Source organism: Nothobranchius furzeri, chromosome 2 (assembly GCF_043380555.1).
Source record: "Nothobranchius furzeri strain GRZ-AD chromosome 2, NfurGRZ-RIMD1, whole genome shotgun sequence".
Taxonomy (NCBI): Eukaryota; Metazoa; Chordata; class Actinopteri; order Cyprinodontiformes; family Nothobranchiidae; genus Nothobranchius; species Nothobranchius furzeri.
This window is the reverse complement of record NC_091742.1, coordinates 74,486,830-74,558,696: the sequence shown is the minus strand read 5'-3', so window position 1 is coordinate 74,558,696 and position 71,867 is coordinate 74,486,830. Positions and strand designations below refer to the sequence as shown.

General features: G+C 41.9%; 2 protein-coding genes and 1 long non-coding RNA gene across 4 annotated transcripts; 2 read left to right on the top strand and 1 right to left on the bottom strand.

Annotated features, from left to right (window-relative positions):
• Nucleotides 1-11,617: 11,617 nt before the first annotated feature.
• On the bottom strand, nt 11,618-21,580 carry f13a1b (coagulation factor XIII, A1 polypeptide b). The gene is made up of 15 exons (XM_054747503.2): nt 21,445-21,580; nt 18,422-18,636; nt 16,917-17,105; nt 16,510-16,758; nt 16,316-16,434; nt 16,134-16,241; nt 15,864-16,038; nt 15,184-15,322; nt 14,886-14,989; nt 13,816-13,904; nt 13,563-13,716; nt 13,020-13,295; nt 12,745-12,905; nt 12,091-12,227; nt 11,618-11,987 (listed from the first exon to the last, which is right to left on the bottom strand). Exons 2-15 carry the CDS (start codon nt 18,618-18,620, stop codon nt 11,846-11,848), a joined length of 2,241 nt encoding a protein of 746 aa, XP_054603478.2. The 5' UTR covers nt 18,621-18,636; nt 21,445-21,580; the 3' UTR covers nt 11,618-11,845.
• A 6,039-nt stretch (nt 21,581-27,619) lies between these two features.
• Nucleotides 27,620-43,437, top strand: si:dkey-185m8.2 (trichohyalin). Of its 2 annotated transcripts, none has more exons than XM_015946451.3 (3): nt 27,620-28,678; nt 28,905-29,681; nt 33,124-43,437. In XM_015946451.3, the coding sequence occupies exons 1-3, from the start codon at nt 28,630-28,632 to the stop codon at nt 38,598-38,600; spliced, it is 6,303 nt and encodes a 2,100-aa protein (XP_015801937.3). In that variant the 5' UTR covers nt 27,620-28,629; the 3' UTR covers nt 38,601-43,437. The 2 variants fall into 2 exon arrangements, with proteins under 2 accessions (XP_015801937.3, XP_015801936.3); XM_015946450.3 differs by having other exon boundaries at nt 28,857-29,681.
• A 10,507-nt stretch (nt 43,438-53,944) lies between these two features.
• Nucleotides 53,945-55,527, top strand: LOC139066092 (uncharacterized). Its single transcript, XR_011519050.1, has 2 exons — nt 53,945-54,727; nt 55,298-55,527. It is a non-coding gene; the product is annotated as an uncharacterized lncRNA (long non-coding RNA).
• Nucleotides 55,528-71,867: the final 16,340 nt, after the last annotated feature.

Sequence of the window (71,867 nt, the reverse complement as noted above, 5' to 3'; positions counted from 1 at the left end):
AAACCAGACATGGAGAAGAGCAGAGGAAAAATTGGCTTTAAGTTCAGCTAACTTCAAATCCTCCCTTCAGGTGGAAAGAACCACCACCATGCCATGTTGTAGCAGATACACTTAAATGTGCTTTAGAAATAAAAATGGTTTGGTACACTAAGGCAGAAGAGATTCGGTGGTGACGGGGAATGTGCAACAGGCTGACGTCTGATTTGTAGTCATAGTAATTATAATTATTTACAAGCTGATAAATCTCTAAGTATGTGACAGGCATGGTCGAAACCCACATCATTACTTTTCATTTAAATGAAGCTGGCAGTTCGATATGGAAGAGAAACTAGCCTCTGGTACATCATTCCAACTATGATCCTGTTTTTCTACTTCTGCTACTTCTTTTTCTTCATCTGCTTTTTTACATTTTTTAACCCATTTCAATTCAGTCAAATTTTCAGCTATTTCAGCAAATTTTATATTAAAATCTTCAGCTTGTTCAGCTCATTCTGGGCATTAATTTTGGTGAAATTATCTTTAATATTTATTAAGATATTCACATTTTTGTGCAATTTTTAGCCCATTGAAATTAATGCAAAATCCTTCAAAGCCTTCAATTTGTCAATGAAATTGTTTCGCTGATAGAATTTATACATCTTCAGGGGTTGAGCCTGATGATCGTTTCGGCTGACTTAGCGGCAGTGGTTATTGGGTGGGAGGTGTCAGGTCGCCTCGCTATGCGGGTGGTTTGGTAGGGGTTTGGTGGTGGAGCCATTTTCTTTTACAGTTACAGTTTTTACAGTTTTTCTAAAATCACAGTTGAAGTTTTAGGTATGATTTGGGATTATTGGGAAAAATTTGTATCACTTATTATGGAACAGTATAGGAGGGGTTAGTGGATGGGGGATTTGGCTATCTGCTGGAAGTAGGATCCTCCCATCTTGACGGCTTTCCCGAGTTTTAAAGTGCAAGTCACACCAAAATTAACTTCAATCAAATCATTCATTGCATTCATCGCTTCATGTCAGCTCAGGCAAGAGAAGAGAAAAAAGACGCAAGTTTTCTGACACTACATTCCTGCAATTATTGAGGGCACGCAGCACCTGACCAACCAGTGTTCAGATGTGCCCAGGTGGATCCATGGAAGTGGAAAAATTGTGTCTGGATTTGGAGATGAAATTTTACAGCAGTCCTTATTAGCATTTATTAAATGTCTTGTTAAATGCATAAACCTTCACATAAATCCATGTTATCAATATTAATAATATTATTGGTGTATATATAAATCATATGTTGAAAAACATCCATATATATTGACCCAATTTTAGAGAGAGAGAGAGAGAGAGGGAGGGAGAGAGAGAGAAAGAGAGAGAGAGAGAGAGGCACACTCTGACCCTTTTTCATCAGATCTTTTCAAATTTGGGATTTCTACATGTCATCGCATTTGGGGGGGTGCAGTCACTATTTTTAGGGGGGCGTTGCCCCTCCTTGCCCATGCCTACATCCGGGCCCTGGAGAGAGAAGTCTGGGTTTCTCAGATTAGGCTGATGCCCCCGCGACCCGACTGGATAAGCGTCTGACAATAGATGGATGGATGGACAGACAAGAAATGTTTGCTAATTGATTTTACAACATGTGCATTCTGCAGGTAAAATGTTCAGAACTTACATTTATTGAAATATGTACTGTTGTGAGCCACATCTTCAGTTTATTAGTAACCACTGAAAATGATCTGGTTACTACGTTTTTTTTTCCCGGTCACTCCAATGCCACTCGCATGGTGGAGGTAAAAGGGAAATAAAATAAAATGACAAAAACATCCCCAAACTCATTTTGTTATTATTTTTAGTGAAAATTAAACAAGACATTTGCATAATTACTGAGATGCAGATGGCCACATTCTGTGATAGCCACCATCATATTGTGTGACCTTTTGACTTTTACATCAAACAGACTGTTCCTGGTAATTTCTCTGATGATCTAGTTTGTGAAAAAGCACATTTGACCTCTGAAATCTGCATCAGACATCATCATTCATCCAAGGTGGTAAAGAAACACTAAAATGTAGGCTCTGTAATGATGTCATGCAGGTTTTGTGTTTAAACTCTGTTGGGTCTTTTTGGTTTCAGTCTTTGGGTCGTGTTGGAGCTCTGCTGCGCTGCTGCTGGTGGTGTGGGCGGTTAGGTTTTTTTCCTGGTTTCTTTGTTAATATTCTCCTCAGAGACACAATGGACATAAGGAGATAATAAAAGTCAAAATGTCCCCAAAGGAAGGGTTAGTTAGCTGGTTAGTGAAGGGGAGGTAGCTATCATTAAATCCTAATCCAGCCCACTCCCTCCTGGTGTTATCATTATTATTGTAAATGTGAGCATTTAGATACTTTATTAAACATTCTAATTTATTAAATTAATCAGCTTCATTATTTTCTTTGACAAAGTGCACCAGGATGATACTTTTAAATATAAAATGTCCAAATTAATGGCACTTTCATTTGCAGCAGGTTTATTTGCTGGGGAGGCTGTGTGTGCGTGTGTGTTAGCAGCCACTTTCCCCTACGAGGAGTCGCCAAGCATGTGCATGCATGTTGAAAATGTTTCAAAAGGAACCAATGGTCCTCGGGCATCTTCATTTTTTTAAAAATTGGCCCTCTTTTCAAAAAGTTTGTACACCCCTGGATTTGATGAGTGTGTTGGTGTTGTTAGTTTCATTTTTAACTGCCCACATGTTATTTCCCTACAAGCTAATGCTGTAATGCAACAATTGTGCCCACAAGCAAATCCCTACATTTGAAAAAAAATATTTTAATGATAATGTTTTATAGGGCTGCCATGTTTTACAAATGTGATCTAATTTTCAACAACAAGATAGTTGTCTGTACAGAAAAGCATCCAATAATCCCTTTATGATGCTTCGTTTTTTTTAGATGTGGCTGTCAGTTGTGGAAAAGAAGTTCAGCCTGGTTGAAGATGAGTTCAAACGAGAGATGAGTACTCGTTATCCAGACGTTAAAGTCAGTAGAGGTACTTCTGACAGCATCATCTTAGAGGGGCCTGATGGTACAGTCAGGAGCTGTTAAACTTGATGAACTGATGAAAAAGATAAAAGAAAAGAAAGTTCAGTTCTGATTTAGTAACTTTTATGGCAAACAGTGACTTTGTGTCAAAGTATGAGACTCGCTTTCAACAGAATCTCAGAAGTCCCGTTTCTGTGGAGGTGGGATCAGACCTGCTACTGTCCAGTTTGTCTCCTGATTCTCTGAATGAAGCAGAGACAGCAGTCCTGGGAGATCTGAGTGAGGCCAGCATACAGCTTCATGGTGCTGCAGCTGTGCCTCCAGACCTGACCAGAGTGAAAGAAATGCTCCAGAAAGCCAAGCATGAAGCAAACCGTGAAGAGTAGAGAGTGGATGTTCGCTTCATCTCTTATCCTCCATAAGTAATAAGGTTTTAGATAAATCTGAATGTGTGTCTATACCAGAGGAAACACTGGACAGTTTTGTCCTGGTAAGACTCTTAATAAAGTTTTCTCCTCAGTGAGACCCACCACATGTGTTCTGGACCCAATTCCAACTTCGTTTTTAAACAATCCTATTGATCTTTTAGTGATGAGATTTTAACCCTGATGAATTGCTCCCTTCTGACGGGGGGTCTTCCCTGCTGCCTTTAAAAGGGCGGTGGTGAGGCCCCTGTTGAAGAAGAGCAATTTAGATTTTAATGAATTAAAGAATTATCGATCGATATCTAACTTACCATTTTTAAGCAAAATTTTAGAAAAGTTGGTTTTAAATCAACTAAATGATTTTATGAACACTAATAATGTCCTAGAGAAACTTCAGTCTGGTTTTAGGGTGAACCACAGCACCGAGACAGCCCTTCTGAAGATTTTAAATTATTTTAGAGGAAATTATGACAAACGGAAGTTGACAGTGTTGGTTCTACTGGATCTAAGTGCTGCCTTCGATACAGTGAACCACACTATTCTTTTAACTCGTTTAAAACAGATCGGCCTCTCTGGTGCTGTACATAGATGGTTCACATCCTACCTCACTGACAGGACTTTCATGGTGAGTTTGGATACCTGTTCCTCTAGGGTCCATGGGATTACATGCGGTGTGCCCCAGGGTTCAATTTTAGGCCCAGTGCTTTTTAATCTTTATATGCTCCCTCTTGGCGGAGTCATCAGGAGACACGGGGTTAACCTTCACAGTTATGCTGATGATACACAGTTGTACATCTCCGTGTCTCCTGATGACTCTCGGTCAATGGATGCACTTTTAAACTGTATTTTAGACATTAAATCCTGGATGGCAGAGAACTTTCTCCAGCTCAACCAGGACAAAACTGAAGTTTTAGTAATTGGTCCTGAGGCCCAGAGAGAGAAGCTTTTACCGAAATTACACTCTCTGTCTTTTAATCCATCTGAACAAGTGAAGAACCTGGGTGTGATTTTTGACTCTGAGCTGACATTTATCCCACACATTAAAAACATCACAAAAACAGGTTTTTATCACCTAAAGAACATCGCCAGAGTCCGCCCCATTCTCTCTCAGGCCAATACGGAGATGCTGATGCATGCTTTTATCACCAGTAGGATAGACTACTGCAATGCCCTGCTTTCTGGTCTTCCCAAAAAGAGCATCTCAGGCTTACAACTCCTACAAAATTCGGCAGCACGTGTCCTGATGAAGACCAGGAGGCGGGAGCACATTACACCAGTTTTAGAATCATTGCATTGGCTCCCCGTATGTTTCAGGATCAATTTTAAGGTTCTTCTAATGGTTTTTAAGTGTCTTAATGGTCTTGGGCCTTCTTATCTCTCAGAACTTTTTTTACCATATGAACCCTTGCGGCCTCTGTGCTCCTCTGGCAGGTGTCTCCTGGTCATCCCTAAAGTCAGGACACACACTCACGGCGAGGCGTCCTTCCAGTGTTATAGCCCTCGCCTCTGGAACGAGCTGCCAGAGGACCTCAGGGCCACAGAGAACGTTCATGTTTTTAAGTCCAGGCTCAAGACCCATCTTTTTAGGTTAGCTTTTATCTAAATATGTACTACAGTTTTATTTCTCGTTTTACATGATATTTTATTGCTTGCTTTGCATGTTTTATATGATTATATTTTAGCATTGTTTTCATTATTTAATATTATTATTTTACTGTCTATATGATTTTATTTATTACTCATTTTCTAACATTTGTCCCTTATATTAGCTCTTTTATTATATTTTTATTCATTTTAATCTAGTGTTTCCTCTGTAGGGGCCCTCTGCCCCGGGAGCGGTGGTCGACTGTAGCTTCCTGGGCGCTCTATAGGTGGGGGTCTATGTTTTCCCTCCACTGAGTGCCCTGACTTAGTGTGGAAGACCTGATGCTGCCGGGGCAGACGGCTCCTCTGATGGTGTTTCCTTGCCTTACCTTACTTGGCTCATCTGGACTCAGCCTAATATAATTTTTACGTGTGTGTGTGTGTGTGTGTGTGTGTGTGTGTGTGTGTGTGTGTGTGTGTGTGTGTGCGTGCGTGCATGCGTGTGTGTGTGTGTGTGCTTGCATATGTCTGTTAATGTTTTGAACCTGTTATGGGAATCTGGGGTCATTTTGTAAAGCACTTTGAATAGCACTTTGTTTGAAAAGCGCTTTATAAATAAATCTGATTGATTGATTGGTAGACAAATGAACAGTTTTTTTAATGAAGGTGCTTGAAGATTCAGTATGTTTATTTGTTGCCTCTTGAATGAGCACTCAGTAAAATTGTAAACTTGATTAATAGTAAATTACCTTTACTTGTATAGTGCCTTTTTGAGTCAGAAGACTTCAAAGCGCTTTACACTATAGTGCATTATTTATCCATTCACACACACATTCATGGGTAATGAGCTACAACAAAGCCATAGCTGCCTTGGGGTCCACTGACAGAGGCAAAACACAAAAAGTGTCAAATAAGGCAGATGGTGGTAAGAAGTTGTATACATGTACACAAAACTAGATATTACAACACAATGTTATATAGCCATCTGAACACAGCTAGCATGTTCATAGTAGTTTTAACAAGTGTTAGCACCAAAGCCCAGCCACCAGGCCTTTGCCAGCATATCCCACCTCCAGGCACCAGTGACCCATATATGGGCATTTGAACACGTTTCCATTTTCACGATTATCATAAGAGGTCTTTTGGTTTGCACTTTGTCTGAACCCTCTACCCTGGGTGACTAGAGCTGAATGATCTATTGTTCTCCAACCTAAATTGCATTTCGAAAATTGCAAAAAAATATTGCAGTTGAATCTTTTCCTAAAACAATTGAGTCCTATGGGTGAAACCAGAGACAACTGAGCTCCAAGGATCATTGGGACACTCAAACCTCTCCACCAAGAAAAGGTGGCAGCCCAGCAAGGGGGGAAATTTTAAACAAAAATAGAGGTAAAAACCTGTCGGACACACAAACACCAACAAACCTAACAGGACAAAGACACAACCTATTAAAAGATAAATATATTATTTGGTATAGCGCCTTTCAAGATCTAAATCACAAGGTAATTTACAGGCAAATCAAAAAAAGAAACAAGGGAGACCAAAAATATATACAAAAAATACCATACCATACCATACCAAGTTTATTTGTATAGCATATTTAAACACGGCATGAGAGCCGACCAAAGTGCTGAACAAAAACACACAATAAAAACAATCAAAAATAAAAACTAAAACCATTCAAATCGAGTTATCCAACTCGAAAAGAAAAGGAGAAAGAGAATAAGTTAAACTGAATTAAAAGCCAACGAATAAAAGTGAGTTTTTAAACAAGACTTAAAAAGGGAAAGAGAGGAAGAGAGTCTGATCAGGAGGGGCAAGTGGTTCCAGAGCTTCGGTGCACAAACCGAAAAGGTGCGCTCCCCGCAGATATTTCCACCCATTTCATTTCCATTCTCATTATTTTCCCTCCGGCTCCGGTGGAAAGCAGGGGTGACTGAGGGCAACTCTAATTAATTTTCCCTATAAGATGTACCAGTGGAGACAGTATTCAAAACATGTGTGATGTTGACCAGTAGAAGGGACTTTCAGCAACATATGAATGAATAATATGGCAGGTTTGTGAATCCAAACACTGTAAAATAATCGTCAGGGAAAACATTTGGACAGTTTGGTTTTGGAAATTTCTTCCAAAAACAGTTTTTCTCCCATTGAGTTGTACTGCCTGGATCCTGGCCTCTAACTGCAATCTGTGATCGACAGACTAGCAGAGAAGAGTGAGCTGCTTAAAAAGCTGCTCCACTGATAAGGTGGGAAATATTTAATAAAGTTATCATCACACATTATAGATGTTGTAATTCCTTATTAGTTGTTTTAATGATCCTTTATCTGCCTCTACTGTACCAACGTTTGGCTGTTGAGTATCTTTTCAAATGGTAAGTTTAAAATGTTTTATGAAATCATACTTAATTGTGGATTATTAGAGACTAATGTTTCCCAACGCCCTCACAGTTTGGTCTCTTGACATGTGTTCCCCCCCATCCATGTTTGAGGACCTGCTTTCTCTCTGCTTCCACTGTACCAGAGGTTGGCTGTTGAACAGTACATTTATAATGTTCTATAAAATCCTACTTAATTTGGGAAGATTAGAGACTTAATGATGCATCTCATGTTCCTTTCAATTCTCTATTGATGGTTTCTTTATGACTGAGTCATCGCTAAATAAAGAAGTGTCAGGTCTAATGCTGCTATTTATTGAGATAATTTATCAGGATATTTAGTTTTTATTGGCCGGGTCTGTTTTAACTAACACTGGGTGTACACTACAAGATTTTTACAGTCACAGACTAAAAACTTGAAAGGTAGCACCAGGGCTCTTCCCATTAGTCTTCCTGCCCCACCCTTAGGCCCTGTCCACACGTAGCCTGGGATCTGCCAAAACGTAGATATTTTTCTACGTTTTGGCCTGTCATCCACACGAAAACGGAGTTTTTTCACACGAAAACGGATCTTTTTAAAAACTCCGGCCAAAGTGAAGATTTGCGTTTTCTCCGTTTTGGGTGTCTGCATGTGGACAGACAAAACCGGAGTTTTAAGGTCCGCAACGTCACTTTCCGCGACAAAAAAATGCTGACATCACGTGTGCGACCTGTGTTTACACTAGCCGACAGCATTTTTTTTTTAAATTATCATTAAATGCTTATTACAATTTCTCGTGAGACAACAACACATAATGAAAACATACAAGGCATCTTTAGTAACAATAAAAGAAAAACATATAAGAAACTTAAAAAGAGGCACTTATATCACAAAGTAAAAACACTGTTACAAGATTAGACATTTTTCTGCAGCACCACTAGCCGACATCATGGAAGCCTTCAGAGCTGCGCTCTGTCACTACCCGATCCATCAATTGTCCAAGCGCTTTCTGCTTGTTTGTTTTTGCAAGCGGAATACTGCTCCTTGCGGAAGACCACAGACGAAGGACGAGGTTAAGAACGGGGGAAGTACTGCCACCTACAGGTCTGGCATGTCCTTAACAACGTATTTATCCGGGTACGTGTGGACAGAGTTTTTTTTTAAACGAGGTGGTGTGGATGCAAGTTTTTGGAGGGGCGGATATTCGTTTTTAAAAAAACCCGGCTACGTGTGGACTAGGCCTCAGTCATGATACAACCTCTGTTGTTATTTGACACTAATGAAAACAAAGTGATTGCTTGATTGATTGATATAGCTGTCAATTGTAATCCTTGAGTTAATTTACATTCTTTATTTGTTAACTATCACAGAATATGACTATCCTTTGTAGTATACAGAGTGGAGATGCTGGAAAATTTGCCGACTTCTATGTAGTGTCCGTGGCTAATGTAGTGGGCCGGTCTGAAGAGAAAATTCCAGGGCCGAATATTGATCCCAGTCCACCCCTGCCTGCTAAGGAGGGCACGGCTGCAGACCCGCAGATTCGCTGCTGCAGATCTACACCTGCAGCCGTGGACTATTCATCACGTCTTCCTCGTTCTTCATGGGTCGTGATGCTCTTGGATGAAAACATCTACCTCTTTAGCTCCTGATCAGTTGATGACAGCTTCAACACAACGCGCAACTTAACACACACATTTCCTTATCAGTAACAGAAACAACGTTTTGATAAAAGAAGACAGAAATTAATTAGCTTGCTCGTTGCTGAAAAAACTTTTTTTAGTAACACGGTTATTTTAAACGGCGTTATTCCCATCACTGCTCTGTTGTGTCTACAGCATGTAGTGACTGAGACAGTGAGAACACTGAGGGTCTCCACCCACCCGGCCAATCATCATCGTGTTGGTAAGCGCGTTACCGACACCTCTCTCTCTCTCTGGCTGCAGAAGTGTGGCGGTCAGAAAGTCTCACACTGTTACTCAACGTTCGACAAGCACATAGTAATGCACAACCTTCCATTCCCAGCAACGGTAACGGCGTTGCAACAGTGGGAAAAGTAATTAATTAGATTATTCCGTTACCCAAAAAAAGAACGCCATTAGTAATGCCATTATTTTAAACAGCGTTATTCCCATCACTGGCAACAGCATATGGTAATGGAACATACTTTGCTGTGAATGCCAGCGACTCTGCCAACCCAATTTACTCTAAACCAGCTCCTGATGGTTCTCAGCTGATGTTCATGGCTAAAGTCCTGACTGGCATGTTCACTCAGGGTCAAAGTGGCATGAAGGTTCCTCCACCACTGGATGACCAGCACCCCCATGACCATTACGACAGTGTAGTGGAATAAATGGACAATCCCAGCATTTATGTGGTCTTCCATGATGGCCGAGCTTACCCAGACTACCTTATTACATTCAAGTGAACTTTTGGGGAAGATTGATCCTGGGTCCACATTGGAGGCATCAGCGGAGTGAAATGGCAGCAGGATGGTTTACTAGCGTGCTTTGCAGTGCACCAATCTGAGTGTCTCAGCTACGGGGCAGCTTCTCGTCAGTCCTCTTGACGAACTCGCGAGATCACAAAATCCCTCGAGACTTCAAATGTCACGGATTGTTTTTGTTGTTTGACATTGCTGTTTGATGTCATATATGATGTTGTGACTCTCCACTTCCAGTATGGAATCCATAAAAAGCACACTGTTGCTCTTCTTGCAAGATGCTGGGAGTAAATAAGTTGTTAGCTCACATGTATTGATGCAATCTACATAGATAAGAAGTTGCATCTCTGCAACAGTCTTTCATTTTGGAAATTACTGGATGTTTTACACTGAAACCATGTGTGATTTCCTGTCTAGCTCTGTGGAAATTGTCATGTCACAGAAGCAGCATGCAGCAAAAATAGAACCCGACCCTGTCTTTAGCTGCACGGCGAGCCGTTTCTGTGACATGCTTGAAATGCCAGTTTGTCTGCCGGTCCGTGCCACTGATGCCTCCAGTGTGGAGCAGGCTTGAGTACTACAGTTTACATGTGCAAGCACACAGTAGTCCAAAACGCTGAAAGCAAAACAATAATTTAAATTATTATAGAAATGAACAGATGATTAAAATATAAAGTTAAAATAATGAATTTTTCATTTTTGCATTGTTCAATAGTTATTTGGAGGTCTTCCAGGGTTTATCTTTACACTTTAATACTTTGCATTATTTTTCAGGATATTGGATGTTTTAAAATACACAAACTTTGATCTACTCAGTGATCCTGACAAGATTAGCAGTCAAGGGTAATGATTCTCTCGCCATTTGTTCATATTAGCCAGCAGAATTAGCATTTTCACAGAGAATACAAACACTTTGACAAAAAATAATTTTTTACCTTACCTCTGCATGTGTGTTTAATTTTTAAGTACACTACACACAAATGAGTATATATTTAAAAAACTGCTTCACGAAACTGCAAGTGCTCTTTACTGCTACAAAATGTCATTTGTTAAATTTCCACCTCTGATAAAGAGTGAAAAGTAACAGCTTGTTCTTTATTGTGTCTGAGGGGTTTTGCACAAATTTGACTTAACTGCATTACAAACAGAATAAAACAGGTTTTCTGATGATGTTATAATGTTTGTACAATTAAATTAGTTTCTTTGCAGTTATGAGTTTAATCTAAGAAAGTTCCTAGATTTACATCTCGAAAAAATATCATTAAAACATTATCACTTGTCCCACATTCATAAATAAAAGCACTTTGTCACAAGATACTGCAGTTGTTGAACTTTTATTTGTTTGATGTTTCATATAAAAAAGAAAAAACTAAAAGAAAAAAATTAATGATTCTGAAGCATCTATTTGGAACTTTTCTTGAACATTTCAATTAATTTTAAAAAGTGACCAATTTTGCATTTCAGTCATTTACTTCTTCGGGTTCAAACTGTTACTCAAAACTACAGAGAAGACTCACAAAATTGTCTTCATTAAGCTTTTGGGGCCTTTTGTGGTTCATTAATTATCGGGTTCTGTAAGCTATAATAACTAAACTGATGATATTCCTATAGGAATATCATCAGTTTAGTTATTATAGCTTACAGTATAGTATTATAATACTGATCTACAGAAATGTCAAACTGGCTGTGTTTGCCAACTTCTTGGAGTGATGACCTTTATAATGTGTTTCAAATTTAAAAATACTTTATTTAACGAAGTTTCACAGCCAAAATACAATTCCAGTTTGAGGCTGAAATTAAGCAAAAAATCTGGAAATTTTAATTATTTATTTGATTTTGTGACTGTTTGTCGTCTAAGTAAAACGAATGAATACATTATTAATTCATATAATCATCATGCAGCATAATACATTCACCTCCTATTGTTTTCATAGATGCTATTTACTCGTACAGTTATATTTTTATGTTATAGGCCCATTTTTGGACAGAAGCACAAGTAAGCTTAAAGATTCGGGGAGTGAGTTGACCACTTGGTGATCCTCAGGGCTTGACGTTGATGGATGCTTGGCCAGACACCTGCCTGAGACCAGGACAGTCCAGGGTAGCAAACACTCTGGTTTTTCCAGCCCTCTGAGGTGTGAACATCTCGGTCCAGGTCAGAGAGGTACCTCCAGGGATGAGACTGGAGCCAACAGAGCTTTAGTTAGATACCAGCAGAACTGGACAACATTTTAAAAAAAGGTATGTATGTTGAACAATTTGAGTCAATACACATGGAAACTCACCTATACAGTCTTTTCTTGTGTTCCATGACCCCGGGTCCGTCCATACGAACTTCGACATCCTTCAGAGTGTGAGTGAAGGGGTTTGTGAACTCCACCCGGGCTATCATCTCCTCATTTACTATGGCGTTGCCAGTTACCTGGATTACACAAAAAACACGCAGTCAACATAAAGAAAGCTTTTAAATATAGATAGTTTACTGTGGGGTGGGGGCATAAATGGCACAAATGAGACTCCCCTTCTGCTTCGAGAGAAAGGGGAGGGCCCCGTTAGGGTCAATAGTGCTGTCAAATGACATCATTTTCACTTTTTCACTACTTTGTGGTTGTGACTAGGTTCAAAGTTTGTCGGCCTTCGGGGGGCCCCTTGTGTCCTGGGGGGCAATTGCCTACCCTGCCTGTCAGCACGCGGCACCTCTGGATGTGTGTGTGTGTGTGTGTGTGTGTGTGTGTGTGTGTGTGTGTGTGTGTGTGTGTGTGTGTGTGTGTGTGTGTGTGTGTGTGTGTGTGTGTGTGTGTGTGTGTGATGAATTGACAACCTGCTCAGGGTGAAAACCACTTTCTTTGCCCAGTGGCACCTCGTAATGCTGAGCAGGATTAAAGGAGTATAGAAAAGAGATGGACAGTTTCTAGATGCGCAGAAACAATAATTCAAACCTCAACGAGGAGTTTGGGATTGTGCAGGGTGATGACTTTCATTGAGGTGACAATCTTTCCCGTCTCTTTGATTTTTCCGGTGACAATGAAGTTGAGGTTGGCCTGTTCAACCAGATGGTGCATGTAGTTCTTTGACTCAATCATCACTGACTCCGTCACACCTGGAAACATAAACATAACTTATTTCATATAACATCACATATTTCATGTCCTCACATTCTTACTATTTTTGAACCTTTGAGTCCCCCCTCTTTCTTGAACCTCCACATACGTACTTCCTTGGGGCTGAATGGTTACGGTGGGGGTCCTGAACAGGAACTCATGGCTGGAGACTCCAGTATAATACACCACACTCCCACTGATGTACGTCCCCACTGTACGGCGCTGGTCACTTCGGTTTACGAACTCCAGGTTCAGCTCAAAGTCATCACCGACCCCGATCTCCAGGGTTGGCAGGATCACGTCCACATCAGCCAAAGGAGGGTTGGAGTTCTCTCGTTTACAGCCGTACTCCTCTGCTTTCTCCAGGACAGTCCGCTCCTCTGAGGTCCCTGGGTTGGATCGGAAAATAAAGAATCCACTTTAAATCAGTTTTAAAGTTGGACTAAATATTTGTTGCTGATAAGAGTCAGCCCAGATGTCTTAGATCAAAACGACCACTTTAGGTGAAGTGAAGTAAGAAAGATACCGAAGTGGGACTGATGTTATGACCAAAGTGCCACTGACCCTCACCTTAAAAACATTACTTAGCTTCTCTATCAAGCACAATAGTTTACATACTACAATAAATTTAGAGTTGAAACTGTTTAAATACTGACCTTCAGAAAACTTGTAATTATCAGTGATGTCACGACGAGTGACTTCTCCAGCAGCTTTGGTCAAAACCATTCGACCCACATGAGTCCGGTTCACCTTTATCAGCTGCATTGTGCCATCTTTCTTTCGAGAATAATACACAACGTCGCTGTTTACCTGCAGATACAAAGACGGCCGCTTTGTCTTTGACAACTAATAACACTCAATGCATGTTGCTCAGGTTTTTAATCAAGGCATTTCAGTGAGAAGACGAACCTCAGCAAAGACGAAGGCAGCGTCAAACGGATAGCAGATGTCTCCATGTTTGATGGCCTGGACTGACGCAGGTCCACACCTGTACATCCCTTATAAGACATGCAACAATTAGTGTAGTCCATTTACTAATGGGAAATACAATTGTTAGTATGCTGCCCAAGGGCTTGATTTTTCTTCATTGGCCAAGCATCAGAAGGTGGTGGTCACTAACCTAGGGGTAAAGTTGAAAGCAGAGCTTAGATTTGATTCTCAGCTAAATGGAATCATGAGGTCTTGATATTTCCATCTCAGGCGGATAGTGAAGACTAAGCCATTTCTGTCATGTAGCCATTTGGAGACTGTGACCCATGTCTTTGTTTCCTGCAGGATTATTGTAACTCGCTATATGCAGGGTTTAGACAAGCTTCCATAGAATGCCTCCAGAAAGTTCAGAACTCTGCAGCTCTGTTATTGACAAGCACCAGGAGGCCTGAGCACATCAGTGATAGGTCCTTTGCATTGGCTTCCTGTCTCTCATTGCATCAGGTTTAAGGTAATCTTGTTTCTGGTAAAGGCATTAAACAGGGAGGGGGAACCTCAAATACCTCTCAGAAGTCATCCACAGGCATGACCCGGTGCGTTCCCTTAGGTCAGCTGACTAGGGGCTATTAACAGTGCCCAGGTACATGTTGAAATCTCATGGGAGCCGTGCTTTCTCAGTGCTGGGACCAAGACTCTGGAATAAGCTGCCACTGGACGTGAAGCAGGCCCAATCACTTGACAGCTTTAAGTGCCGACAGAAAACCCATCTGTTCTCTCTGGTGTTTGGACATTAAGGTTGGGATTAGGTGGGTGGTTTTGCTCTGATTATTTATCTAATCAGATTGCTGTAACAAGACTGGTCGGGGTTGCTAAAACTGTACTTGGGAAGTTTTTATGTTGTTTTAGTGTTTTTATGTAGGACTGTTTTAATTGCTGTGTTTTTATTGGTGTAAAGCGCTTTGTTTGTCCTTTTGGACTTGTGAAAGTGCTTTATAAATAAAGCTGATTTGACTTGATTTAATATAGTGCATCTGTTCATGAGAACTTACCATCACTGGTCTCCTGCGGTGTTGCGTCCACAACCTGCCAGCCTCCAAAACCTTGAGGGAGGTCCGGTCTGGACATGTAGCACTCATTCCAGCAATGATAGTTCCTGAGAGAGAGAGAGAGAGAGAGAGAGAGAGAGAGAGAGTTGCTCTATTACCTCCTCCCAATCACTCAGTGAAACACTCGTTGATCACCTTTTGCTAACACGATAATATGCTGTCACAGGATACTGTTCTTCTATTAATAGATATGTTGACAATATCTGAGCTTAATGATGCAGTTTGATGAGAAGTTTGGTACCAGATAGAATCCCTGGTGCGGTTTCGATCAACTCTGCCATTTTCATCCAATATTATGTCAGTCCTCAGGTTTCCGTCATTGTCGTGAGCAGAGAAGTAGTTGGTGACAACTCGAGATGGGATTCCCAGACAGCGTAGGACTGAAACACAGACATTTGAAATGTTTTTTTAGGTGTGTAAGAAAATATTGATACATAGAATTTTGCATATTTTTGTGTTATGACACCAATTCAAAATCTAAAAGCAGTGTAATCATTTTTTTAATTGAGAAATTACATGCAAACATTTACTGTATTTCTTTTATGTGGCACAATTCAAGCTCCGACTACTGGGTGGCAGCAGTTTTTACCACCTAATTCTGATGGAACAATGAGACCTGGATATGACTTGGAAGAGTTTTTCAATCAAATTCTGTGTTGAAAATTGCGAATATCATCTGGCTGTTAATATCGTGATATGTATCGTATCGTTTCCCCCGCATTGTGATATAGCATATTGCCAGATACTTGCCAATTAGCGTCCCTATTCTTAATGTTTGATACATATTTCATTTCTTCTTGAAACGTTTCCCGAAGGGCTAGTCAAAGCTTTACTCCCCTCCAAATATCAGAATGTATTTATTTATTTATTTAGAGTCTAGATTGTAAAACTGAGTGGTTCCTGAATATTCCAAGATCTCACAGGTGTTGAAGACGGCGGCGTAGACCCAGCACTGAGCATAGCAGACGGGCATCTTGGTGCTGGCATAAGTCAGCAGGATGTCAGTACTACCAGTCCAGGAAGTAGGCGCCACTCCGTAGGTGTAGTCGCCACTCCAGTTCCCCACCAACACCCCGTCATCATCACGGGAGTTAATCTAGAGTGAAAACGAGACCGAATTAGTTTGTAGTTAGTCGGAATTCATTTGACACATTTAATTAAAATCATAGAAAGGTCATTTAGTTTCCTCACCATGGCTGAGGCCTTTCTGGTCACCTTGATGGGGTCTCCTCTGTTGGTGATGGGCATCTCAGACCTGTCCATGACCAACAGACAGGCATCCAGAACTCCAAAGTTGAACTATTGGAAAATAGAGAAGAACTTTTAAAGTCCATGTAGATATTCTTGAGAGATCTCTAAATGTTTTCTCCTACCTGTCCATAGTTCCAGTCTCTCTCAGAAATGTCATCGTAGGCGCCATGATAAATGATTCCCACCTCATTCATCACACACTCCTGCCTCTCTTTCTCATCATCCAGAAACACAGCATCATCTGACATAAAGGAAAAGGCAAACAGTATTGAGATCAAGAGTGAAACAACCTTTACACATGTGAGTTTTAACACACCTGCCGCCCAGGGATTGAAAAGGATGTAAACAGCTCGACTGTCATCCTTTCTAGTCCTGCGGGTGCCAAAAGGCGTCTGTACGGCAACATACATATTATATTTTCCCACAATGCAGTCTGCTATAGGGGTGAGTCCCATGGTGACGATGTTGTCGCTGGTCTCTTTGATGCGACCTCTCCATGAGCTTTGCTTTTCCTTTTTGGGAAAGACTGGAACATAAGTGCCCTTACTGATTGCAGGGCTGGAACCTGGAGGAACAGAAGGAATCAGCAAGATTACATTAATCAAGACTTGTAACTGTGTGCTGCAGGATGTATGGAATCACAAAGATGTCACAAAGTTGAAATCCTCAATATTACTCCCAGGAAACACATCTAGAGTAAATAATATAGTGAATAAATCTCACCGATGACAAACTCTACAGCGAATTTGTCCTCGTTAGGTTTGTAGGGACGATTGAATGTGATCTTGATTTCAAACTCTTGCCCTCGACGAACAATAAGATAGTCAGAGTGGTACAGCGTGGTGTGGTGTTCAATCTTATTGCTCTCATCGGGCCTCTTCATCATGTCCACATCCCAGATGTCCAAGAAGTCTGATGAAGAGACAGAAATATCAAAATGTGACATTTATGTGTCCTAAAACATATATTCTTCTGAGACAAAGGGTGAGACAAAGAACAAGAGACAACATTAATCCCTGTAACCAAAAAAATGTTGCATATTTGATGTCTACCTCTTTAAAAGGATTAGTGGCTTACTCACAAACTTCAATGCCTGTTATCTGCCCTCTGGTGACAACTCAAAGTACTGCAGGTGGTAAGAGCCAAATCTAGTTGTTTTTATTCTCATTGATGTAGTTTTATATGAAAAAAATTACATTTAAATGCAATAGAAAACTTCACACATATTGCACCCACAGCCAATAAATCAATATTTTATATTATTTTCTGAATATTGCTTTATGTATGAGGCCTTAAAATGGGCAAATTCTAGATCACTCACATGCATACGTTTGATAAATAAGAGCCCAGGACTACAGCGGTCGTAGGATTCATTACAGTATAAGACATTCAGACTTCATTTTGAACAAATGAAAACAAAAATACATGCCCTGTTGCTTTTTTTACTTGAAAATCAGTGGACTGAGAATTGCTCCCTGTGGAACTCCGCAGGAAAAAAGACCAGAGAGGACCAATCATCTAAGTGGACTTTAAATATTTCTGATTCAAACTAAGTCAGAGATTTACCCGTAGTAACCCATCCAAGTCATTTTTAAGTATTTTAAAATGCGCAAGTTTTTTTTTTCTTATTACAATTTTTAAGTCCCAAAACCACATCAGTAGACTTCTGTAAAAGCACATTTTCATGTAAACGAACCTCTGTCCCAGTCTAATTTTTGGCCCTACAACAAAATAAAGTGCAGTAGTCATTAGGAATAAATAAGTTAAAGATCCTTAAGTCATCAAAGTGTATCTTCTTGAAGCACAGTTTTGTGGTTGCTGTGCTGTCATCAGAAACATTGCCGGTGTGAAGGCCGACCAAAGCATTTATTTGTGGTTGTTGGGTTGTTTTCTGACTGTTAGACAATATTACAGTCAGATCATTCACAAATTCCTGTCACATCTGGCCATTTTCCACTGCAATGACACACTGCAGGAAGTCCACAGACTTTATCCAGTTTGTCTGTCATTCATCTGTCACTCATCTACTAAAACTACCAGAAACACTGTTACAATAAAGAGCTTTATCTTTGCAAAGCACCACACAGTCATATCGGTTCTCTGCAGCAAACAAGCCCTCATTCATACAAGGCACAAAGATAAGTTCTGATTGACACATTTGAATTCAAGTGTGTTTTCATATTTTATTGACACACATTCACACAAATGTTAGAGTTTTGTGGTTTAACCTGTAAGAGGAGGGTATCCTCTGGGGCCAGGAGCACCAAAGTACTCCAACTCTGGGATATCTGTCGTTTCAGAATTGGAGGTGCCGATGGGGGCTGAGAATCGACCACGGCTGCTTAACTTGGGTGGACGTCCAAGGGGAGCTGGGGGAGCAGGTGAAGGAGCCGAGGTGGCCCCTGACTGATCAGAAACGGTGCTCATTTTTAGTTCTGTAAGCCTATAAGAAAGAAAATCAATAGGGTCAGTATTAGCCTAATAATGTGTCCAATAGTAAAAACAGCTGTTTTGATTTATAAATAGATTGTTTTCCTTCTACAGATGAGGCCTCCAACATTCCCCAATATGATGGTAGATCAGACTGTTTTATAGCACAAGTGGTTACCATATGTGTTTGTGGGTTTTGATTAAGGGAAGCTTACCCTTACTCTCCTTCCTGGAAGCTGCTGGCAAATATTCAGTTGTGTGTTTACAGAGAGAAGAATGCACTCTAAACAATAGAAATGCTGAATTTACTTAATCAAGTTATGCCAGCTGGTTCCACTAAACCTAGCTTAAATATAAAGAGTATTGTATGTTTGCTTTGACATAGAAACAGAACAATATGTAGTACTCGTTAGATCTAAGAAACCAGCTACAGTGGAACCGGTAGACCTAACTTGATTGAGTACATTCAACACTTCTTTTTTTAGAGTGTACATTTCCATCACTCAGTAATAATCACGACTAACCATTCATGTCAAGTTTTAAATATAAACTGATATTTTTCAAAGCCATAATAAAACATTGTTATTTTTTACTGGGTTTAAAATGTACTTTTATTTCATGTAGCTTATTTCGATATGTTTTTGCATGATTTCGTTGAACATCCCATCTGTGGTACTGGTAGTTTTAACGAACAGAGCACTCTCTGTTGTGCTGAAAGATGACTAATGCACCCCTAACCTCTCTTCTGGTCACACCCACATTACGCAATAGTGAGGACAACTCTCAGCCAGGTGTCTGCACCATCAGCTTCGAAAGCTGTGAGCCTCATTAGCCTGTAACAAACATATTTTATTCATTAAATGATGTCATCATCTTATGCACATGCTGATATGAACTTGGTGTTCTAACCCCGTTGGAAACGTGGACCCCTCGTGAGCTGCAGACCTGATGTCACTTAAGTGCAGCGTGGACTTCTTTGGATTTAATGAGTCATGCTGAGCACACTGTAGCTCTTTGTTTACATCGCTGTGGTACGTTAACATTCTGGATTAGGTTTGAACCAACCAGTTTTTCAGTGACCACATTGGCCATTTGGGTTCTTTGGCTTATTGATTCAACATTTAAAGACTCATGAAGAAAATCCATCATAGTACTCAGAGTAAAGTAATGGAAATATCACTGGAAGCATTTTCCTTTTTATTATGCTAAGTAAGTCTGGAAGCACAGGAGCACCAGCTTTTTTCTGTATTTATGCCATCATCAAATTTACGATGCATTGAGTTTAACACAAACCTGCCACTATTTTGGATACATGCCAAAACATTAGAAAAATAATGTAATTTTCTGACATGTCCTCTTGAAAAAAATGCCTCAAAGAAGTTTTATACTCGTACTTTTAAAAGCTGTTGAGTTACTGCTCAGAACTTTCAGTCAACGCGAGAAATCATTAACGTTAATCAATGCTTTTTTGCTAAAGATGCAGCTTCTAAATTATAATGCACAACAGTGCTTTTGTAAGATGATACAAATGCATTAGACTACTGCATGTATACATAAAGCAATGTGTGCATAAATAAACAATATATATCAAATGTACACAACTTGCAGAAAGGTATTAAAGGAGTAAAGGTGTGAAAATATATTAAATTTGTTGTAAGGGGTTTGAGGAAAGATTTCCATGAACGTTTCAACAGAAGTAATGCAAAATCCAGAGCTGTGTTGATTTTCATGCATTAGCTTAACAGAATTATTTTCACCATGGAAGTGTAAAAACAAAGGCAAATAATCTCATTTTAAACCCAAACGTACAGATTTCACTTCTAAAAAATATTCATATAAATTATGAAAAAATGAAGCCATTTTTATCCTTTGACAATCTGTGAATACGTGTTGTCTAAACTGTAATGATTATGATACCTTCCAGTGTTAGAATTAGTAGTATTAGAAGAACTGCTACAAGACAGGTGAAACAAAAAATCTAGGATATGTTGAAAATGTCCATTATGTCAGTAAACCAACTTAGACTGAGAAACCATCTAAAGGCTCAAGAACCCTTTACAGCTGTAAGAAATGGTAATCACAATTATAACAAATAAAGGCTGAAATTTCTGGCTTTGCATGTAACGAGTCTCAAATAGCTTCACCTTTTAAGCTGAATTACTGACATAAATGAACTTTTGCACCATTGTCTATTTTTTGGGTGTTTCACCTGTAGATCAATGCTTATTTGAGCTAAGATTTTAAAAACACGTAAAATGTTTAAGATTATCTTTTAGCCATCAGTCACAAGCTTTTTCCGACGACTTTAATGTTAATCTAAGTTGAAGCACAAACTAAGTTTGTTGGATCCTGTTTATTTCAGAAAAACTAGGCCGGTGACATTCACGGCATAACTTAGCAGAGCGCTGAAGTCCCCCTCACAAAGTTGATAACATAGCTGAGCTTGGCTTTGTGCTCACGATGAAAGCCGTAAACAGCCCTCTCCTCTCTCAGCGAAGAAAAATGTGATCGCTTCATCTGCTGTAAATTAGGGATGAAACACATTTTTATCCCAAGATGAAGAATTTTTGTGTTTGCTGCCATGACAACAAGAACTTTACTGGATGTGACTGCTGAAGAATGAAGTTTGTTTCAAAAGGTTAATGCGTAACTAACGTTTTGGTGAGAAAACATTGAAAAAGTCATAATTTGTTATTTCTGTGGCGCAACAATGAACTGCAAGAGATGTTGGCAGCCTGTTTCAGAGGTTGCACAATAGCCACGTGTTTTCAATGACTTTCAAAGTTATAAACTTTTGCACCAAAGCTGAGTATTTACTCACCAGTCGACCTTTGTGACAAGATGCTGTATGTTGAGTCGATCTGCTGCTGCTCCATTCAAGCGGACTGGCGTCCCTGCTTATATATCCCACAGGGGCGAGGGGTCTGTGTGTTCTGAGTTGCTGTGGTTGTGCGTCCAGCTTGGAACAGGATGTGGAATGTACCATCTCTGTGAAAGCCACAGCTGGGTGACGCTCAAGCAGATTAGTTCACCCACAAAGTTTCAGTTTAAACTTTATTTTGGTGCACTGAGCCCCGACACCACTCTGAGGTTTGTTTGTGCCAGAACACATCTGTGCCCACCCGTCAAAAGATATGGATTTACTACAGGAAGCACAAAATAATAACATGAAATATCAACATGATTTGGTAACTTTGTTCGGAAATAAATGCTTGTAAATAAAATACATTATGAGCAGAATCATCATCTTCATCCTTTATTCATTGAGCCCCTTACAGGCATGAAGCATGCCACCAACGTGCTGCACAGCAGAGAAAAACAGCAAAAACAATTAAAAAGCAACAAGTAAAAGAATAAAGTCATGTAAAGATCAACAACATCTAACCCATCCATCTTCTGAACCCTCTTTGTCCACGCAGGGTGCCTATCTCCAGCGGTCAAGTAGGCGGGGAACACCCTGGACAGAGAGCCAGTCCATCGCAGGGCAACACAGAGACACACAGGACAAACAACCATGCACACACACACTCACACCTAAGGACAATTTAGACAGACCAATTAACCTAACACTCATGTTTTTGGACTGTAGGAGGAAGCCGGAGTACCTGGAGAGAACCCACGCATGCACAGAGAGAATATGCAAACTCCATGCAGAAAGATCCCAGGCCGGGAATCAAACCCAGGACCTTCTCACTGCAAGGCAACAGCTCTAACCACTGCGCCACTGCACAGCCACATCTAACCCACAGAGTTAAAAGCCAAACCATAAAAATGGGTCTTCAGCCTTGTTCTAAAACCACGACTGAAGGAGAGAGCCTAACAGATAGGGGAAGTGTGCTCCACAGTTTCGGTCCTGCTGCAGAGAACGCCCTATCCTCTTGACTTTAGCTGAGCTCTAGGAGCTGCAGCACAAGGCATTGTCCTTCACACCAAGATTAACCACTGAGGCACTTAAGCAGGAATTCAGGTCACCACAGTCCACCTTGGAAGAATCCAGATGACCATTTGGTCCAAACAACACTGATTACAGGAGTAATGATTTAAATGAATTAGCATTGTAACTAAAACCGTGGGGGGTGGGGGGCACAGTTGTATTTAGATAACTTGTTTTGCAAATTTGCTTCAACATCTTTAAGCTGCTTTATAAATAAAGCTGGTATCCGATCTCACATCCAACGATCACCAGTTCTAAGTCCCACCCCTTTAGGGGTCCTGAACATGACTACTCAGGTACAGAAAATAGATAGATGGTGTTCAGACTGAAAACTCTGCACTCAATGGTAAATGGCCTGTATTTGTATAGCACCTTCTTAGGGTTCTACAACCCCCCAAGGCACTTCACAACATAATCAGCCATTCACCCATTCACACGTTGGTTGGTGATGAGCTACGGTGTAGCTACAGCTGCCCTGGGGCGCACTGACAGAGGCGAGGCTGACGAGCGCTGGCGCCGCCAGTTCCTCCAACTGAAAAAAAATTGGTTGTTTTTATGCATTAATATGGGGATAAGAATAGAGTTAATCTAATGCATCTAGGTGTTTACTAGGCCTCCATCAAATCGATGTAAGTCATTGTCACTTCACATGGTGGTGTTCTCATAATGATCCAAGGTGACGTTTTAGATATGTGTTGTGTAAATGATGTTACAGCCCTTAAGGCGTTCTGAGACTCCTGCAGGTTAAACAGTCTAAAACAGGAACTTTCATCATGGTAAACATGGGGTTTGCGTAATTTTAGAGTTTAGGTTTTAAACATTTTATTGGCGAACCTCAGAGCCTGTTAAACTGCAGGTTCAGACCACATGCAACAGTAGCTCCTGAAGTTTAGCGGTTATTTTTGGCTGATGCAGAAACAAAAATCTGGTAGAAGTGTTTCATGTATTTTATTAGAAATACCTTTGCTGACTTCAGTATTTAGTGTTTCAGCTGAATTTGAAGTTGAGTTTGGCTTTGAGGTTTGATCTTGACTCACAGGTGTTGTTTACTTGTGATGGAGGAGGGGTTTGTTTTGTCATAACTTGTTTGGACATAACTTGCTTCTTATTGCGAGCAAAGCCGCAATTATTATGTTTTTTAACAAGCGGCCCCTAAAGCAATCCCTGTGCAGCCTCTAGTGATCTCAGCTCCAGTTCTAATGGAGAGAAGCTCCAAGAGCGCACCAAAGGGAGTGAGCGAGGGAAACAAGTCGAAGACACACAGGAACAAACAAGAAGCAGAAATTAAAGAAATCAGCTGTAACTGCACTACATGAGGGAAAATTATGCAATGCACTGGGAGAGCACAAGGATCATGAACACAGAACAACTAAATATGAAAGATGGACCAAGGAAGCTATAGAAATAAGGAGATGTGGACACAAAACCATAAACAGAGATGATGGAGTATTCACATTGGATCACGCATGGGACAGAGTCAACAACAAGGAGGATGCAGGCAGCAAAGGGCAACGCTGTCCTCTGCTGTCCACAGATAAAAGGAAGTGACGCCACCAACACTGGCAATCTATGATGATGGCTAGAGATACTAGCTAAAACATGTCAGGTAAAAAAAAGCTATTTGTTACTAAAACTATGTAAGAAAAGAACAAGAAAACAGATAACGAAGATAAACACAGAGTGGGCGTACAAAAGAACTTTAAAAAGTTCTTAAAACAAAATTAAACTGTTACTGCTGCCCTTGTATCGTGTAACTGTGCTACGATGCTAACGCTAACTAGTAAAAAAGTGTGAAGATCTGGTTTCTGATTAGTGGATTGTAAATCCTCTTCTATAACAGCTTTATTCATCAGCTCTAATTATGAAAAAATATATTAAAACATTCTCTGTGTGTGCAATGTCACTGTTGAGTTAAGTTGCAATGAATATCCCCAACCACAAGGGGGGGGGGGGCCTGCAGCCCTGGCAGACCTCCAATTCTGGTACTAATTTATACATTGTCATGGTTCTGCTGCCTTCTAATCTTGTTTTGCTTCTCTAAGTTTTCTGCAGATGGGCGTGTCAGAGAGTCACAGCTGCAGCTGATTTCCCATCAGAATGGCCGTGGTCCTAGTCGGATTTGTTTCACATCTTGTGTGATTTTTGACTTGTGCTTAAATTCAACTCTCCCTGTTTACCGCAGTATCTGCCCTGGATCCTCGTCTCAGTTCCCGCCTGCCTGAAGTGTGTTTTGCCTCAACGTCGCTCACCTCCCCTGGCCGCTCGCTCTCCACCATCCACCTGCCCTACCATCAACCACTCGTCTCCGCCTGACCCCTCTCAGCACAGACCTGACTTGCCTCCCCCTTCAGCCCATTATCAGCCCAAGACTGCAAGATCATTCCATTTTCTATTTACTTTTCCTCTGGTTCTTAACCCAATTTGTTCTTTTGTTTTAGATTCGGATTGTCTTTACATTTTGTACATTCTTAGCTGTACTCCCGTGTGTGATTCTTTCATGTGGGTCCGGAAACTTCCACCCATCATGACATACATTTGCATAACTTGAAAACAAATTCCATAAAAACTGGAGATTTCCATTTCTGTGTATTCCAAAAAAAATTTAAATAAAAAACACGTACAGTTTAAAAAGCCTTAGAAATAAAGTAAAAATGACTTCCTGTGGTAAAATTTGGTTACTGAAATCACTTTGAGGGCTGCGCAGTGGCGCAGTCGTTAGAGCTGTTGCTTTGCAGCGAGAAGGTCCTGGGTTCGCTTCCCGGCCTGGGGTCTTTCTGCATGGAGTTAGCATGTTCTCCCTGTGCATGCGTGGGTTCTCTCCGGGTGCTCCGGCTTCCTCCCGCAGTCCAAAAACATGACTGTTAGGTTGATTAGTCTGCCCAAATTGTCCTTAGGTGTGTGTGTGTGTGTGTGTGTGTGTGTGTGTGTGTGTGTGTGTGTGTGTGTGTGTGTGTGTGTGTGCATGCACATGATTGTTTGTCCTGTGTGTCTCTGTGTTGCCCTGCGATGGACTGGCTCTCTGTCCAGGATGTACCCCGCCTGATTGCCCGTTGACCGCTGGAGATGGGCACCAGCCCCCCTGCGACCCTGCGTGGACAAAGCGGGTTAAAAAAATGGATGGATGGATGGAAATCACTTTGAACCACTCTGAAGCTTTTTATCGGCCGTCAGATTACAACTTACAATTGTAGTGCAGTATTAGCTCGCAGGAGACACGACAACCCCACACTCACTGACGTAAACAGTAGTCATATCCCGCAGCCCTGCTGGATATGAAATGTGTTTCAGTACAACCTTCCTTCCAAAATGACTGAAACATCATACACTGTAAAAATCTCACTATGTTCTCACATACTGCACCTTTAATAGGAAAGTCAGAACAGTTTGTGTAAATAGTCAAAAGGCTGCCAAATGACACTGTAGCAAAACATAAATCTTTAAAAAATATAAAACCTGTTGAGGTATAAAACCCTGAAAGCCAGGGATTTTTTTTTCAGCTGATGTTTTTGAAAGATGTATTTATCCACAGTAACCTTGTTTTTGTCATCACTATAATTATATAATACCACAGCAATTAATTCTCTAATAATTCTTCCTGATTGGCTGCTGATTCAGCTTGCTTTGCTGCATTCACTCTTTATATTTGGTTTTCCACTTTGGCATTGAAACTGTGTTCAAGGCTCATTAAGAGCGAGAAATGAATCCAAACACTAGACCGCATTACTTATGAACAAAATGTCTCTTTTATTTGCTTCAACCATGAAAACTAATTTCCATCAGTTAGACACAAAACATCAATTTATATTCCCTCTCAGTCCAAAAGATGTCTTTTCTTCACACAGAAATATAACATAAATGCTGAACATCATCTGGTTTTAAAGGTCAAAATTAACTAAAGAAAGTACTTAAACCACAAGATTACCACCACTGTCATGTATCCTCTTCACTGACCCTTTCATTTACATTGCAAACTGATGTGTGAATACTGAGTCAAGTATAAATGAGGTGTTTATGCATAATGCAATATAAAGTTAGCCATCCATCCTTGTATTTGTGTTTGTGGTGCAGCTTTACATCATGGTAACAGCTCCGTTCAGGCTAATGTTTCTATATTAAGTTGTTCCTAGAGTGTTTTTCTCCTCTCTGACTGCTGCAGGGGGAAAGGCTGAATCATGAAGAGAATGATTTAATGATAGTGTGTGTGTTTTCATGGCTCAGGCTGGATGGGACTTTAGGAACCTGGTGTTCCATGTTGGTACCCAAGGATGTACCACGGCCAAGGTGCTGTGACATGATGAGGTCTTGCTGGCTTTTGACACAATGCAACCTCTGTTGGAACATCAATGTTTCTTTCTTATATTTAGGGCAGAAAAGTTAAATGTTATTTGCTTGCTTTTGCATGTTCCTATTTGGTTCTGCTGTGGTATCTTGTGGTAGCGATGCACTGATACAGTATTTTTCAAATCACATACAAGTACTTACAATTAAGTACTTGCAGAAACTGATTATACAGTATAACTACTAATAAATGTATATATTTTTTTTACTCTAAAATGCCTCCAATGCTGGTTGGCCCCTCCCCCCTCTCCAGGGGTGACCCTCTGGGGGTTGGGGTTGTTCTGGCGGTGGTCTCCCTTGGGTCTCCATGCTCTGGGGGAGACCTTGGGATCTCTGGAGCTTGCATCTCCTCCATCTTTAGTGGGTCTGAGGGCACACAGGTGCTCACATGGTGATCTCACAAGTATGAATTTTGTGTTTTTGACTCATAACCTAGGGCTGTGGTTGGCACTAAATGCACTATAAATTGTTACTGTTAAATATCCTCATGTGGTTGGTGCAGTGATATTTTGACTTTGTTGTATTTTTGTGTGTCCCTTTTCTCTCTCTCTCTCTCTCTCTCTCTCTCTCTCCCTCTCTCCCTCTCTCTCTCTCTCTCTCTCTCTCTCTCTCTGCTGATCTAGGAGTGGATTATTGTACATCTTTTATTGTTTATTTCTGTAAACTTTCCCCCCACCACCTCTTCCTTTCCTCTCCCCCTTTCTCTTTCATAACCGTCTCCATTTTTGCTGGGATTTAAAACAACCGAAAGTAATTCTAATCAAGTTTCGATAACAGGCGGGGCATTACAGCTGAAGCTATGAAGCTCCACCAGAGAGTAAAAATGTGAGGCTTGTCTTCAGCATTCAGACATCAATTCTGATGCTTTACAGCTGGACAGGACATGAAAAAAATAAAAAGAAATCGTGTCAGTGTGACGTTGGGAAACAGGATTACACAAACCTTGATGTTAACATAATACTATTAAAATAGTATATAAAGTGTCATGTTGTAAAATAGAAATGAGAATGTGCTGGGTTGCAATGGACTGTAAAACCGACTTGCTGTGTTGTTTATTAAAGAGGAAGTGAGTTGTGGTTAACTAGTGTCTAGTAAAGGTGAGTTTTTTACTGGGAAGTGTAACTGAATAAATGAGGAACACAGAGTTCACTAAACAACCCAGAGTCAAAATTGATCAACCTCTTCAATTAAACATTTGTCATTTAAACATTTTTCTGAGTTCCTTTAAACTCTTCTTTGTGTAAAGACGTTCTTAAACCAGCTTTGGGTTTCTCTAGTTTCGTTAGGAATGTCAAGTTGCGTTTTTCTGTCTAGCGTGTAGGTACAGGAAACAGAAGTTCCAGATACGTACAACAGCGCAACCCCAATGGCATTAAGACATTAAGCTGCTATGAAAAACTCATTTTATGCATGTTTTTCTGCATGTGTGTGCAACATGTGCACATATGCAAAGCAGTGTCATGCATGCATTTGTGCAGCAGTGTATTTTGCAAGCACGCACAATTGTGTCTTGAAACCTCAACCTGCCAAATCTTAACTTCCTGTCGCGTTGAATGAGAGCATGCTAGAAAACCACACTCAGGTCATGTGACTTGATGTGTTGAGTTTGTGCAGCACATTTCAGGTCCTCTAGCATGTGTATCTGTTTGTCACAATGATCCTCAAGAAACTCTTCCAATAAAAGACTCATAGTAACAAAAAAAGAGGAAGAGGAAGAGGAAGAACAGAGAAGTGATGGACTCGACAGAAGAGAACTTCTGTTCAGCCGCAGAGGTGAACGGTGGTGAGTTCAGCGCTGAGTTTTCTTTGTTAGGTGCTGCAAATTGACAGATAACACAGAGAACTTCTTTAAAATAAGAGAAGTGAGTGATGTTTTTATTGACAGATGTTATAGTGAAACGTATACTTTATTTGTAATTTAGACCGTCGCTGACAACATTTCTTTGCTTTGTGTCATCCAGCGTTTGCCGCACGATGTACTGAGGAAGTACTTCTTCCTTTCTTCACAGATGAGAGTCTGCAGGCCGCCATGGACTTCCGACTCGCTCCCACCTCCCCCAGCTCTGCTCCTGCTCTCCCAGAACTTAGAGTGATCCTTCTGGGCAGGAAAGGAGCTGGCAAGAGTGCTGCTGGGAACACGATACTGGGAGGTGCAGGAGGGTTTGAGAGCGGTAAGCCCACAGAGGAGTGTGTGAAAAGGAAAGCCGAAGTTGTGGGGAGAAAAGTCACGGTTGTGGACACACCTGGATGGGAGTGGTACTACCCGCTGAACAGCACCCCTAACTGGGTCAGGAGGGAAACGTTAAGGAGCGTGACCCTTTGCCCTCCTGGCCCTCATGCTGTGCTGCTGGTTGTTCGATCCTGTGCTTCCATCACAGATTTCTACATCCAGGAGATTGAGGAGCACCTGGAACCTCTGGAAAAAGACGTGTGGGGACATACCTTGGTACTGTTCACCAGAGGGGATGAACTGGGTCTGGGAACGATGGAGCAGAGGATCCTCACTAGTGGATCAGGGCTCCAAAGGCTCCTCCAGAAGTGTGGCAACAGATACCATGTTGTTAATAACTACAACAAAGGAGATGAGGCACAAGTTAAAGAGCTGATACGGAAGCTGGAGGTGATGGTGGACGGACAGAAGGACAAGAAGACTCATCTGGAGTTGGACCATACTGTTCTGTTGGGTCTGGAGGCAGAAGGGAAGAGGAGAGCGAGGGAGAGGAGGAAGAAACAAAGGCAGATGGAGGCGCAGATGCAGAGAGGAACCATCAAAGCTGCTCTCATGAGTGAGTCCTTCAGGTTCTTTCATTTTGAATTTCTCCTGCGCTTTCAAGTAAATGGAAACGACAGAAAAATAAGTTGAAGGCTTCTGGATTTAAAAAACACCATTTAGTCAATATTCCATCACTGAATGAAACTAATGATATTTAAATAATATTTGACAACCTTGAATTAAAAAATTTGTAGTTGTTGAATTATTTTTTGACATTTACACCCCAAAATAAAACTTAATTCATCACAACAGCTCCAAAACTATGAGTTCTGACTAAATAACACTTGAATCAAATCAGGAAAGATATTAAAAATCTAATTTATCTTCATCAGCAGGCCATGTGAGATGACTCTCTTGAAATAAAAATTAAAAAATCTAATTATAAGGTGAAAATGAGCTTGTGATTAAGGAGAAGCTGCAACGCTTTTACTGCTAATTTGCGGCAACAAAAATAACAATATCAACTTAAGGTGCCAGTTCCCTGGAAACGATTTAATTAGAGGGTTTGTCAAGACATAAACCAAAACTAATAATTAATACAAGTGCTTAGCAGCTCCTGGAGAACCCAATGAAGGCTGAGGAAATAATTCAGCAGTTAGTCAGGTGTGTCTGAACAGGAACATACTGAAAACATGCCACCACAGCAGCTCACTGTTAGCACTATAAAGCTATGTGTGTGCATGCAATGCATGAGGCGTGGCCTTCAGCTCCCCCCAGAAGGGGAGAGTGAGTGGTGGCAGGACTTATAGCCGTTCAAATGTCAAAATATTTTCCTATTCGCTTTGTTGATGTCACTCTACTGACCACAGCTTTAAAGGTGTGGATCACTCATTTAAGTAATACATTTGCATGGGTCTTTAGGAATGAATGCCTTAAGTTGTACCTTGGGTATAATAAGCCCTGCACCTGTTTCAGGGTGTAGACAACTGACAGATCAGAAGAGAGCTTCAGACAGCAGGATCTGGCATCTTACTTCCTGATATTTGGACTTCTCACCTCTGATTGGCTAACAGAAACACAACTCTACCATTGACTCTGTTTGCTCTGCAACTTTGATGTTTTATCTCTACAAATAACATAAGCCTGGAGGAGTTCTGCTGTGTGGTGGAGTTGCTAATCATAGAGATTCACCCATAGGCATTGGAAACATGATGTCAAAAGGGGGCATGTCCCCCCCACTTTTTAAAATGATACATTTGGCCAAGGGGGTGTCCCAGTAGCGGTTATAGGCACGGGCAGACAGGGCAGTTGCCCGGGGCGGCATTTTTTCATGACACAAAAGGGGCGCACAAGCGCGGAGTAAAAAAAAAAAAAAAAAAAAAAGGAGATCTGCGCCGCACCGAGGTTTTCTATTATTTGTCATATGACAGTGTCTGGATTGGAAACAGCAAGTTGGCGCCCCCTGCAGCTGCAGGCGCTCCTGCTGACTGAGAATGTTCACGCGCACCGTGTGTGTATGAAGAACAGGAAGGGGAAGGGTGCGGCGGAGGAATTCATCTCTGCGTCTTTCCCAAATGAAATGAGCGTGTAGGGGCTGAACTGTATTAACATGGCTAAAGTCAATCACATCTTAACGTTCTTCCATATTTCATTCATAATATCATAAACACAGGCCTATCATTCTTTCAGGTTTTTCTGAATTGTGTGAAATGACCGAATAAAAAAAGGAAAAACAAAACGATTTTGTGGTCACCCCCCCATCAAGGTCAAATAGTTTAGTCCTGACTAAAGGAAACTTACTGAGTCAGGAGCCAAACAGAAGAGATGAACATAAAAAGGCTAAAACCACCAGGTGCCCCATTCAGGGGGAAAAAAAAGAAAAAAGAGGAGAAAGATAAAGGTATGTAGCTCTCATGATGCATGTTTTCAATTTTTTGAACCAGTTAACTGGGATTTTAACAGTTAAATGCGGTCAACTAATTGCTAACAGAGCTAATAGGGCTGAAATATTTAAACGAATATTCAAATGGTTCGAAAAAAGTCCTTGAATCGTTTTTTACTGATTCAAACTAGGATTTGTTAAATGCTCACTGCAGCCCGTGGCCTGCCTGAACAACAACAAACACATGTTGATCATGTTCACATAATAATAAATAAAACAACTCTACAAGCAGAAGAAAACTCCCCAGTCACCACTAACTATCCTGTTTATTTATTGCAGATGGCTGCACTGATTATTTTTTACATGATTTGTTCTGTAAAAGTTGGCATTTTTGGTAATCTACAGTTTTTTTATGTCAGTTTAAATTACAATTTCAGAGGCAATTCTAAAATATTATGGGTCATGATAAAGATCTATTGGAGATCTACCCCGACTTTTGGACTGCTCTGCCAGTCACTGTGGCTCAAGCTGAGAGGAGCTTTTCAAAACTTGATCAAGTCATACCTGAGGTCACCTATGTTTCAGGGGCGGCTCACTAACCTGGCTCTGATTAGTATCAATCACTCAGTAGGGGAGCAGATTTCATATGATGACATTATTGATGACTTTGCATCAAGGTTAGGTTTTAATTTTAGTTTGTGTTTTCTATTCTAAGTGCAATGCTGTAGTGATTATCTTTAGTTTGTTATGTGTGAAATATTTTTGCTATTTAGAATATTTATTATCTATTATGTTCATATATTCTTAATATTTAGTTATTGTTTGTTTTTGTATATTTGATTCTATATATTTTGATACAGTATATAATGTATATTGCTTTACATTCTGACAACTTCATAGTAATTAATGTAAATATGTGCAGCTTAGAAAAATGAATGTTCAATAGTCGTTCTAATAAAACATGCCTGTTTGTAGAAAACATGCGTGTGTTCGTGCAGGTGGGGTGGTGGGGGGGGGGGGGGGCGGTTGGTCGGGGGGGGGGGGGGGGGGGGGGGGCTTGCTCAAAGGGAGCCTCGCCCGGGGAGTAATTCGATGTAGAACCGCCACTGGGGTGTCCCTTTGGCTGACTGATTAGTGCATATGACTCTCACCCGGAGTCTGGGTATCAAATCCCACCCGGGCCCTCGCTTCTCCACCTTGCCACAATGTAATGATGATATTTTTGGGAAATGCAAAAATACACAAATACAAGATATTCAGCACACTGTAGAGAATAGCAATTTTTGTGTGTGTGTGAAATCCTAACACTTTTAGGAGGAAATACTTAAGGGGGGAAAACTGCTTTCAGTTGGATGGAACAGAAAAGTCGTAGAAAGGTTTACATCAAGGTAATACTTCACTAACTGAAAATGGCATAGAGGCAACATTGAATTTAAGCTGAGTTACCATTCTGGAAGATACAACATCTGCATAAATGGACACTAGCTAGTGCCCATTCTAACGCCAAAAACTAGAGATTAATCCAAAAAGGCAAAAATGGCTCTGCAGTGCACTTACAGAGACACTGTAGACAAATATACTGTTGGTGTAAAAAATACTGAGGAATGTGGTTTGTTTCCTTCTCTCATGTCAGGTGAAGGACCCCAGGGCTCTGAACTCGATGCACACCAGTCGTTCTTCAAGGCTCCTCGGCGGCTACCTGAAGTCCGACTGGTTCTCCTGGGTGAGCGTGAAACTGGAAAGAGCTCTGCAGGGAACATCATCCTTGGAGAAAAAGGCTTCTTCCACGCTGGAGCAGTGACAGAGGAGTGCATTCGTCAGCAAGCGGAGGTGGCCATGAGACTGGTGACTGTGGTGGACACACCAGGATGGGAGGCAGGAGTGGCTGGAGCAACACCAGAACGGGTGAAAAGGGAGATCATGTGCAGCGTGGCATTGTGCCCACCTGGGCCTCATGCCCTGCTGCTAACTCTGAGGGTTGACACCCTGGTGAGGGCCGGACATGTGAAGGAACATCTGGAGCTTCTGGGAGAGGGCGTGTGGAGACACACCATCTTACTCTTCACCCATGGTGATCAGCTGCGAGAGGGCGTGGGCATCCAGCAGCTTATCCAGAGTGGAGGCAGGGATCTGCAGGGGCTGCTGGAGAAGTGCAGGGGGAGGTACCATGTGATCGGCAGTGGAGATGGAGGAGGAAGAGGCAGTGAAGCCTCTGCAACGGTGACAGAGCTGTTGGAGAAAGTTGAAAAGATGGCGACGATGAACAGGTGTGAAGCTTTCTCCGGTCTGGTTCAAGAAGTCAGGGATCTGAGTCGGCAGAGGAACGAAAAGTTCAACCAGCGCATGAAGGAGATTGGAGACAAGATGTCTCGTCAGGAGACGGAGCTGAAGAAAATGAGGGAGAGAGAGGTGAAGAGCATCAGGTGGTTCTTTGATCGAAAGAAGAAAGTGAAGTCACCTGGGAAAACTGATGTTCAAAGAGATGAGGAGGAAGATGAGGACAGGAGGGTGGGTGAAATGAGGAATGACATGGGTGACCTGGAGGAGAGGATGAGGTGGCTGACCGAGGACAGAGAGAGGGAAGTTCAGGATCTGAATTTAGAAAACGAGAGAATTCGGATCACACTAAAGCAGAGTCAACAAGAGATGCACGACGTGGAGCTGAAGGTGGAGCGAAAAGAGAGAGAGATCGAGGAGCTGAAAGAGAGAACAGAAGAACAGCAGCTGAAGCTTCTGGATCTGGAACGTTCCTGTGTGGAATTTGAACATGAGAAGAGACAGAGGGAGGATTTTATAAAAACACAAACACAAGAGTGGACGAAGGAACTGGTGAGGAGGGAGGAAAGGATAGATCTGCTCAGGAACGAGAAAGAAACTCTAAATGCAGAAATGGAACAAGTTAAAAGACTCTATGAAGAGATGGTTGTTAGAAAAGAAGCAGATAAAAACAAGGAGATGGAGGAACGGGAAGGAAAACTAAAGAGAGACATGCTGGAAAAAGAGAAACAACAGGAAGAAATGCTAAAGAAAGAAAAGCTGGAGGCTCTCAGAAGCATAAAAGAACTGAAACTGAAACATGAGAAAGAAATGCAGGAGAAAGAAGGAGAGATCAAAGACATTAAGCTGCAGCATCAAGAAGAGATGGTCAGAAAAACATCTGAGATAGAAACAATCAGGCAGACAATGAAAGCTCAGCAGGAAGAAGCTGAAAAGGTGTTCAAAAGAAATGCAGATGAGATTGAACGGATCAGGCTAAAGCATGAGCAGGAAGTAAAGGACATGCAGCAGAAACAACAGAAACAGACAGAAGAATTAAAAGAGGAGTTTGCAAGAGAAAAAAATGAGCAGATGCGAACAAAAAGGAGAGAACTTGATGATCTGAAACAAAAATATTTATGTGAAATAGAAGCTATGGTGGTGAAAAATGAAAAAGACACAGAGAGGATTCAGCTAAATCACAGAAAAGAGCTCGGACGACAGAACCAAGAGAAAGAAAAGGCAATGGAGGCTTTAAAAGCAAAACATCAGGAGGAAATAGAGAAAAATATGGAGACTATCAAAGTTCAGAAGCTAGAAACGGACATGAAGTTAAAAGAAAATTCTGAACATTTAAAACAGATGAAACTAAAGCATGAGGAGGAAGTAAAGAACCTGCAGCGAGAACACCAAAAACAGATAGATGAAGAAACAGAGAAGTTTTTAAAAGAGAAAAATGAACAAATGCAAGCAAAAAAGATAGAAATGGGAGAACTCGAGCAGACGTATCTGAATCTAATCCAGGAAAAAATGCTTGAAAGTGAAAAACACAAAACAACAATTCATCTTAATCACCAAAAAGACAGAGAGGAGCTGAATCACGAGAAAGAAAAGACGACGGAGGCCTTAAAGCTGAAACATCAGGAAGAGATAGAAAGAAAAATGAATGACATGACAAAAACAATGGAGGCTCTTAAAGCTGGCCACAAGCAGGAAGTTGGTAGCATCGTCAAACAGAAGGAAGAAGACATCAAAAAAGTCCGACAGGAATACACCGACCGAGTGAAACACTTAGAGAGAGAAAGAGAAGCGCTGAAACAGGATCTGGCCCGAGAACTCCAACAACAACACCAGGAAGGACAACGACAGATGAGAGAGTTACAACAAAAACTCACCGCTCAAATGGAAGAGATGAAAACAAGCATGACGCGAGAAAAGGTGGAACTAAAACGTCAGTTTAAGGAAGAAATAGAACACAGGGAAAGAGAGAGAGAAGGAGACAAGAAGGAGATGAAGGAAAGGATAGAGGGAAAGGAGAAACTGATGGAGGAGATGAAGGAAACAATGCGGCAAAAGGAAGAAGACGAGAAACGTCTGATAGATGAGCTTAAAGCAAAAGAGCAACAGCTGATAGAAAAGCAAAGAGAGATAGAGGACATGAGATTAAAAATGAAAGGAAAGATGGAGGAGTTACAGGAAAAGGAAGAACGGGAACTCGTTTTTCTGGACTATAAAAAAGACACGGAGAAAAAACTGCAGGAAAAAGAAAGAAATATGGAAGAAATGAAAGAACAACTTGAAGGACTGGAGCAAGAGCTGCTGCAGACGAGAAAGGAAAAGGAGAGAATCGACTTCAACCACAAAGAGCAGATGCTGCTAAGTCTAGAAAAACACAGTCGCACCATAGAGACGTTAAAGCACCACATAAAGGACGTGGAAGCGGTGCTGCAGAGGAAAGAAGAGGAGCGAGGGATGATTATTCTCAGCCAAAAGAAAGAAGCAGAGCGGCGACTGCAAGACATGGAGCGGAAGATGGATGAGATGAGGCGACAGCTGCTGAAGGACTTGGAGGAAAAGGAAACGGAGATCGAAAGTGTTAGACAGCAGGCCGGCGCCGCGGAGGTGAGATGGAGAGAGGAGCTGAGGAAAAAAGAGGAAAAGGAAACAACTGAAATTAATAAACTTTTAGAAACTATTGAAAAGAAAACCAAAGAATTACAGAAAGCACAACGTCTTCTCAGTCAGAGAGACAGAGAGGTCGAGGAGACTAAAACGCTGAGTGCAAACTTCCTAAAAGACATCGAGGAGCTCAGGGAACGCAACGGAAAGCAACATGTGACTATTGTTGAGCTGCAGCAGCGCCATTTAGAGCAGGAGAGGAAAACCGAGGCGGCGATGAAGGAAAAGCTTCAGCAGAAAGAGGAAGAGCTTGAGCGTCTGCAGATAAACGACGAAGAGAACGAGAAGGAGATCGTCCATCTGAGGCTGACCATCGAGCAAACTAAGTCTGAGCTGAAGGAGCTCACGGAGAAAATGGAAAAGGAGACGACGAGCATGATTCAGGGATATGAGAAGGAGCTGGAACGGAAAAACGAGACCATCAAGACAATCGCAAAGGAGAAAGACAATCGTATTCATCGACTGGAGGAAGAACGTCGAACCGTTGCAGAAAAGTACAAAGAAAGTCAAAAGATGGTCGAGGAGCTGAGAGAGCGAGACGAGAAGATGAGAAGTAGGGCTGAAGAGACACAGGAGAGTGAGGACAAAGTGAGAAAATATCTACAGGAATGTGAAGAAAGAGTAAAAAGTCTCGAAGTTGTCATCAAAGAGCAAGATTTAGAATTAAAAACGCTTAAGGAGGTCAAAGAGAAACTTCTAACGGAGGTAGAAGGTTTCAAAGTTAAAGAGAAACAACACATCGAGCAGATGATCGAGGATGAAGAAACTCTAAGCAGAAAGGAAGAAGAGTTGAGTAAACGTAGAGACAACCTTGATGCCAAAGAGAAAGAACTTGTTGAAATTGAGATGAAGCTGGAGAGTAAGGAACGGGAGATACAGAAACTACAAACAACTCTAGAGGTGAGGCTGAAAGAGCACGAGGAAGAAAAGGATAAGCAAGAGCGAGATTTGACTCAGAGAAAGCTGAGCATTGAGAAGAAAGAGAAGGAGCTGGACGCCATTTTTGGAGTTCTGGAAGGCAAACAGAAAGAACTGAGCTGTCATGGTGAAGATCTGCAGAAGAAGGTGAAAGGCCTGAAGCACCAAGGCAGGGAGCTGAAGGACCGAGAGTGCCACTTGAAGAACGAAGAGCAGGAGTTGCTCAGCCTGAAGTCGGAGCTGCTGATGCAGAACGAGCACGTTAGCTGCACAACGCAGGAGTTGGACAAGATGCGGAGACGCTTGGTTTTTCTCAAAGAGGAACTCCTCACCAAAGAGAAGAAACTCAAGGAGTCTATCAAAAAAATGAACAAATGGGAGCTGAATCTGAAGGAGCGAGAGGAAGAGTTAGACAAAAGGGAGCAGAGGCCTGGTGCTTGTGGAACAACTGAGGTCCATCCTTCAGCAGCTGTGGAAGACGGCGTGGCTGTGATGTACCAAGAGGTCAGTGAGAGGGCGGAAACAGGAAACAGATCAGAACGAGAAGACAATGACGATCGGGAGATGAAAACAGGATTATCAGCTGCAGAGGGCATCAACTGTCACCTCAAAGAAACACCTGAGCCCGAAGAAAACCTGGAGACAAGAGCAGAGATCAGCAAGTTCAGGTGGACGTCTCCGAGCCCTGCGTCATCCAATAACAAAGACATGAAGTTGGGAGTAATTATGTTGGGGGAGACCTGGTCTTCTCGCTCACCAGCTGGCATCACCATTTTAGGTGCAGAAGCGTCCAAAACCAACAGATCCAGCTTCAGAACATGGGAAGGTCAGATAGCTGGTAGGCGTCTCTCTGTGGTGGAACCTCTGGGTCTGAGGTGGCGAGACGGACCCGATCTAGCCAACATGTCACAGCAGAAGAACATTCTAGACAGCTTCTCCTGGTGCCGCCCAGGCCCTCAGGTCGTCCTGCTGCTCATCCCCGTCTTCCTGACCTGCACGCAGAAGTACAGGAGAGCTGCGGAGGAGCACGTGGGTTTGCTCGGGGAAGACGTTTGGCGGCGCACGCTGGTGCTGTTCACATGGGGGGATACTTTAGGAGAGAGCGCAGAGCAGCACATCCTAAGGAACGGGGAACTGGCGCGGCTTGTAGAGAGATGCGGGGGAAGGTATCATGTGATGACGAGCAAAAAGGACAACGCAGTCATCGAAGGACTGTTTGAGAAGATGGAAGACATTGTTACTCTGAAAGGCCGATGAGACACAGGACCTGTTTTTTATTTGTTTAGTTGAAGGTGTTTTAACTAATCCAACACATGTATGAACGTTCTTCAGACAGTAAGTGTTGCTGGTGTGAAATAAGTGGAAACTAGCATTTTGGTGTCATATCAGGCATTAAGTTGCTGATAAACATTGTGCACCTTTTCATGTGAAATCTTAAATGTGAGGTACGGCAGCTTCTTGTAAGGTTGCAGGTTCAACCTGAGCATTTCTTACCTCATGTTTCCTGCAAGGCTTTTTTTAAAAAAAAGGTTCTTATGTCAATAAAACAATCTGACTAGGTAAAATATCAGTGTATGGTTTACTTCAGGACATGAGGTAGAAGATTTTACATCTACATGTTCTGCCCTTATTAATGAACAGGTAGGCAACCCCCTCTGAGGGGCAATAGCTACAATTTAACATCTAGCACATTTTTCTTTTTGCATCACATTTGTGCATTCAGTGCTCACTGTTTTCTGGTCTTTATGGTTTTTTCATTTTATTTTTTTAAGGGTCAGAGTCTCCATCAACTCCATCATCCTGTTGGCAAAAGGCCCTAAATCTGGCTTCTTTATCCAAAATGTGATCAGAACCAGATTGATTCATGCCAGTCTGAACCGTAAAAACCGTTTTTGTCAAGTTCGACCAGGCAGGGGTGTGTCCAGGGAATGTTCTGGGGAAACACCACCCTTGGAGTCTGATTGGCCGCCCCAGGGTTCCACCCTACTGAGTTCTATTTAAATTGACTTTAAACTGTTCATGAAAGGCTTGGGGTTGAATCATTTTGTGCTCCTTCACCATAAAAAGATTAAATTAAAAAAAAACGACAATAATACACATACCTCTGCTTTGACAAGTAAAGTAAAATAAAAATAGATATTGTTAAAAAACATAATAATAGGTGCAGCCCAAGGGATAAACAGGTGCACTACTTGGGCCACTCCATTGTACACTAGACTGTGATGGTTGTTGCTTTTTTATAATGTGGGCAACTGTACAAAATTACAGATCTCAGTAAAATAAAAAACGTCAGATTTGAGAATGAAGACCTGCAACGTGAATGTTCCATGTTATTGTCTCTTCATCTCTCGTCCATCCACATTTTTCTGCAAAGAAAAAATAATCTGTACATCCATTGTTAACGCTTTGTTTCATTAACAAACAAAGTGGGACTGGACAGTACAATCAGCCTGGATTTAATAAACTGACTAGGACGTTAGGACTTCACTTAATATTTTGAATTTAGATTATGTGAGGTTTTTTTTTTGTTAGTGAGGATTGCCCTGTGCTTCATACTTGCATGATTCTTTAAAGGTTTTCAGGGGTGTCGACACAAATATCTAACAGAAATTGTGTTTAAAATGTGATTAAATCACGTTATATTTGCTCTTTATAAAGGACAAGGTTTATGTGTAAATGTATTAACAGAGGGGTTAACAAAACATCAGAAAGTAAAAATATGTATATAAATACATTTCAACTTATTAAGTGAAAAATTAACTCACCGTATAACATGATATAACTCAAAATTGCACTTAATTACTCATAACATTAACATCTTGCTTGTTGCACGATTCATAATAGCCCATAATTTATTTATTAGTGAAAAACCCTGACAGGTTGTTCAGTAAGACCTTATTTGACCTGAAACCATGACGCGGTTCACAGTTTAGCCACTAGATGGCGACATTGCGCCAGCCCTGAGCTGAACTTCCGATATGAAAGCTGCTTGAAAGTCACAAATCAGTAGAAGAAGGATGGTGGTGAAAGCATAATGAAGCCAGTCAAACACGTTTCAGCCGAGTGTTGCTGTTTTTTGTGTGTAATGGTTACAAAGAAAAGCACACAAAGGCTGACTAGCAGAGCCTTGCTTCGTCTTGACTCGAGGCATTTTAAGGAGAAAACTGTCTCGCAATTACAGCCCCAGGGGGCCCGCCGCCTGCTGAGAAGGACCCCTGCTTTGACAAGTAAATTATGACTCTTGATGAGAGGAGCACGCCTCTTCTCAAAAATGCCATCCCTGACAGCCTGGAGAAAGCGGGTGGATACACATACAACAACTTCCATCATCATCATCGGCAGAGCCACATACAACATCCAAAAACACTCGTGTGCAATCATCAGTCTAATAATTATGGAGTGTGAGTGCCGCTCTGAATCCAACATGGCAGTGGTGTTTTAGTTTGTATTTGGTCTCCCTATTGGGGCCTGCCTTTAGAGACTAGATGAGAGGCTGTCCTGTCAAAATGGATCTTGAGCTTCTTTGATCGTCATTTTACGGCCTTTCTCAAAAGCATCAGAAGAAAAATGAAGAAAAAACGTCACAAAATTGCAGCTGATGTAGACGTAATTTCCATGCACTTAGCATAACGTTTTCACGTCCCAGACTCAAAATCAGACGCTGTAACTTTTAATCTTCTGCTTCATCTTATAAAATTTAAAATGTGACACAAAGTGACTGAAGACGTATAGCATGTGGTGACCTTTATATGTTATGGTTCAGCTTAAGTGGTCAACATGAAATATGTGTGACCTTTAAACACCCTCTTAACACAGTATTACATGTTAGAACTGCATAACGTGTTAAAATGACATGTCAGCACTCGAGCATCACCATTTTCACGATTCCCAGTCAAAAGGTTATGTTTACCTGCCTTGTGTGCAGATAACAGCCAAAAATATTGGACAATTGTCATTTTTTGATTCTGTTAACTGAAGAAACAGATTTATTTTTTTCTGCAGCTAACCAGGCAATAGGAGTGGAAGAAAATGTTCTGCATGCATATGAACCTCAGAGCCACCGATAGTATTTCAAAAAGTGAATGAGAACTTTAAATGAGACAAATTATATAATAGTCTTACAGTCTGTAAAAGACACGTTTTTAAAGTTATTTACATAAAATCCCTCTTACTTCAAGCAATCTCAACAGTTTTATTCTTGACATTTTCAGTAACTTCCAGAATGAGTCGTTTCGGGCCTCTGTCACAGTAAGAAAACAAGCTGGAGCTGACCACACCCACCCATTCCCCACTCAGGCTGCTATCAGCTAAGAAGCTCTGATAATCAGGAGGGACTCAGAGTAGAGCTGCTGCTCCTCCAGCCTAGAGAGATGAAAGGGGCTTTGATGCAAACATCCCCATTTATGATGTCACAAAAGGGGGCTTTTGAAACAGATCGTTTTAGGCATGTTATCCTTAAACCAAACACTGAAAGAAAACAGATGGGCAAGGTGTTTTTCATGTTTGTGCTTATAGAGGCAGTAGAAACCAACATGACAACACAAAATAATTCAAAATGGAGTTTTGCATATTATGTCCTTTTTAATATGTTTCAAAAATTTGAGTATATTCGAAGTAAAATTAGGCTGAAATCTGCAAAGAATTCCTTTTAAAAAAACATTTCAATGCCTCTCTTAAACATGATTATTCTATGTCATAAACAGCTATTTCTATCTTCAGGATAAGAAAAGTCCCAAAAATCATGGAATTTTGTGTCATTCCATTAAGAAGTGTTCAAAAGGCCAAAATCTCCTCCATATTCGTAGGTTTCTAGCAGAAACTTTGCTTCACATTGACATTCTGATGCAGAACGGTGCAAACAGTGGTTGATGAAACCACTCTCTGGCACTCATTTTGGTTTTATCTGGCATTAGTTCAGATTAAGGCGACACTGTAACCCTAATTTGTCTTTATTTGGAACCTTTTAAGGTTCTGATTGAGGCGCTTTGTGGTAATATGAACAGAGCCACATTTACATGCACCACAATAGACGGCAACTGCCCAGTCAATCACGTCTACACAAGCTGCACAACCAAATTACTGTGCTGTTTTAAAACAGAAGTTAATGGCTGGGCTGATTTCTATTAAGGTCTGTGTGCACTCTCATTTGAATAATGGCCTTCCCTGCAATGTTTTATTTTTTTTTTAGTTCTTTTCAGCACTTGACCCAGGAAGGGAATAAATGTGATTCCGTTTAAACGCCTCCATTAATATTCAAGTGGTTTTTAGTACTCCGGGTTTAATTTGGACTCAGCGTAATTAGCATGGCATGGCTTGGTAGTGTTGGTTAATGATAAATCATATTTTGTGACAGTGCATTTGGTGGCAGAAAAACAGGATCATCACAAGCACAACACATACACACACACACACACACACACACACACACACACACACACACACACACACACACACACACACACACACACACACACACACACAGCCTCTGTAATAACAGAGGAATGCACCAAAAGACATTTTATTGAGTGGTGCTCAAGGTTCATAAGTGGGAAACAATGGTTTTAATCAAATATGTCTTACCTTGAAATATTCTGTTTAATTGTCTTCCTGAATAGTTGACTTGACTTTTTTTTAACTTCTTTTGGGCTTGTAATAAAAAAGAATAATTAATAATCTTGAATAAGCCTAAAAATGTCAGTTTCTTGTTTTTTGTCAGCAGTTTAAGCTGTTGCTATTAAATTAATGTGTAATCAGTGGTTGGCATTGTCTTTAAATACATCTAATTCCATCCAATCAATCTTCTTTTTGATATTAAATTACCCATTGACTGGACATAGAGAATTTCCTCATTGTGGTGGATAATTTTTCAAGAGACATTGAAATCGCTCCTCTCACAATCACGACAAGCAGAAATGTAATCGGCAAGCTCAAGCACATGTTTGTGAGATGGGGAATTCCACTGGAGCTGATCAGTGACAACGGCACACAGTTCACATCTGCCGAGTTCCAGGATTTTAAGAAGAAATATGGATTCACCCATACAACACCCAGTCCCCACTATCCACAGGGCAATGGAGCTGCTGAGAGAGTTGTTCAGACAGCCAAACGCATTCTCAAGCAGCCAGACCCCTGCCTAGCCTTAATGAGCTATTGCTCAATGCCGATCGTAGCGACTGGAGCGAGCCCTGCTCAACTTATGACTGGTTGACAAATTCCAACTACAATTCCGGCTTTAGAGGACTACGGCCTCAGTTGGTCAGTTGGGACTGTGCCTATCAGAAAGACAATGCGGCCAAAGAAGCATACAAGTATTTCTACAACCGAAGGCATTCAGCTAGTCCTCTTCCAGAGCTGCGGCCTGGACAGGCTGTCCGGGTGAAACTTGATGATAACAAGGGATGGAAGACCCCTGCTAAAGTCATCGGCAGGTCGGGAGAAACAAGATCCTATGTGGTGGAATTGGACATGGGGACTGTAACTCACTGGAACAGACGTCATCTCATGGCGGTCCCCGAGACCGACGATCCGGAAAAGCAGCAGCAACTGGATGGTGGGTCAGCTCAATCACCTCAGAGCTTCAGTTCCACAAATGTGATGGTGGAGGTTCCCCAGGAGCCACCACATGATCAAGAATCGGCAGTTCCTGCTCCGATGTCCCCTCTTCAGTCCACTCCCAAAAGACTGACCTCAAAAGGTCGAGTAATAACGCTGCCTCTGAGGTTCAGAGACTGATAATGAAGGACTCGGACCTCTCTCTCTAGGGCAGAATAATCCCTTCTGGACTGAGGGTAGTCCGCCCCTAGGATGTCCAGGTTGAGAGATGAAGTACTTGGTTATTTTGTGTGAAAGATAAGGATAAGGATGCGGGCAGCAGTAGCTCAGGTGGTAGAGCGGGTTGCCTCATGATCGGAGGGTCATGGGTTCGATTCCAGCTCCCACCAGGGGTATCCTGCTGTTGTGTCCCTGGGCAAGACACTTCACCCAACTTGCCTGTGTACTAACACAGGCAAGTTGGGTGGTCAGAGGGGCCGACGGCGCCAAATGGCAACCTCGCCTCTGTCAGACCTCCCCAGGGTGGCTGTGGCTACAAGTAGCTTACCATCACTAGCAGTGTGTGAATGTGAGAGTGTGTGAAAGCGTCTTTGGGGGTCTTGAAAAGAGCTATATAAGTTCAATGCATGATTATTATTATTATAGAGGAAGTAAAATTCTGACATTTTACCAGCTGTGCTTTCTTAGCAGAGTTCTTTTATAACTTTGAGTTCCCATTTCTAGCTAAACACTTACAACTTTCACTTCTAGATAAGAAAGACGCTCAGAGATATGAAGATGTTGCTGTTCAGCAGTTAGTAACTGTACTGTTGTTTATAATGCTTTGTTTTATTGTGAAAGGGGAGATGTTGTTATATTACCGCATGTCCATAAGGGGCTTTCGTACTGAGCGGGAGTACCAAGAGGCGGGGCCTAGAGTGCGAGAATTTGTTCTGTGTGTTTTAACTAATAAAGTGAAGCAATGGACAACTAACGCAACATGCTGCTGAGGTTCATGACACTCAATGTCAAGGCACCTAGCCTAGCAAGGCGATGTCTTGGTAGGCCAGGTGCCTTGCTTACTAGGACACTTCCTTCCTTGGATAAAGAAAATGGTTAAATGGAATGAACTTACCTCCCGTGACTGCAGTTGTGGTCATGCGTGATCGCGTATAATGCCACCGTTACAGTCAAGTATCTGGTCCACGATAGTGATTTACTTTTGTGTTTACATTGTTTTAATGTATTTCAGAGACTTTTTAACACTGATTAATTTGTCCCTCATTGTCCTCCACCTTTTCATGCGATCGGCACCTCTAAACCCACATTTCTCATAATTTCCGTCCACAAATGAAAAGCTTGCTGCGTATCTTTGTACTGAGCAGCGTACGTCACACACTCCGACGCTCAGGTCGCTGTGGCTCTTATCTCTGTTCTAAATGACTTGGAGGTGTCTTCAAACAATAAGAAGAAGAAGCGCCAAAAGCCTTTCTTCTACAGAAAGATCTTTGTCCCCTTGTCAGACACCATTTTTGACTACAGCTAAAAAAACTACAGCATCGCCCGGCAGTCGTCATTTCCGCCTTTTTTCCTATTGGTTACATTTGAGCTGGCTAGTCACGCCCCTCATGGTGCTCTCTGCCTCTGAGTATCCAAACTCGTCCTCTGTGTAGAAAAGACAGAGGGCAAGTCTGGCAGACCAGGCTAACTCCTTCAGTCACGGGTGAATAAACATTTATATTTTCTGACTTCTTCCACAAGACGTACTTCAATCTGTTTCGTGTCTGCTGCTAAACATCTTTATATTTTTGAGGGGCAATGGCTGTGCTGTTGACGAATTTACAGGAAGTGGCATCCTGACCAATTATAAGCTTGACAGAAAATAACATAACCACTGACTTAAAAAAACAAGTGCTAACCCCCAGGAAATCAGTCTGAGGTGTGATTTCTTTTTTTTAGATAAGAAAATGTTCTAAAATGCTTCAACTAGGAGGCCCTTCAGTAATCTACTACTGAAAGTTCTGGCAATCATCCAAGTTAAAGATTTATCATCATGGTAGCAGCATATTAGAGTCCTAGATGGGACTAGAGAAAGGGTTAAATGTATCCAGTGTCCAAATTACGGGGGAGGGGAACCTGACTCCCCTAAAAGTGTGATGGCCCACAGCCATCAACTGACAGACCCGTAGAAGCCTGGATACACCATCGTCAAGCTTCCTCAAGTTTCATCTAAACTGACCTAATTCCAACTCCTTTGGATACCAGATGGAAAGACCTCCTCCCCACCCCCACCCCCCACCCCCACCCCACCCCCCCAATCATGATGGAACCCCCACCACTACCACCAAAGTTGAACCGATGGATCCCTCATTACTGAGATCAGGCCATGGTGATCTGACAAGATGCTGAATTTGAGGCCTGTGTGTGTAATTTGAACCCTGACTTAATCTTTGACTTTCAGCTGGATATGCTGCAAGTCTGGCTTGGATGGTAAAAAAGTGAAGGACAAGCCATGGTGGCTTCAGGCCTGACATGGTGTGATTTCATACATACGGGCTTGGTTTGAAGGGGTTGTGCCAAGATTGAAAATAGTGAAAAATAACCCTTTTCTTGACGAGATCACAGCAGTGTCTTCACATGAAGTAGGTTTTTCATTTTTACATGAATCAAGATGCGTTCAACCCAGTGAGAATAAGGTCTAAGCTAAAGAGCAGTAGAAGGTTGCATGGTCATGGTCGTAAAAAATAATTTTGGCTTCTTGAGCGCCAAGACTTACATTTAAACCAAAGGACTATGAGACAACCCACTTACTCCTAATGGGATGTGGATTTACAGATTTCCAAACATCTCAAATATTTCAACGCAGATCTTAGTTACAAAGAAATGGTTAAAGTTAGCCAAAATGTTGTGGTACACTACAAAGGGGGAGGGGCTTGTGGCAGAGAGGACTTTGATGATGCGTTGACTGATTTTTCATGAAGTGTTCACATATAATTTACCTGAACAATTTGATGGTCTCAATCCAGGATTAATGGATCCTCCAAAATATTCATGTTAATGAAAAACAAACATCTAAATTGGGTGATCTTCAAAGACAACCACACTTTGGAGCCAAGAAGCTACTGAGACACTATTTTGTATGCATACTGGTTTAGGTTTTGCAATATTTTATTCTTAAAAGTAGATTATTCATTAGTGCTGTTGTTTTTTTCCCCTTTCTGTGTTTAACTTCCTCTCTCCTACTGAACACAGGGAGAGCATCGGGGTGGGGGTGGGGGGTGGAGGGAGGTAAGAGGACGCAATGTTGCAGATGATGAATCCCCCTCTGGACTGTATTCGTTCCGGCTGAATGCATCTGTTGTATCCTCTCTCCCAGTAATTTGAGAGCGGTAAGTGGTTGCTTTTGAGCTAAGCTAAGAAACTGAGACGCAGCACACGTCTATGCTCCGTTTTGTTTTATTCAACAGAACCCAGAAACTTCTCTGCACAGGCACAAAATACAGCTTTTGTCCAGCCAAAAGTAATCGATCACACAATCATAAACTGCAAAAATAACATGTGTTTATACTTTAGTACTGTATTCCTATATTCTATGCAATAACAACCATGACAACAATAATTATAAAATATTGTATGGCTCCTTTTTCACAGTATAAACTGGTCTCTCTAACATATACCTTTTTGTAGCCTATAAGCTGTCACACATCCAGTGGGCCAGAGCCAGGTCCTGGAATCTAGCTAATGAGACACATCCCTGAGGGTCACATGCTATCCTATTGGCTGAGTGGCTCACGGGGGGGGAGCAGACGATTGGCTGGTCGAGTCCTGTCAGGGCGTGTTGGACGTCAGGCTTGCTGTGTTCACATCCAGAGTGGCACACAGTAAAGAAGCTAAATGAGGAGAGTGAAACCAACACTGAAGCTAGGATTTAGAGGGCTTTACTCACTGGAGGTTGAATCAAATATTTTATTCTGTTTACTTTTAAGGCGATGATGTGGGAGAGATAAGATATTATTCATGTCAACATCCATCCTGACATCCTCCAGATCTGATGCTTTCCCTTGCTGGAACAGCATACATATAGGCTTTATTTATTCAGCGGGGTGCCAGAGGCTGGTCTTTGACACGGATCCTGCCACATAAATATAATATAAGATTTCTCAACAACATTTGTCCAGCAACTTGGAGAACTGAAACCGTGTGGAAAATATTGATCATTCCAATGGGTTTCTACCATTTTGTTGGGACTTTTTTCTACCAAGGAACAAGAACAAGAACAAAGGTCACATGAGTTCAAGACATTTGAAATATATACGTAAGGAGAGGATGTGAAAAATTCCAGCCTTGTGCTTTTTCACCCCATCTTTGACATTTAGCTTCTCCGTCTCTGAGCTGTGAGTTGAGTTCAGATGAAGGTCAGGATGCACAAAGGGGCGGCTCATGAACATTTCTGGTCCTAAGTAAGCATTCTCTGATCAGCCCATGATGGCACATGCCCAAAGGTGGTATTGCAGAGGAAAAAGAAGGAGGAGGAGTAGGAAGCCGTTTCCAAAATGGAAAGGAAAAATGTAATCTGTGATTTACAGCTGAAAAGTCTGAATGAGGGATAGAAAGCCTGGATGAATTACAGATCTCCAGGAAAACATGGTGGGCCAGAGCCACGGTCCTTTTATGTCTTTTAGATACTTCAGAATCTGTTTTGGGTCATTCAATAAAATCATGATCAGATCAAGTCCAGGCTCCAAGTTGGAAAATTCCTGCCTGCTGCAGCTTTGCCTGCACACTTGTGTCCATTTCTACACCAAAATGGGACAAGAAGAGCTCAAATGTAAGAGAAGATCACTAACATGTAAGGTAGCTTTGCACAGTCTGCAATTATTTCTTGTCTACTCTAAGTTTTAAAAGCGTAAAAACTAGATGAAAGATAAAACAACCACACAGAGCTGAACAGATTTACCATATTCCACGTCCTGGAGCATAAATGCTTCAAAATTCTCTTTGTTTTCCACTTGTCCAACAAGGGTAGCAGCAGAAGCATGGGCTAGCATTAGCGGTAGCTCAGGGTTAGCATTATTCTACGGTTAGCATTACCATGACCAATTATTTGCTGATGTTAAAGTGGCTAAGTAGATACAAATTTAAGGGCGTGTGTCTAAGCTGATGTTTAAATCCAGATGTTCTCAGACCAAAACCACTTCTTTGTAGCCATTACATCGTTACTAATTTCCATAAGAAAGCAGGTCGGAGACAGAACAGGCTTGTATGCATGGTACATCACCCAGCCTTTCCACTGGATGCGTAAGAGTCGCAAACATCCACGAAACATCCACTAAGCGTCGTACGCAACAATCAGCCACCATTACAGGCAATGAGCGTGTTTTTGAACCAGGCTGTAAACATGGAACTGCATTTTTTTGCCACTTCCTTGTTGGCTTTAGGTCTGAGAGCCTAGGGTTCCCCCTTGTGTGCAACGCTGTGGCTGCCGCTCAGTGAAACGTCCCACCACGTCTCAAGGTAAGATGGGACGGGCTGCTGAGCTTGCAGGTAAAACATGTCAATCATATTATGCAACGTTTTTGCAGCTGGTAGGAAGACACCTCAAGCTGCCAATATTTAAAAACAAGTTAAATGTGGTTTTTTTGAATTATTGGAAACCCTTAAAATCTCTAATGGGCTTCAACTGTTAGGGAAAACCCATCTGTAAGGTTGAAAAATGACAGATTTACCTTCACCTGAAATCTTAACCCATTTTGTGCTTCCAGGGATCAGAAATGAATTAAAAACTCTGAGGTCTAATGTATACTAAACACTGACACACACAGGTCTTAGAGGTAAATCTATCCCACTCTCGTGTCAGCCCCTCGTCTCTCTCTCTCCACCAACACTATATCTCTCTCCTCTGTTTCAGTTTGTCATTTTGCATCTCTTCCCCTCGCCTGTTTACTCTAGTCCTTCCATCGATGTGCTGCAGCTTCTGTCCTCGTTCGGAGGGTCATAGAGTCAGTGCGTACCACGGCATTCATCTAATTAATCAAAGCTGGATCATATTATAACAGATGTGATGGTGTGTGAATGCCTGGCAGCTGGGAGGAGGAGGAGGAGGAGGAGGAGGAGATAGGGTCAAAAGTTCACAGAGGATGAGCACACTCTAGCATTGAAGTCTCATCTCCACAACATGTACCACATAACAGGCGGATGCATACAGCGCACGTGCATGAGTTTATAACCTCCAGCAACAATTAATTTTGCATATTTGCATTAAATTTGTTATAATTTCACCATGTCTCTGTACTATCTGTTGTTAATGCTGTCCCTTCCTTTATTTTTCACACACACACACACACACACACACACACACACACACACACACACACACACACACACACTAGGACTGAAGTAACCAGTTTGCTTAATCTCAGAATAAATCAAACTAAACTGAAGAAGATTAGCTTGGCACACCAGCAGGGTATGTGGATTTACTAACAAATTACTCCCTTTCTCTGAGGTCATCTGTAGTAGGTGAGCATGAAGACCTGCATTTTCTACCTCAGTTCAAATCATGTTAGAAGTAAAAAAAAATAATACAGATCTATGGTTATGTGGGTTACAGGCAGTGGCAAACATCCCACACACACTACATCTCACTCAGACTAGTGTGGAGGATTTGATTCCATTCACTTAATACCATCCAAAGGCCACGCGGGGTGCACATTTGGGTAGAAAATCTAATTCAGAGAGCTGTCTGGCACCGTGTAACACCTTGAAAAATGTTTTCTTTCACCTTTTCCTCTGAGCCTGAATAGAAGGGAGGGTGAGGGACTTTTACTCCATTTTGGCTTTATCTCCATTACCTTTATGAAAGTTTGATAACCCAGCAGAGTCACAGCGCTGGGTGGAGGTGAGGAGCGGATAAAAGATTAATTGTTTATGTATAATGAAGTCAGCCTTAGAAGGACTTTTCTTTAACCACCCGGCCCTGCATGCGTATGCTGGTTTGAGTGGCAGGTTTGGTGGCCTGAACTTTTTAAATACATAAACACAAGAGTCTAAAGAGTCAGAAAATGAAAATGAAAATATGAGAAAAGCTTTCAAAAATGCACGATTGCCCTTGTGTGTGTAAGCTTTTCAATCAAAACCACGGAAAAAATATTCAGTCACTGGTTTTGAACGTGACTCTAAGGCTTTTGTCATTCTGTTCATAAAATGAATTACTGAAAGAAGCAAAGGTTAAAATGGATGGATGATGGACAAATAGACAGACGGATGGATGAATCGATGAATGATGGAAAGATGGAGGGATTAATGGTGTAGAGAAATAGAGTGATGTAACTATCTAGAGTTGTATTTTAATACACTGTAAGTAGATCACTTGTTATAATCAGAAGATGGGCTGTTTTTATCATCAGGGAGTTTAATTAAACACTCTGTATTGACTTTGAGACAAGAAAAGAGAGAGAGTTGGGATTGTTTAAGAATCTTTAATTTCTTAATTATAAATTCTTAACAATCTACCAGGACTAACTCTGTGATGGATGAAAATGGATTTGGATGTTGTGTTGGTGCGTGTGTGTGTGTGTGTGGTTGGTTCAGACTCCTTAGGCTGACGTCATTGAATCTGGTAGTCTTTGTTATGACTAGATATCACGAGGCTTATAAAGTGATGACATGAGCTGCTATTTTGCCGTGTACGTACCCAGTGGGGGCCTCCCAGGTAGATCAGGAAATGCCAGGTCTGAAGACCTCGGATGTGCGCTGGAGCTGGTCGAAACAGCGATCACAGCGTTTCAAAGCCCGTCTGAAGGGTCGACCCAGGTAACAATCGGCAGCGTCAGCAGGTGCTCTTATTTTGAAAGGATGTCGTCTGGTTGTTAAACGACGAAAATCTCCAACTTCACAGTTCTTAATTTAAAGAAGAAAACACATCTGGCCAGGCTGTACTTCTCTTTGGGATGACGGTGAATAGAACTGAAGTCAAAATGGAACTGAGCTTAAAATGGCGTTGCCTTGTTTTATATCTCTGAATTGTTGATAAGTTTTAGTAAAGCGGATTGGACACTTTAAGTCAACAAGCCAGATTCTCTTGCAGCAGCCGAAAGCTCTGATTGGTTGGAACAATGTGTCATGCGTTTCTATGGAGATGAGGGTCAGTCTGTCTATGCAGTAGTCCTGTTTTCATTAAACACATAAATCATGACATCTTTATTCCACAGATCATTGACTTGATTATTATTGATCAAAATATGTTTTGCTTAAATTTTAATCACAAATAAAGTACTTTGATTAAGTAAAAGCGTTCTTCTTCCTTCTTCTGGAATGTAAACAGTCTGAGGATCAGACGACTTTGGCGTTTTCTACACGGGTGTAAATGTGTACAGGGGCAGCGTTTAGGAGCTGAAAATCATAACTTCATAACGTTACAATGGATAGATGGATGGATGGGTGATGGACAGATGTATTTAAGGCAAGCACACACTCAGTGTGGTCTCGAGTCCTGAGACCATCTCTAGAAATCAAAGAAAAATAAATATATATATTTGTCTTTTATATCATTGTCACTGTAACTGATGTGAAATACCCATAAAGAGCAGCAGTTTGTGACTTCAACCCAGTGGTATGTATCTGGCTTAGCAGATCTTGTGTTGTTGTCATTTTGTGATTCAGAAGCTAAAAAGTTTGAGAAAAATAGCTCTAGAAAACTCATAATCTGTTTGTTCAGCCACTAAGTCACCATGGAAAGTCCTATTCAAACCAGATTTGTAATCGTGCCTATTAATTAGCTCTCAGCTGTTTGCCACTGCCGGAGGTCAGCTTAGCAACACTTCATAGCAACGCCGGACGTTTGGGCTTCATGACAGAAAACAGGCCTTATAGTGAATTAATCGCTTGTCAAAAACAGAGTGGCATGTAAGAAAAGCCAGTCTGCTTCATGTCTGGAAGCACAGCCTGGTTTAGCCTCTGAAAATCATGCAGGATGAGACCTTTGCGGTAAGCGCTACTGTGATTCAAGTTGTGCTCAAAGTCATTAATGCATTTGTTTCCTACTTGGTCAAACTGGATCGACATTTGATCCAACTCCATGTGTGTGAGTCACAAGCAGCCTTTTAACCACTTTTACATGAACCAGGACTGAACCCTGATCAGTTTAAGACATAGATTCAAACGCATTGGAGACAGAGGTGCAGTCTGGATTGCATAGATTCAACCTACAGTCTGTGTGTACAGCAGCAACGTCTCAGCGCCCCTCCCAAAGAGAGCAGGCCCGAGTCATAAAACATGCATCCAGCAGCATATGGTGTGCCAGGCTGCGTTAGAGAAAATATAGCTGCAGCCCCTACACTCACACTGTAAATCCATATCCATTACCGCCATTACTCTTTTTTTTAACCTGCTGAGTTCAATAGCTCAAATCTCGTCACACAGGGCAACATCTGCTTCTGTTTCCACGGCAACAGCCAGCCGCTGCAGCTGCTCGTGCGGGCGCTCCCGTCTGACGGATACAGAGGGAAGGAGGGAAAAACAGAACCGCTGCAGGTGCGATTTAATACAGTTTGATGCTGACTAAAGAAGGGAGAGTGCTCCTGGTCTCCATCTTCAATCCTCTCACACACCTGAACCATTACAGGTGTTTTTCCAACACATCAGAACACATCTTTATCCAGCTGATCCTGAGGGGTCGGGTTGGGTTTGTTTGTCACAGAATCATAGCAAAAAGTTTGGAGGGGTCAGATCTGAGAGCAGAACTGTCTCAAGTCATCCAAGCTGCTGTCTGACGTCAAGGTCATGAAGAAAATAATCAAAGGTATTTAATAAGCACTCGTTTCTCATGTTTTAAACATTTCACATTGATTCCATATTGTTATGGTCCTATTTGATCCTGTAATCTATTAGATGTAACTTGCTTTAAAAGAGATAAAATAAAACTATTTCTTTCAGCCAGAACCTTTTTATTTAGTGCAAGCAAAAATTAAAAACTTATTACATTTAACAAAATGTAACACATCTATGTTCAAATCATGAGAATGTACTCATCTGTATTTTCTAACATTACCATCCTTGTTTAAACTGCTCTTTATCTTTATATGTACTTTATATTTACTTGAAAATCCCTCTTAGACTGGCTGAACAAGAAAATACAAATTTACTAGCAAAGAAATACAACTTTTAAGAAAAGTTTCTGGTAAATATTTAACATTTTCTGCAATGAAATCATAATTTGGTCAAATTATGATTCACAATCCTAATCCTTTATATTTCTCACCAAGTAAAAAGCTGTGAAAATTTTGAATTTTTGATATTTTGATTTGAGGCAATAAGGGCTTTATTATAATGTAAATTAATAATAGTGATACAATTAGAGCTGAAACAACTAATCGATTTAATCGATTATAATCGATTATTAAAATAGTTAACAACTTTTTTAGTCATCGATTAGTTGTTTAATAATCATATTTTACCGCATAAAGTCTATTTTTTACCACAATCTGACATCGGTTACAATCTGTTAAATTTGCCGCCAGTGTGTGGCAGTAATGAGCCACTGATCTACCAGTGGGGCCGTAGAAGAAGAAATTAGCCAATAAGTGCCCTCGGTTTTCATGACGTATCACGTTACTGACGCGCATCTTGCTGTGAGAGATGGCGGATCAACAACAAATACGGAAGAAAAATAGAAGCGACAAAACAAGAGAAACCCCGGACAAAAACCTCACGAGTATGGGAGCACTTCACTAGATGCCTTGAAAAGACCGGTGACCTACAAAATATGCAAAAACCATGGCACGACGGAAGCACGACGTCCCTAAGTGAACATTTGAGACGAAAACGTGGGGGCTGATGCAGCAGAGGAATGTCCGGTAAGTAACAGAAAATAAACAAGCTAACGCAGATCACATTTGGGACTTAGTGTTAGCTGAGTTCGTTATAGTGGATGTTAAACATGTTTTTTTTTTTTTTTGCCGCGTCAGTTTACGGTGTTCTACTTCTGATTGACTAGATGCAATCGTGAATCTCCTCCGTGTTGTGAATCATGCGCTTGCCAAATTTAGCACGTCTGTTTATAAGAATGTTCTCGTTAAGAGAAAAACGGCACAAACCCATAACTATGTTCCTCATTCAAAAAAGGACAACTCCGCGGAGAAAAATATACAGACGAGCTGTGTCCAGGTGAATATAATGCGGCATAGTTGTACGCTTTCAATTTTTAAATACAGGAGAAATTCAGAAAGTCCTTTTTTTAACTATTAAAAGGCTGTTTTACTATCTAACGCTGTAAAACGCCTCACAACACATTTTTGTCAAAATAAATGATCACTGTATATTGTTAATTAATTCAAATAATGTAATATTGATTTAGTGTTGTAGTGTGTGCTGCTGCTTTATTTTATATGTGTACTTAATTCAGGTTATTTGTGTTTCTTATGCAGAAAAAAACAAGCAACGATGGACAACTACATGGGGAACAAGACACTCACCCCCCAGCAATGCATAGCACTTACAAACTCTATTCCACATTCTACATTATTTTTTATGGAATTTACCTCTTATATTTTGATGCCAAAAAATTATTCTGGACTGATATTTTGCACTGTTTAGCTCATTTTACACTGCTGACTGTGGTCATGTGCAATAAAATAGATTGCAGTCAACTGCACAATTCTCTTATGTTTTTCTTTTTCTTAACTGAAATGTATTCATCTCTTGTATAGGTTAAATAGCTAAACAATAACAAACCGATTAATCGATTAATCGAAAAAATAATCGACAGATTAATCGATTATGAGAATAATCGTTAGTTGCAGCCCTAGATACAATGCAATATGATAATGTGATAGCTTTTCCTCAAACACGTCCATATTTTTTAGAATTTTTTTGTTTAGTTTTTTTTTTTCCCTCTCCCTGGGCTGCCACTTTACCATGGTGGAGGGGTTTGAGTGTCTCAGTGATCCTAGGAGCTAAGTTGTCTGAGGCTTTCTGCCTCTGGTAGGGTCACCCATGGCAAACAGGTCCTAGGTGAGGGATCAGACAAAGAGCAGCCTGATGTAACGTGATGAAGGAGCTATTCCTCCAAGGTTATTTACCCTCTCTCCACAGATGCCTCTGACACAGCACTAGGCTGCATGAGACTGCCTCAAGGTCTCATGCATTTGCTTCTAAAACTGTTTTCTTTCCAGCAAGAGAAGACTGAAGATAAAGGACTCTTTTCTTTTAATAAATCAAAGAACTATATTTCTAATAAAGCTAATCAAAACAAAGTGTTAGTCAATAATATAATGTTGACTGATCTGTGAAATAACAAGGTTATGATTAATATGCTTTAATAAGTAAATTGCTTTAATCTAGTTCACTAGACACACTGATACACGTAATGTAAACGCAGGACACATTGCTGTTACTGATCCAATCAGAACCTTCCTTTCTGAAGCGTGGCATAGTCTCTGTGGTGTTTATAAATCTGCCAACTTTGATTCGACCAGAAATCAAAACATTCAGATTAATAAAACCAGTTCCCACTCCATCTTAGTTCAGTTCTCAAGATCTCACTGGAGTTCACCGCATGCTAAGCGAAGTAACGGATCGGCCATCCGGACGTCCATTTTAAGCCGAGAACCAACAAGCTGGATAAAATCTGTTGCATTTTACTAGCCAAGCAACGGTTCCTTTCAGAATAAAAGCTGAACTCACTGACCCAAGGGAGGTCCATTTGACGCTGTGAACCACCTGTCGCTTTTTACCTGGAGACAATCCAAAGACTAGTTTGTCGTACTGCTGACGCTGTTTCACCGGCTCCGGTACCAAAAGGGGGGTCCGAGGACCTGACATTCTGGATCTGTACGGAGGTCTCATCTCAAGGGTATGTGTGGAGTGGCAATATGGCGTTTCATGTGTTTATGAAACTCCGATCAAGCTCTGATCACATCTAGAAACAAAACATCTCAACATCATTCAGACTTGCTTCTCCGGATATGAGAGTTCTGATAATATCATCACTCACACATACAGGTGCTGGCCAGTAAATTAGAATATCATCAAAAGGTTGAAAATATTTCAGTAATTCCATTCAAAACGTGAAACTTGTACATTATATTCATGCAATGCACACAGACCAATGTATTTCCAATGTTCATTACATTTAAATTTGATATTCATAAGTGACAACTAATGAAAACTCCAAATTTGGTATCTCAAAAAATTAGAATATTCTGAAAAGGCTGAATATAGAAGACACCTGCTGCCACTCTAATCAGCTGATTTACTCAAAACACCTGCAAAGGCCTTTAAAAGGTCCCTCAGTCTTGTTTTGAAGGCACCACAATCATGGGGAAGACTTCTGACTTAACAGCTGTCCAAAAGACAATCATTGACACCTTGCACAAGGAGGGCAAGACACAAAAGGTGATTGCTAAAGAAGCTGGCTGTTCGCAGAGCTCTGTGTCCAAGCACATTAACAGACAGGCGAAGGGACGGAAAAAATGTGGTAGAAAAAAGTGTACAAGCTCTAGGGATAACCGCACCCTGCAGAGAATTGTGACGACAAACCCATTCAAAAATGTGGGGGAGATCCACAAAGAGTGGACTGCAGCTGGAGTCAGCGCTTCAAGAACCACCACGAGGAGACTCATGAAAGACATGGGATTCAGGTGTCGCATTCCGTGTGTCAAGCCACTCTTGAACAAGAAACAGCGCAAGAAGCGTCTCGCCTGGGCCAAGGACAAAAAGGACTGGACTGATGCTGAGTGGTCCAAAGTTATGTTTTCTGATGAAAGCAAGTTCTGCATTTCCTTTGGAAATCAAGGACCCAGAGTCTGGAGGAAGAGCGGAGAAGCACAGAATCCACGTTGCATGAGGTCCAGTGTAAAGTTTCCACCGTCAGTGATGGTGTGGGGTGCCATGTCATCTGCCGGTGTTGGCCCACTCTGTTTCCTGAGGTCCAGGGTCAATGCAGCCGTCTACCAGGAAGTTTTAGAGCACTTCATGCTTCCTGCTGCTGACCAACTTTATGGGGATGCAGACTTCACCTTTCAACAGGACTTGGCACCTGCACACAGTGCCAAAACCACCAGCACCTGGTTCAAGGACCATGGTATCCCTGTCCTTGATTGGCCAGCAAACTCGCCTGACCTTAACCCCATAGAAAATCTATGGGGTATTGTGAAGCGGAGGATGCAATACGCTAGACCCAACAATGCAGAGGAGCTGAAGACGACTATCAGAGCAACCTGGGCTCTCATAACACCTGAGCAGTGCCACAGACTGATCGAGTCCATGCCACGCCGCATTACTGCAGTTATTGAGGCAAAAGGAGCCCCGACTAAGTATTGAGTGCTATACATGCACATTCTTTTCATGTTCATTCTTTTCAGTTGGCCAACATTAGAGAAACAAACATTTTTTCATTGGCCTTTAGAATATTCTAATTTTCTGAGATACCAGATTTGATGTTTTCATTGGTTGTCACCTATAAATATCAAAATTAAATGTAATGAACATTGGAAATACATTGGTCTGTGTGCATTGCATGAATATAATGTACAAGTTTCACGTTTTGAATGGAATTACTGAAATATTTTCAACCTTTTGATGATATTCTAATTTACTGGCCAGCACCTGTACACCATCCATCTCACGTCTCATTACACCAGATCCATCCATCATTTAGAGTAGAGTTAGTCTTGTTTAAAATTGTTTAAACTGTTTAGAAATAAATCATCTTAAACGTTTTAAAGGTCTCTCTCTTTTCTTGTCTCTCAGTTAATGCAAAGTGTCACATAATCCCTGCAATAAAAAGTTCCAATCTTCTGGTTAAATAACGCAACAGTCCGTAAGATTGATTTCATACTCGCTATGGAATCTTATGTCTCACGGGTCCTTAATTAGATGGAAATTAACTTCTTTTACACCGAAGACCTCTTATGATGAATCATATAAATGGAAACCGTGTTCCCTCGCCCGGACGTGGGTCATCGGGGCCCTCCTCTGGAGCCAGGCCTGGAGGTGGGGCACATTGGAGAGCGCCTGGTGGCCGGGCTTTCACCCATGGAGCCCGGCCGGGCACAGCCCGAAGAGGAAACATGGGTCTCCCTTTCCATGGGCTCACCAATCGTGGGAAGGGCCAAAGGGGTCAGGTGCAGTGTATGACGGTGGTAGTTGAGGGCGGGGACCTTGGCGGTTTGATCCTCGGCTACAGAAGCTGGCTCTTGGCACATGGAATGTCACCTCTCTGGTGGGGAAGGAGCCTGAGTTGGTGTGTGAGGTTGAGGGGTTCCGACTAGATATAGTCGGACTCACCTCAGTGCATGGTTCTGGCTCTGGAACCAGGTTCCTTGAGAGGGGTTGGACTTTCTACCACTCTGAAGTTGCTCCCACTGAGAGGAGCCAAGCAGGGGTGGACATACTAGTTGCCCCCCATCTTGGTGCCTGCACGTTGGGGTTTACCCCAGTGAATGAGAGGGTAGCCTCCCTCCGCCTACATGTGGGGGGATGGGTTCTGACTGTGGTCTGTCCTCATGCACCAAACTACAGTTCAGACTACCCACCCTTTTTGGAGACCTTGGAGGGGGTGCTGGAAACCGCTCCTTCCAGTGACTCCCTCGTTCTGCTGGGGGACTTTAACGCTCACGTGGGCAACGACAGTGAGACCTGGAGAGGTGTGATTGGGAGGAACGCCCCCCTGATCTGAATTCGAGTGGTGTTTTGTTACTGGACTTCTGTGCCAGTCATGGATTGTTCATAATGAACACCATGTTCAGACATACAGGTGTCCATATGTGCTCTTGGCACCAGGATAGCTTAGGCCGCAGCTCGATGATCAACTTTGTTGTTGTTTTGTCTGACCTGCAGCCGCATGTCTTGGACACTCGGGTGAAGACGAAAGGGGCAGAGCTGTCAACTGAGAACTACCTGGTGGTGAGATGGCTCAGATGGTGGGGAAGGATGCCGGTCAGACCAGGCAGGCCCAAACGTATTGTGAGGGTCTGCTGGGAACGTCTGGCAGAGTCTCCTGTTAGAAGGAGCTTCAATTCCCACCTCCAACAGAACTTCCAAAGTGTTCCGGGGGAGGCGGGGGACATTGAGTCTGAATGGACCCTGTTCCTGCCTCCATTGTTGAGGCAGCCGACCAGAGCTGTGGTCGCAGGATCGTCGGTGCCTGTCATGGTGGAACTCCCGAACCCCGTGGTGGACACCGGTGGTTAGGGATGCTGTCAAGCTGAAGAAAGAGTCCTATCAGGTCTTTTTGGCCTGTGGGACTCTAGAGGCAGCAGATGGGTACCGGCAGTCCAAGTGGAACGTGGCTCGGGTGGTCGCCGAGGCAAAAACCCGGGCATGGGAGGAGTTCAGTGAGACCATGGAGCAAGACTTCCGTACGGCTTCGAGGAGATTCTGGTCCACCATCCGGCACCTCAGGGGGGGGAAGCAGTGCGCTACCAACACTATCTATAGCAGGGACGGTGTGCTGCTGACCTCTTCTCAGGACGTTGTGGATCGGTGGGCAGAATATTTCGAAGACCTCCTCAATCCCACCGACAGGTCTTCCAGTGAGGAAGCAGAGTCTGGGGACTTTGGGTTTGCCTCTCAAGTCTCTGGTGCTGAGGTCACTGAGGTGGTTAAAAAGCTCCTCTGTGGCAAGGCTCCAGGGGTGGATGAGATCCGCCCGGAGTTCCTTAAGGCTCTGGATGTTTTGGGGCTTTGTTGGCTGACACGGCTCTGCAATATCGCATGGACATCAGGGGCAGTCCCACTGGACTGGCAGACCGGGGTGGTGGTCCCCTTATTTAAAAAGGGGGGCCGCAGGGTGTGTTCCAACTACAAGCGGCCGAAATGAGTTTTCTCCGAAGAGTGGCTGGGCTCTCCCTTAGAGATAGGTTGAGAAGCTCGGTCATTCAGGAGGGGCTCGGAGTAGACCCGCTGCTCCTCCACATCCAGAGGAGCCAGTTGAGGTGGCTCGGGCATCTGGTCAGGATGCCTCCTGGACGCCTCCCTGGTGAGGTTTTCCGGGCACGTCCAACCGGGAGGAGACCTAAAGGCAGACCCAGGACACGGTGGAGGGACTATGTCTCTCACCTGCACCCACCCCAGAGGGAAGTCTGGGCCTCTCGCCTTAGGCTACTGCCCCCGCGACCCGACTCCGGATAAGCGGATGAAAATGGATGGATGGATGGATGGATTATTTTTTTCTTGTTAATTTAATTTATTGTTTCAATGTGATGTAGGGGCTTACGATATGCTCTACCAATAGATCAACCAGACAGGTAAAGGACTAAGTGTACACACATAAATCTGTCGCCATTTAGTGAAAAACTGTCAAGTTTTTAGGATTTAAAATGTCCAGAAGCCCAATTCTGATTAGTTTTGACACCTAAAAACCATTACAATCGGACTCAGAAATGGCACTAAAGCGCAATCCCATTTTTTAAATTTATATTTATATTCTAGAGAAGAAAAATGAATAAAAAATAAAGTGTGGTTGTAACGTGAAGTGTTTCATGCAGTGGCCGTGTAGCATCATGCAGCTGGTGGAAGGAGTCAACCAGCGGGCCTTTAGCATGAGCTGGTAAGTGTCAGTGTTGCATCAATTTTGAATGGAACTGGGAGAGTTTCTGTTATCCCAGCAGCCTCGGCTTGGATGGAGCCCTAATGGACCAGCAGCACCAGAGAGAGAGGGGGTGGGGGGCAAAATGCTAAATATTTACTAATGGTGAACCTAATGTGACTTAATTATGTTTCAGTTGGAATATGTGTGAACTTGTGTTTACACGATTCACACACTCAGCTAGCGGCTGAGAGGAGCAGAAAGGACACACACGCACACACATGCTACTAAAGGTTTTTAAATAAAAAGAAAGGCCAAAAAAAGTATTAGTCATCTTTGCTATATAATTGATAATGCATTCAACAAAATTCTACTTTTATTTATTAAACATTATTCTAATATTTGAAGAAATGCTTCTTCTGATCTCAGCTGAATCCGTTCCCCAGCTGACATCTCCACAGGCAAATAAGTGAGCTGTTACACAAATTAATACACAAATGATCCATTTGGAGTTTTGCATCTTCACATTGCTGCGTTCAAATTTTAAATTAATTCCCCAAAATGTGTTTTCAAATTAGCATCTGAATGTGGAAACTGTGGGAGAAATATCAGTCCTATCATATCCACCGTGGTTGGAAATAATAATAATAGCTGTGATGGGGGTTTTTATGTATAAAAAAAAGCACCAATTAGTGTGCTCATTTGTGCATCTGAGTGTGTGATGAATAATTCATGAAATCAGAGATAACAGGAAGGGGAATGAGGGGGATCCGCTTCCCCAACGAGGGGGGATTGGTATAAAGACAGGAGCTTGTGCAGCCTTTTCTTAGAAAACATTTAGTCTGCTGCTGCTTCTCCTGCTGCTTGGATACAGCTGCACAAAACAGGTAACTCTGATCTAATACCTTACAAATATTACATTTTAATATCACTAATTAGTTTTAATTTGATCATTTTGTGACAAGTGATTGCATCATAACGTCTGGGTTCTGGTAACTTATTTGAGTTTACAGTGTACCTTTGACGCCAAAAAGAGATCATTTATGGAAGCAGAAGTTGTTTTACTTAAAAAACACACATATTTAGAAAAACTGTGGGGGATTATTTTCTAATTAGGACATTTATTTGTATAAAATGTCCTTCATGGGTAATAAAATGTTTGTAAATTGCTAAAAAAACTGCTTTTCAGTCTAAAACTGGTTTTATTGAAATTCCTTACATGTATTTTTATAGGACACCTGTATTAATTCTTCTCTTTTATTCAGCACGCTCATCGTTGCAGGAAAACTTCCTTCACTTCTGTGGTTGGGGATCATCCTGAAACCAGCGGAGCCCAGGACCCGGAGGCCGGAGCTCAGCCGAGTCCCTCCGCGCGGTGCTTTCACAGTTCACAGGCATCTCGACCCAAATGCGACGTGACAGGAGAACCTTTACTGAAACAAACGGGAATATAGTATCAGCGAAGGCTGACCGAGCTGTGAACCGGGGCTCTAACACGGAGCAAATTAACATCAGCAGAAATAGCTCTGGTTTTCAGATGGCTCTCTGGGCTGCGCGGTGAACACATCAAGCCCTGTCCTGTCATTTAAACATGCAGATGTCCATCTAAACAGGCCACCATTCGTCCTTGAACTTTGACCTGTTAGTTGGAGCATTTCCAGAGGGGCTGCAGTTTGGAGTCCTGCAGGGCAAATGTTTCTGGCTCTGAGACCTTCCTCATGATGTCTCCGAGTGGGTTGGGTCATTTTGCTACTCTGCCAAGCTGATTGAGCTCTCTGAGTGGAGAGGACGCCCTGCTGTGGATGCAGTTTGATGGTGAGGCCACTGAAGGGCTTTCCCCCTGCATCCCTGCTAGTGCACGGGTTCAGGTAACACAAGGTCAACATTGCCTTCTGCATCACACAGATGAAAAGCTGTCAAACCTGAGCTTCTGTTTCTGACTGACAGTTCTTCGTAGACAAGCTGACCAAGCTGGTTTAGGTCAAGTGACGGCCGTGGGTTCAGAGGTACAGGAAGCAGCAACGTGGCTGCATGAGACCACTTAAATGGGTTATGAATCACATTTGAGGCCGATCTTAGCCAGCACGTAAAGCAGCTGGGGTGGAGAGAAGTTGAGGACGATGCAAATCAAGTGAAAAATAAATGTAAAAGACAGAGGAGATTTTTGACTGCTGGGTCTTCTCATGCTGTTTTATTCATCAGAAAATAGTTTCTGGATGTTTGTTTTCTCAGCTTGATTCCACATGTCGATTCTCCTCATTTGATCTAAAGTGGGAGGGCTGCAGATAAAACGAAAAGAAAGGAGTCAGAAACAGGCATGAGTGGTCCAGCTTTTACATCTTATACCTCTATTCTATTGTCTGTACGCCAGACCTAAATAGCTCACAGCGCGTTAGACACATGTATTATTGCTGCTTTAGAAAACATGACAAATGCATAAAACATGGCTTTTGGTGAGCTGGGGCTTTAGAAAGCTTAAATTATTTCATATTTTTTGTCTGCATTTCTATCTTAAAGACCCAGAATGAACATAATAGTACAAAATTTGATCATAAAAATAACCGAAGGTGCTCCAATTTTAAGCAGCAGAAGTTGGTCTGAGGAACGGGGAGTGGAAAACAACAACGTTTGGAGTCTTACGTGTTAATAATCACGATCTGCAAATGTCTTGCCTCTGATTGGCTAACAGCAATGCAACTCTTCCGCTGCCTTCGTTCACTTTTCTTTCTTGGGTAAAAAAATGCAACATTGATGTTTCATCACCACAAATAGCACAAGCCTGAACGTGTTCCGCTATGTGGCAGAGTTGCTAATGCTAACAGTTAGCCTCTACTAGTTGAGAAGCGCTATTCCAAAGTTGCAAGCCAAGGTGGGTGAGTCCATGAATGCAAACTTCATAGCATGATATGTTTGGCATACGCAACACAGAGTGACTGATCATATTTCAAATAGAACATGTAAGCTATAACACGGTTTCTCCGTGAACCTTCACAAAACATTTATCTACAGCAACAAACTGATGGAGAGACAAAGTTCTACCCCTCTAGAAATGCAAGTGTGCCCACAAAAAGTCAGTCAAAGGGCCGCAAATGGTTTCTGGCCTGCCCTTTGGACATACCTGATTACGTTGACACAACACCGTGTAGCTACACTGCTACAAGTAAAGATCGAGCATATACATCACTAGTACACATAAAAGATGGATAATTTTGACATCTCTGGTGGTTTAGACATTATTTTACCACAGTGGCTTTAGACTGATCTGGCATCTAAGGGTAAGTACAGTCTTTACTCAGGTCAGAGCAGATTAAGGGTGTAAAATCTGACGGGACACAGCAGGGGAAAGCCCGAGCAGTTGGACATTCAACAGAGGAGAGACGACATTTCCTCTCACCGCCTGAGAGTAGCATCAGTGATTTAACAGCATCCGCCTTTTCAGCAGCTGCTGAGGAGAAAAGGACCTCGAGGGGAGCAGATGTTCTGGGGGATGATGGAGATCTGATTATCCAGATGTGATGTGTGCTGATAGGCCTGTTAGCAATAGGGACATTAAGACTATAAATGCTAAAAAAAATTCCATGAAAACTTTTAGCACAACAGGGGGTATATTTTTAGGATCATACAGATGTTAATAAAATGATCTCGATGAGTTTCCAAGTTTTTTGTCTTTTTTTTGTCTTGAATTAACTTCATTAAAAAAAACTTCCAACAAAATAGAAACAATTACTGGATTTGGCTTCTATTTTAACATAATAATAGTTTCCACAATTTGAAGCATTTGTTGACAGAGTACTCTCAATCTGGAATTTTACTAACGCTCCCAAACATTTGAAATTAAACAAAAACATCTAGAAGTGCAAAGAAACACTCCAGGTCTGATTTATTAAGAATGCCATTTTTATTAATGGTCACAACAGTGCTATGGTTCTCCTCACAGGGTTGGCTGTAACTGAAAGACTATGAATACCATGCAGTCTCTGCATTTGATCATCATCCATTCAATCAACAGATTATTTACATTGTGATATAAAAGAAATCCTTTAAATTAGGGATGTTCAATAATATCGGCCGGTATCCGTTTTTACTCCTTAGTGACCACCATACCATGCACATATTATACATCAAACTCTTCCACCTCATCTCCTCTCTCTCTCACAGTGCCTAAATATGACCGATCTGAGGTTTAGTTTTTGAGATATTTTAGTTATATTTGGCACAACTTGTGAATAATTAGGAATTAGCCCTGTGTAGAGGGCATGCTGTCCTCAGAGCATGCAGTTACATGTAGCTAGCAACAACTAAAACAATCTTCACCCAAGGCTTGCATTTCTTAAATGAAGATCTTAATTAATGTTGTATCACCATAACAACAATTTACAGAAACAGAATCAGGAGCTGGTTGTGTGGTGTTGATCGCCTCTCGTTACCCTACACGACGTAAAACTCGCCGCTCAAAGATTCTCGCACAGGAGGAAATTGAGCAAAACGGTCCAAAACTTGCACCACGTACACACGGCTTAAGACGTTCAAAGAAGTAAATGTTTGCTTCTAATAAAGTATGAAAATGAAATGTTTTTGTAATTAGTTATAGTAATCAAAGAGAAAATCACAGACTTTGAAACATGGCCATCAAATATGACCATAAAATACAAAAACACTTTTGCAAACAGACCACCCCATGTTATCTATTCAAGGCATCAACATTATAATTCAAATGGTAAAATGGTAAATGGCCTGTATTTGATATAGCGCCTTCTAGAGTCCTGGAACCCCCCAAGGCGCTTTACAACACAATCAGTCATTCACCCATTCACACACACATTCACACACTGGTGGGGATGAGCTACAATGTAGCCACAGCTGCCCTGGGGCACACTGACAGAGGCGAGGCTGCCGAGCACTGGCGCCACCAGTCCCTCCGACCACCACCAGCAGGCAACGTGGGTTAAGTGTCTTGCCCAAGGACACAACGACAGCGACAGACTGAGCGGGACTCGAACCTGCAACCTTCCGATTACGGGGCGAGCACTTAACTCCTGTGCCACCATCGCCCCATTCAAAGTACTCCAAAGACATTAAAAGTTACACCAGGTTCCTTATGGATTATTTTTTAAACTTAGAAAAAACAAGGATGTTTTTTTGTCACCCATAGGGAAACCTGCCTCGATTATTTCAGCATCATCCCACGCAACTCACACTGTGACCTTGTCATGTTTTATGTCAAACTTCATTTGCTGCATTTATATAGATATTTGCTCTTCTGAAGATGTGTCCAACAGAAGAACCCAGTAAACTCCACCTTCTCCTGGCTTGAGGGGAATTAGCTTTCAAAACTTTAACTCCCTGGTGTTTGAAATGAGACAGAACAAATAAGCCCCTTAGCATCTCTGTGTCTTTTTGCTTCAAATAAAACAGACTCTTGGTGTGCTCCCAGTCCTCCTCCTCCTCCCTTCTCTTTCCTCACATTAGTATTATCTGAGGTGAGAAGACACCTGAGAACCAGAGGAGCCAGACTTTATCCAGGGTGCGATTAAAGCCGGATTTCTCATGCCCGGGCTTCCTTTCACACTTGGATCACAATTGCCAAGTCGACCCCGGGTCAAGCATGTGGAGAATCCCTGGACTGACTTTAAGATGACACAATGAGCATGCCTGTGGTTGGGCTTTTTCTGGGTCTTATGTGTTTCCTGAGGGGCCATCCAGACACCACCAGTCACTGATGTGAACGCATGATAATGCATCACTTCCATTTATTTCAAATTTAAAAAAACAAAAGTGGATGGTGGTTATAGGGTGACGCAACTGATCAGTGGTACACAGAACATCTGGGAGGTGATATAATCCATGTGTGCTGATGAAGCATGATGTAGATGATGGTGATACAGATTATTCAGGACACATATGGAGCTGCACTCGTGTTAAAAAAAACACATTTGGTCCTGTCACAGATACATAGACTCATGCACATGAGCTGTGAGAGCCTAACACAGCGAGCGCAGCAGGTCCCTGCATGCAAACTTGGCTGGAAATGCAGAAATAACCTGAACTTGCCACACGGCATCAACATCTGCTGCTCAGCATCGTGCCAAATTCAGGTCCGCTGGTAAGACAAGGCTAACAGAGAACGTGGCACACTTCAGTGTGGGCACTGTAGGGGGGGTGCCAGAAGAGGTGGAGATCAAAGCAATGAAGATACGTCTGTAACGAGTCTTTTTTTACAATGTCTACAGTAACTCTCAGTATAAAGTAGGGCAGGCAGGAATATCACTTTATTCAGTGGTTATGAGGACATTCAGCCATGAGGGGTCATCAGTTCTAAAAGTAGCACAGCTTAGTGCTGCTTTTTACCAAAACTACACACTGCTTGGGACTGACCTGCTTCAACAATTGAGCCCTCAAGAAAGAAAAGAAAATTATCTTTTATGCAGCGCCTCTCAAGATAAAAATAACGAGGCGCTTCACAAAAACTCAAGTTTTTCTATTAAAAACAAGTTTAAAAAATGAGAACAAAAAATTGTGATTAAAAATGTTAATCAGAGGGAGAGTGGAAAGGTGGAATGAGTAGAACGAGCAGAACAAGGGGAGGGTGGTGATGATGGTCACACCAAAGCCAGCTTGAACAGGTGAGTTCTCAGCTGATTTTTAAAGGAGACCACTGAGTCCACTGATCTCTGCATGGTGGCGCAGTTGTTAGCACTGTTGCCTCGTAGGGGTTGCATGGCTTCATTTTTTTTAAGTCGACAGTCAAGTAATGAAAATCGAGTCGACTTCGACCAGTCGTTGATGACATCATACACCTGAAAAGGGGGGGGGGGGGGGGGGGTCGGTAGGTTCGCTGGAGTTTTTGACAATTAAAATTGCGCCCACATTTTCTAAGTTAACACATCTCTTTTAACAACTGTAGTTTCTGCATCCTACTTCAGTCCTCTCCCCCCTCCCCCTGCGCAGCAGCAGCAAACTGATGCGCCTGCAGCCTCTCGGAGTTCCTGCTGCTCTAAACATTAAAATAATTATTTCATTTTCTGTTCCTCACTTCTGATTACCTTCAATGGTGTCTGTTTGTTGCAACCAGCAGGTACAAAAACTAACTTGTTTTTATTTGACTATTTTTCTGTCCTGTCTGTTAATTATCTTCCTGCATCTCCTCTCAATCCTAAAGAAAAACTGCTACCTGGGTTCATATATATTCACCTTATGAGTTACCTTTGAACTGCAGTTCTAAAAGATCTACCGACCGCAAAAACAGCGGAGTGCCGCTGCTCGCCGGCCGACTACAATGGGACCGTTTTTGCTGCGGAGTTCGTGCCAGAGCGGAGATAGTGGAATTTTGGGGGTGCGTCACCGGAGAACAAAACAGATGATGTGCCTCGCTCCGCAGCAGCGAAACGCATCAAGCACAAATAACAGACAGAAAACATTAAAGGAAATGAGCCGACATGAACGATCGCATGTTTAATTTGTTTTTGAGGTGGTGACACCTGATTTGGCGGTGCTCAGGACGCAGATGTCTGGAGCGCGTCAACGATCAGAGCTTTGCATGCGGAAACTGGTTAAGATTAGGATGGGGGTGAGGGGAAGGTTAAATTGCAAGAGGGAAAAGGTCACAGTTTGGTTAAATGTCCGTTTTACCGCCGGGGTCAGTACCGACGCTCTGGCACAACGCGTCGCCTCCGCCTCCCGACGCGGGGGCTCATCACCTGCTGGAGGACTGCATCTTGTCAGTCATTATCACGTGACAGCGACTAGTCGATGACAGGCATAAAAAGTCACTACAGAGCCGTGAAGTCGACTAGTCGACTAGTCGACTAGTTCATACAACCCCTATTGCCTCGCAGCACGAAGGTTGCAGGTTCGAAACTCGGCTGCAGCCTTTCTGCGTAGAGTTGCGTGTTCTCCCCATGCATGAGTTGAGGAGAGATGGTGTGGATAACTGTCTCAAGTTCAGAGCAGAACAGAATGGGACTCAGCTTAGCAATGTTCCTGAGATGGAAGAAGGAAGAGCGAACAAGAGAACTGATATGAGAATTAAGAGTGAGAGCTGGGTCAAAGGTCACACCAAGATTCCGGACAGAGGGTTTGGTGTGAGAAGCAAGCTGACCAAGAAAGTATCTGACTTTGGGAACCAGCTTGTCTGGGGCACAGACATCTCATGGGACTTAATGGAGATGTACAGTTGGATGGACAAATAACACAAGCCTGAAGGAGTTCTGCCGTGTTGTGGAGTTGCCAAAGCTAACGATTAGCTCCTACTAGCTGAGACAAGCTCTGCTCTCTCCTGGAAGCTAAATCAACTTCAGCCTTCCTCTGTGATGGGTGGGTGACTGAATGCTAATTTTACAGTGCGACGTAGTTCTATGTAGCATCTTCTGACTTCAGCGTTAGCGGCTACAGCAGGAAATAAGGACTGAAGACTAGTTTCACATCCTGCATGTGAAACTTTGTGTGACTGAATGTATTTCAAAAATAAACAAGCATACATTCTCAGTGAACCTGCACGTTGACTCTCTAAGCTGCAACCTAAATGGGAATATATACAAACAACATGAAAAAGTGTCTGTTTTTTAATGATGGAGTAATCAAACCATCAACCAACTTTGTGATTTGCTAGAAACAATTTCCTATTCGTGTGTATATCTGGCAAATAACAGACGCTGACTTCCTACTTACAAACAGCTATAATAAAGACTGACTGCAGCCACATTTTGAATATTCTATTAAATGTTTATGCTGTCGCCACATCCAGATTAATAATTTTAATCACACCAGCAATCTCAAATAAACCTCACAGCACCATCAAATTGGTGAAACATGAGCTCCCTCTATTTAACCCGGGGAAAAGCACACGGCACTGATAATTCACCAAGTGTCTTTACTTTTTCATTTTAAAAGAGAAGAACTCTATTTGAACTTTGTGCCCTTGTTGCTTTGCGGCCTTAAACCGAACTTCTCCACTGCAGATTTTACTACTGCTCAAAGGGGAATTCCTTCCTAACCTCTAGAACTTATGAACCCTTTACATAATCAACCTGATAATGTCAAAAATGCTTGATGTCAAGTTAAAAGCAAAGCTACTCTCCTTTCCTCTGTGAAAAGCAAACGAGTTATTCTAAAATGTTTTCACCTGGCACTGACGATGTTCTCGACCACGTGTTTTTAAGCACTCTTTTTGGAGGGTTGTGTGTACGTCACATAATGTACATGTACTCTGAGAGGGTTGATTCTGAGTTCACACAAGGTTAGATTACATCTGCCTCAGCAACTCCTACCTGCATCTCGTTTGGATCTTTCTGTCTGATGATCACAGCGGTTCATTATAACTCTCCTGAAATATAATCTATTGATTTTGCTCTGGATACTGCACTGTTTTTGTCAACAGTCTCACAGCATTTTATGGAAATTTGACATAACTTGATAAACTCCTAGGAAGTCATTGTCCTCTTCTAAAAGTCATTCAAGGAGGCTACTGCTTGAAAAACTGTTCTTCGGGCTCCCTCCTGGAGTCACAGAATCTGACGGTTGCAGAAAAGTTGTGTCGCTGAATGCAACAGATATTTTCTAACAAACATAAACAAATAATATTATCTGATGTTTTTCTGGCCAGTTAGCACATTTATCTCATAATTCTTTACATGATGATCCTACTTGACCATATACAGACGTGAAAACAGGTCAGGGTTGAAAAGGATGAGACGCATAAAAATATTGAATGTTTATTTTAGATTTGCTGATAATACCAGCAGGCTTGGGGCTGGATTAGGATTTAATGATAGCTACTTCCCCTTCACTAACCAGCTAACTAACCTTTCCATTACCTGTCCTTCGGAGGCATTGACCTTTATTACCTCCTCATGTGCACTGTGTCTCTGGGGAGATGCAGAGAATTCATTTATCTGTCGGTGGTGCTGGGGGCATCTTAAAAATCCTCTGCAATATTTCCCCCAGTGGGCTAAACTTTAAAACCCCTAATAATTTTCTCATCGGATCTGCACGAATCAGGTAGGTGACCCATTTTGGATTCAAAACAGTGAATCTCACTGAAAGGTGAAGGATTTTCATGTCTGAGTTGAAGATATTCTTCCCTTTAGCCTAGTGAACTAGGAACGCTCCATTGAACCTCCGCGGCCCCTTAGCAGCATTCTGATGGACCAATCACAGCTCTCCATCGGGGTTTAAAACTGGCAGAACACTGTGTTTGGTCCACAATGGTGGGCCAATCCAGTGGCAGCTCCAGAAATGTTTTTCTGCAGGTGCTGTGAAGGAGCTAGTCTTTTTATTGAGTGTGCTATGAAGGAAGTGGTCATGTGTACCTATTGTTCTCTAAAACACCTTCAACACTAGCAGATACACATGCGTGCACCAAACCTCAACAACACCTGGATCAATCATTAATATACATCATAAACATATGAACGATCGCTGACTTTTCCATGAAATCATAAACATACAGCCACACAGAAAACCATCTA

Coding starts and splice junctions, on each gene's coding strand:
- si:dkey-185m8.2 (XM_015946450.3), top strand. CDS start 28,630: ATGGACTCGACAGAAGAGAACTTCTGTTCAGCCGCAGAGGTGAACGGT. Junction 28,679..28,856: donor AGCCGCAGAGGTGAACGGTG/GTGAGTTCAGCG, acceptor TGTGTCATCCAG/CGTTTGCCGCACGATGTACT. Junction 29,682..33,123: donor CATCAAAGCTGCTCTCATGA/GTGAGTCCTTCA, acceptor CTCTCATGTCAG/GTGAAGGACCCCAGGGCTCT.
- f13a1b (XM_054747503.2), bottom strand. CDS start 18,620: ATGAGCACCGTTTCTGATCAGTCAGGGGCCACCTCGGCTCCTTCACCT. Junction 16,039..16,133: donor CCAGAAAGGCCTCAGCCATG/GTGAGGAAACTA, acceptor TTTTCACTCTAG/ATTAACTCCCGTGATGATGA. Junction 12,906..13,019: donor AACCATTCAGCCCCAAGGAA/GTACGTATGTGG, acceptor TTATGTTTCCAG/GTGTGACGGAGTCAGTGATG.